Source organism: Musa acuminata, chromosome BXJ2-5 (genome assembly GCF_036884655.1).
Source record: "Musa acuminata AAA Group cultivar baxijiao chromosome BXJ2-5, Cavendish_Baxijiao_AAA, whole genome shotgun sequence".
Classification (NCBI taxonomy): domain Eukaryota; kingdom Viridiplantae; phylum Streptophyta; class Magnoliopsida; order Zingiberales; family Musaceae; genus Musa; species Musa acuminata.
Window position 1 is genome coordinate 15,282,156 of NC_088342.1, and position 72,089 is coordinate 15,354,244.

Genomic DNA, 72,089 nt, shown 5'->3' on the forward strand with positions numbered 1-72,089 from the left:
CGTTTGTAACTATAAAGATATTAATATAATTTTTTAAAATATATGAAGTGAAATACTATTGATAGCAAATTATAATGATAGCCTTCACCTTCACCGTTATAAACATCGAGATCTAAAACATAAACATAGTCATAGACAACAGCACATAAAGACATCTGTCGCTTTTGTTTAAGCACCTGACTTCCATCTCTTCCGTCTATTTAGGCGTCAAACCTTATACTAACCACATCAACTTCGAGAATGCCATCACCGGTGACGTAATAGAATGCAATCTCCACGTGGTCCAGCTCATTCATCCAAAGCCTAATAATTAATAAACTTTTGCATCCGCGTGCTGCGAGCGGTCCCCTCCCAGATCGTAACATCGTAACCGTTGAAACGCAAAATCAACGGCCGCGAGTAGAAGATGACACCACGCTGTGCCAAAGCACGTTTTCGTCGCCACCCTTCATTCGGCCACATCACAGATAGTTGAATCCCAACCGTCAAAGAACCAGAAATCCACGGTCAAGATTCGCTGTCGGTGCACGTTTTCCTCGCCGCCGTCGATTTGGTCCCCTCGTCAGTGGCAGGTGATCTGTACAGTGTTCTTTTCTGAAAGAACAACGCTTTGCTATTTTGCTACTACTCGCTCGGCTACCTGTCTTTTGATAGGTGAGAATGATGGAACCGTTGGTGGGTCCCTATGTGACATGTGGAACTTCCAATCAGGTGGCCATTCGCGTGGAGATCAAGACGAGAATTCCGAAAAACTGTCGCCAGATGACGGATGCGAAGAGAAAAATAAAGAGTGTGATGACTCTACCTGGAACCCTAATCTATCGTTCGATAGGCAGATCCGGGAGATAAAAAAGGGTAGCGATGGTTTCGTTCCTAAATCGAGCAGTCGCCATTTGATGAGTCCAATTTCGATTTAATTGACCGACGGGCTACCGATTTCACCGATCACTTTATCAGCGATTGTCGTCTTGATCCATCTGGTCACGGTTTGGAACAATTTTTTAGCAGTCTACTTTGTGACTGGGGTTCAAATCAGCGGGGAATCATCAAATGGCGAGGAAGATGCTGATAGATGGAGAGCTTGGCCAGACCGCAACGGACGAGAAACAGTATGATTTCGACCTCTTTGTTATCGGCGCTGGGAGCGGTGGTGTCCGCGCTTCTCGAACTTCCGCTGCCTTTGGAGCCAAGGTCAGGGATTGCGGATCTTCCGTTTCAGTTTCAGTTATCCTTTTCTTTCCCGCAGAATCCTTACCTTTGTATACAAATTGCTCTTTTCTGCGTGTCGCTCGATGGGCTATTCAAGAGTTATTTGATACTTTTGCTGGTCTGTTATCTTTATGATCATGTGAATGAGGATTGCTAGCATGATCAAATATTGCTTCTTCTGATAACTGTAACCAGTGTGTGGGTGGTTGTGGACCAATTAGAGCCTAAAGTTATTATTTGCTTTGCTTCTGTTTTGCTTGTATTTGTTTAGAGCTCCATGTTGAATTGCTACTTGGCATCTCATTCCTGCCGTTATCTTGGGGAGATTAATGTTTGGGATATTAATCTGTTGATTAGTATCATTTCATTCATGAGTAATTGTAGTTCAGTCTTCTCTCAGATTGATGATTAGTGATTTAATTATTTCGGTTTTTTTTACCTCCTGGCTTGTTAATTATGGTGCAGGTTGCCATCTGCGAGCTTCCATTTCATCCCGTCAGTTCGGAAGTCATTGGAGGAGTTGGTGGAACGTAAGTTTTCTTTTCACGCCTGCTTTAGTTTGTTTGGTTTTAGCTCACAAGTCCTAACCATTTTCTATCTGTTGTTTATTACCTCTGTCCGAGGGATGTATGTACTCCTGTTTGCTGTTATTTCATACATTCTTAACGTAATTTTTTGAACTGGTTATTCTCCTAAACGCTCAGAAACCTATGCATGTATCACAAGAATGCAAATTAAATGGTCCTAGTGCAGTTGAACATGGCTCAATTATCCAATCTGATTGAAGCAATCTATAATTAGTTTCTTTCTATTGACCTTATATATTTTGTGACTCCTAGAATTTTCATAACAATCATGCCGAGTTTCATATTGAACCCTGAACAGAGCTTCTATGGAGCCAATGGTCTGCTAGAACCACTGAGACTCGATTGAACATGGCTCAATTATCCAACCTGATTGGATCAATCTATAAACATATTCTTTTTATTGACTTCAGATTTAGTGACTCCCAGAATTTTCATAACAATCATGCAGTTTTTCATATTGAACCTTGAACAGAGTTTATATGGAGTAAGTGATCTGGCTAGTATGGAATGTGTGCTGGAACCACTTAGGAATCCATAGATTGGATCCAGTTATAAACTGAATATTCACTGTCTGTGTCCTGAAAGCATATTACATGTCATTATGAGAAATACTGTTAATAAAGTGAGTTTATTGAAATGAATCATAAAATTTATTCAATAATATATATAATTTAGGTTGCATATGATGAATGATGGAGGTATTTTTTGTAGGACTAGTTTAACTTATTTGTTTAAGAGGAAGACATGGTCTTTTGTACCCAATAATTATTAGATAGTCAGCTTGGTGTGTTTGATTGAGTTTCTAGCTAAGATGGATATGTGTTGGGAGGATGCATGAGGACAAAATGATAGAAATTGATCAGTGCTATGGATATGAACGAGTTAGTTAGGAGTAAAAAAATTATTGCTTGTGGGGTTATTTGATTACTAATTTTCATATGTAAACTGAGTCATAAGTAGGTGGATAACTAGTACTTTTAGATATGTGGTCAAACATGAAGGACAAACTTGCTCTTCTTCTTTAAGATTGATTTTGGAAGTTATATGGCTGATTATGAAAGATGCTCATCTCTCTCTTCTGCAACCAATTTCAAAGGAAAGGGAGTTCCTACTAGAGTAATTGCAGATGTGGAAGAATTGCTCCTAACATGTTCATACTCTTTAGTTTACAAGCGAAGCTATGTGTCAGGTTTACTTTATGACCAATGAAGATTGAATGGAAAAGCTAAAAGAGCATATTTTATGCAAAACACAAACAAAATAACATGCAACAGTTGGGGTTTTCTGAAGTGAGAAGGATCGTTGACCTGCTTGGAAATAACCAAATTTATGATTTATATTAAAGAAGCTTGTCAATGGAGGGATTTTAGATGGTGTGCCTGCTTTTTAATTGGATTTTGTCACTGCAATCAATTAAATTGGGAAAGGAAATGTCAAATAGCATGCTATGCATTGTAGATCTAAAGTCACTCTCTTCATCTCAAATAATTTAGACTAGTGTTGTTAGATGCTAAAAGATGCAGCTAGGTTGTTACTCGAGTGAAGCTAGGAGCTTAACAATATAAAAATTATAAAAAATAAAAATATAAGGATAAAGATGATCATTAGAATAAAAACTAAATAATACAATAATCCAATATTCTCTCCCATATAGGAATTGTTTGATCGACAACATTCGGCCTCTTCTTGGCATGTTCTATTTAGGCCATCAAATCTTGTATACTAATTAAGACATGTGGATTTGTTATCTAAAGATGCCTTACATATTTTTCATCATTGATGATCTTCATCGGGTCAACAGTAATGTACCTTTTTTACAATAAGATAAAAAAAATTAGGTACTATGGATTATCTAATCCTAAAAAACACTCATCTTAATTTGAGGACAAAGAAAGAGTAGGGGTGTTCAAATAATTTAAGTAAAGGAAGAGGTAGCTATTGGAAGAAAAAACAGGTAGAGGTATATTGACAAGTGTCTTCGGTGATGGAGATCTGTTAGTGGATGTCCGACAGTGGAGAGTTGAGGAGATAGATATGGTGATGGTGGAGGAGATAAAAAAGGGAGGCAAAGTATATATCAGGCAGAGAGACAAAGAGGGTTGTAGAGGTATCAAAAAGGGAGGAGGAGAGAGCCATTAGGTGGAAGAGGTGGAGAGCTAGGCATTGATTGGGTTGCTTGACTTGGACACATGGTCGAGTAGCTCGGTTGGGCCGTTCGATTCCTCAATCAAGTCACTCGATCAGACTAGATGAGTGATGGAGAAGCGACAATGGGAGAAGAAGCATCAGGGGTGTTTGAGTGCACGCGGGACCGAGGGGTGAAGGAAAGGAGATATATAGCAAGGTTCATCGTACCGTACCGTACCGGCGTTTTGACCCGGGCTCGGTACGGTATGGTACCAGTGTACTGGGCGGTATATCAGGGCATACCGAGCGGTACACCCTGGTGTACCGAACAATTTTATACTTTTTCATACTGTAGCAGTGCTACAGTATAGTACTGTAGCACTGTAGTACTGTAGCGGTGCTGGACGGTACACTTCGGTATGGCAGACCTTGATATATAGTACCTAAGGTGGTTGAGTCTAACCAAGGCGTTGTTCGAGCTCAACTCTGGCTCAGATTGGATCAATCAATTTATCAATAGTTCGGCTCCATGCATAGTGGATCAAGCTTGGTTCAAGCTTGGGTATCGCTATGGGTTAACTTGGGTTATGCTTTTTGTGCCTAGTCTAGCCCAGATGAGTGCTTGGGCTGCTCTACACCCAACTTTAGGTGCTCGCCTAGGTGGTGCCGAGGCAAAGGCTCCTCGCCCCACATGTTTTTCTCTTGAGGTTCACTTCACTTGGTCTGATTGCCTCGATGAATGTCACTGATTTAGGACATGGACTATTTATTATTAACTTTTTTCTTATTGTGGTGAAGTTATACATCTAAGTTATATGATCCTGTCATACACAGCATACTAAAAAGCAAAATAATAATATGAAAGACATCATATTTATGTTAATATAAACAGGATATTAAAAGTAATCTATTTATATATATTTATTTGTAAATGACAAATGACCAAGGTGGGATTCAAGAAGTCTTTTATCAGCTAAGCTAGCCAACACCTTAAAAAATATGTTGGATGAGGTCTTGAACTTTCAACTTTTGGTAACTGAGTTTGTACACTACCACCAGACCAATGTTTAAGGTGTAAAAATACATGAACCCTCAACATTTGGTAAACGGGTATAGTACACTACTATCAGACTAATGTTTAAAATGTGTAATGCATTTATATTAATAGAGGATAAAAACGAGCAAATTTCACCTCTCTCAAATCATCTTCCTTTGTAGATCCATTTATTTGCATCAGCCTCTAATTCAACATCGTCACTTACAATATTGTAAATGTTATATCTAAATGTGGTTCACTAGTAGATATCACAAAATTGACAATATTGCCAATGTTTTATCTAAATGTGGATCGCTAGTAGATATCACAAAATTGGATCAGCATCATGTATTCTATTGATTTTATCTATGGAGAGACAGGGATTGTAAGTATCTTAAAATACAAATATACCCCAATGGAACAATAAAGATTATGCATATAATAAAATTTGTAAATTAATTATTCAAAATTTTACACCAATATTTTATGTAAAAATGCATTGCACATAATTAGAACAAAGAATGCGTAACTAATGAATGATAACATTTATTATGTGTTTATCATATATTAATATAATAATATAGATGTTAATGTATTTATTATCTAAGTGTGGTCGCGTATCCATATCTATCCTTTGTTTTTTATCGGTCTTATCAAATTATATAGCATGCATTTTTTTGCTGTTTTCCTGGAAAATATAATTTCTACGTTGTTAAATCCAATAGTTTCAACTTTACCCTATGTATAATATCTTAATGAAGTTAAATGACCTCACATGTCGGGTTATGAAATTATTAACCAAGAGTTCAATTTTCATACATTTCTCCCAAGATTATATCACAATTTTTGCACAAATAAGATGTACATTATTTTATTTAAAAAATATTATTACTAATTTCTTTTGCTAAAGCTAGTAATTGGTATAACTCGTATTACAAAATTTACTTTCACTTTGGTGCACTTAAAGTCTTAAATAACGTCTTTTCATTTGCCCTAAGATTTTGAAACCTTAGAATCTTTATAGATTATAAACATATTATAAGAAAAATACCAAGAATTTAACTTGAAATTAGTTTTTTTTTAATGAATATGAAATATAAGCACTGAATAATCGGTCATATATTTCTACATTAGTCACAACTCATTTATATATTTCTTTAAAACATCAATTCACAATTTATCATAAACATGCATGAAGCAATATTAAACACACTCATAATTTAAAAGCAACTCATAATACATGTTATTGTATTATTTAATTGAATTAATAACAACATACTAAGTACATGAACTTTTATCATATATAATCAACTCATGAAATCACTGGTTTTCACGAAAAATTGTATTAAAATAATATTAATTTTCTGTTGAATTACATAAAGTATTTTAAATTATTCTAATGGATACAAAAAATTTCTTACCATAAGTCCAAGAGACAGTTAAAATTATTCAATAACTTTAAATATAGTCCTAATTAAGAAAATGATATTTGGTCATTTAATAGGTCAAAATCAACAAACTAAGAAAGAGTTAAAATTACCTATTCAATAACTTTAAATATAGTCCTAAACTCCTAATTAGGAAAATGATATTTTGGTCATCTAATAGGTCAAAATGATATTTTGATCAGGCTACTATGAAGAAGAAATCATAATTATCTATTGAGATTGAATATGTCAAACCAGATTAACTTAAGTATTTATAATCAACAAATATTTAAATATGCATAACCGATGGTAGCCGATGCAACAACTTGAAAAAGAGTTGGATGTAGTTGGGATTTGATGAGTTGGGTTGATTTTGTAATTTTTCCTCATTGGGTAAGTGATCATTAGAAGGCATGACCTCATGGCAATATTGTTTACCTTACAACTTAAGTGTCTAGAGTTTAAGTCATGAAAATGATCACTTTGCTTGCAGAGACAAGGATGTACAAACTGAGGTTCTTTCCTTAAAAACTACTAGCTTTTACGTGCGGATGATGACTGCTCATGAGATGGTTTTTCATGAAAAAATCACATTCAAACAAAGAGTCCTTCATTGGAGTGTACTAATGAAACAATAACATGGGGAACCCATGTGATACTTGTCTGTAAGGTTAGCCAAGTCTCAACCTCATGTGATCTGTTAAGGGCATGCAAAACAAAACCAAGATAGTTGAAGAGGTGAGTGATGAGCAAAATGTCGTTGTTGTCCTAGAAGGCACAGGGAACAAACAATTGAACACAATGAAAACTTAATTTGCCTTAAAAGACAATTGCCGTCTCGAACGATAGTAGGCTCTCGAGCTGTCGGAGAGCTTGATGGAGTTTTATGCTTGCATGAAAATGTTATTTATGGCCTCACAAGATGTCAAAACTCTCCAACTACTATATCAATGCCCCATTCGTTCTAGTGCCACCTAGAATTCCATGGTGCTGAGATGATTGACATTTTCCGCCACAGCCAACGATGTGAAAAGGGCTATTTTGATTAGTTTTAGCTTGAGATGCTGACGGTCGATGGAATGACATACGGATTGCATGTACAACAAATAACAAGCAAATTACTTGCAAAATGAGGCTTTCGGCTTCCGCATGCCTTTCGTATGCCTCGCTATGTAAAATCATAGTCATACATGGAAAAGGGTAACAACAAACAAAAGATGGTCTGCTTGAGCAATAAAGGTGCTACATCGTGAGCTTGTTGCGGCCGTCCATGACACACTTATCAAAAAGTTGGTGTCTTCAAATGAAACATGAGTTAAGATTAAGCTAGCCTTCATTTAAGTGTTTTGTGTGGCTGAGAACTTTTTCTATAGTGTGGTGGCATATATTTTATTGGGTTCTGTATATGAAACCATGTTGAACATTCTTGTGCTTTCCCTTCAGGTATCCCGATTACTTGTTTGTCCTTAATAAGAGATATGGGATCTTTAGACAAACTTATACGCATATCATAAGAGAGGAATTTTTACTCCCAAGTATTTATTTGGGTTTCTTCTTGAAAGTTGATACTAATCTATGATTCTATATGTCATTTTATTATGAGATGTTGATGCTACAGTGGGAAAATAGTGACCATATGGTTGTAATAGCAATGTATGAAAGTGACTATATAGTTAAAAACATCTATCACATGTATAAATTATTTTTGTTGTCTAAAGCTGCAACTTGCCGTAATCTGCCCATTATTATGGCAAGTACTTCCTAAATGCCTCTTTTATGAGGTTGATATAGAAAGACATTTAAGTTACAATTGATGCATTTAGAATTTAGAACTGATCTTAGTTTTTTCCTGTATAATTGCTGGCAACTAGTTCAGTGAATTCATTCTGGTCTGTTAGTTGGTTCTATCCGTTGCTTATGCTTGATGGAACTGCTGCTAATTCTTCCATTTTGAGAGGAAGATTTTGAAGTCAACAAATTGTATCTTCTAATTATAATCCTCCTTATGATGTTCAGGTGTGTTATACGTGGATGTGTTCCTAAAAAGATATTGGTTTATGCTGCACAATTTAGAGGTGAATTTGAGGTATGATCTTGGCCACATATTGCAACTGATTTAGTTTCCTTGTTGTTATCTAATTCAGCAAAGTCATGTGGTCTGTGTGATGTAAACTGCAATGAGATTCTCTCTCTTTCCACTGAGCAATCTAAACATCATGCTGGTTCAGGGACACCTTATGCTTTTGTACTTTGCCTTTCTATGGAAATGGGACGAGCCTGGCTATAATGGTTGCTCTTTTGCTATCTGGCTGATTAGGGTCTAAGTCTTAAAAATAAGCTCTGTACTTGTAGAATAAGGCTGTGTACATTGGACCTTGTACCCAACAATAGCAGGAGTCTCATACACTAGATCCACCCTTCTTTTGTTTTGTATGGAAAATGTACACAATACTCCCAACTATTTTTTGTCTGTAAATTTCTAGTAAGTCTTACAAAGTCATTACAATTTAATTGACATTCTCAGTATTCATGTATATCATATGTTTACATACTTCTATTATTTATTATTCTGCATTTTTGACAAATATTTCCTGAATTGACATTTTTTTTTTGAATCCAAAACAACTCAATTCTGCAACCTTATGCCAAACACCAAATTTGTGGCTCATGATCAATTGAGAGCATTCAGTTCCTTATATTATCATTGGCCTAAATTTATGGAAGCATGATAATTTTGTGGAAGAACCATTATACTGCCTTATGACTTGATTTTAAGAGTGCAATATTTGTTCTTTATATGCTGATTTTTAATCCATGTGCCATCTTCTAGAGAATGAGTTCTACATGTATTTTATTGAAACTAGTTCACTAGTCACTCATGTTTAATGGAAAATGTTATTGGTATCAGTGTTGATTTCTTAAATTTTTTATGATGTGTAGTATGCTGAATTGCTTTATTTTAGGCTTTTCTGGTGAGTATACTGTGTAGTTTTTTGTTTTTGTTTTGGCTTCTTATATTGTTGCTGAATATTTAGATATGATAAGCGAGATTATTCATGTGGGGTGAGATATAATAAATATGACTAGTTAGTTGAAAGGTTTTTTGTAAGGCGTAAGTGCTTCTGGATTGCTGTTTTTCCTGTCTAGAAATACTGCCTTGATGACAGGATATTTCAACATTTTCCTGTAAAATGTCTTCCCTTGACATAGGGCTATGTTGAGAATTGTGTCATTAATTGTATTGATGCCTTTGTTATTTTTGGGTGGAAGATGAACAGTGTAGCTTGGACTGTGGATAAATCTGGTGTATTTTGTGGCAACTCTTTATTCTTATTCTATTTTGTTTCCTTTCCTAGTTTGCTTTTTTTTATAATTAAAATTAGAAGGCTTAGTTTCAGTAAAGCATTTCCCGTGTCTTCGGTCTTTTATAATATCAACAGCAACAATTTCTTGTTGTAAGTGTGGAGGCTTGGGAAAGCAGTGTCTTTTGAACATTGTAGTGTCTTATTGTAGTTGTGTTCATGATCATCCTTATTTGGCATGTCCTGTTTCTAGCAGCTTCTAGAATGGATTTTTGGTTTTCTTTGGAACAATGAGCTTGCCTTCTAGATATAGATATGTTTTTTATTGCGGGTTTAACAGAAAGGTGGTGGAACTTATTTGGAACTATATATGTAGCTTGGTGTATTTGTTTGGATTGTTTTATCAAGAACTAGTTTCTTTATTAATCTCATTATTGGCTTTTAAATAGGTTCTTTAAGTGGATATTGAGAGTTTCTTTTTTTAATTTCTTGTTTTATTCTCTAGTTTCTTTTGGAGGATGATTTGTACCTCTTCCACTATAAAGTCTTTCCTTATTTAATTGTCACAAAAGAGGTTTTCATATGTTCTTTGAATCAAGGTTTCAAGGCTCAGTCTAGAAACCTATATCGGTCTTGGACGGACTGGCATGGTTCTGGTACATATTGGCAACTGACACATAGTATGCCAACAAAGCAGTAAACATCGACCAAAGAGAAAGATGGAGAGGAGGGCCGAGGGGGGTGGGAGTAGGTTGAGAGAGGAAGGTGAGAAAGAGGAGGTAGAGGAAGAGAAGTAGAGGAGGAAGAATGCAGCAGAGGAAATGGTGACTTGGTGGTAGTATAGCAGCAACGTAGCACGATAGTGGTGATGTAATGAAGTGGTGGTGTTGGTAGAGGTGAAGTCACTAAGTGCTCGAGTGCTCACCTAGGCAAAGTGAGCCCCGAGTGCCTTGAACAGAGGGTGAGTCATTCGCTTAGCCCAACTAATCCATCTCAGGCTAATCTAGGCTTGCACTACATGCTTTAGTTGATATGATTGGACCAGGCTTGACTTGAGATTGATCTGAACTCAAGAGGAGAGACGTAGACAGGGAAATGGTGACTTGGTTGTACGACAGTGTCAACTTAGCAAGATAGTGGTGATGTAATGAAGTGGTAGGTGCATAGGTAGTAGTGAAGTCATCGGTCCTCAGGCACTCACCTAGGCAAATAAGTCAGGTGAGGCAAGCTTTGAGCCACTCCAACAGACTTGTGTGACTTGCTTGCTTGGCCCCGCCACGGTAGCATTACATCTCGATCTAACCCAAGCTTGCACCATATGCATTAGTTGATATGACAGGACCAAGCTTGCTCACGACTAATATAAGCTCAAACGGAGGGACATAGAAAAAGAAATGGTGACATCATGGTAGAACAGTGGCAGCGTAATGGGATAGTGGCTATATAATTAACTGGTAGAGGCATAGGTAGCAATGAAGCCACCAAGTTCATACCTAGGCACACATTTTAGGCATGAGGTGCTTCAAACAAACTCAAACGAGTCGTTTGCTTGGTCCAGTCCCAATAGTGCTACATCTCAAGCTAACCCAGGCTTAGACCAGATGCATTAATGGATATAATTAGACCAAACTTGACTCAAGATTGATCTAAACTCAAATGAAGTGGTTTGGTCCAATCAACTAGGTAATCATATGCCCTTTGCCCCTGCACCTAGGTGGGAACTAGAAGCAACCCAAAGGATCTTGTTTGCAATTGAAACCCTCCTTTAAGCCCCTTGTCAATGACTTTCTACCAAGGATTGCAATTTTGTGTTGACCGGCCATGCTGATCTTTGGCTAGTTCGGTCTATACTGATGTATTGTGTGTTGGTACACCGGAGGCCTGAAATGTGTCGACTATTCCGAAAAATGCCCAGGAAATATCTGAAAATACTTGAAAATTAGGAAAAAAACCTATATTAAGGTATTTTAATTAAAACTAAATGTAAATCTAGTTTTATTTCAATAAAAATATAAATAAGGAAGGGATTTATCTTTTTTGGACATTGATGAACAGTTTTGCGGTTAGAAGATGTGAGTGTGAAATAAGGTGAAAGGATGGGAGGCTAAGAAGCATAGACATGGACATAAACACGATAAGGACACGTGTGTGTGTGTGTGTGTGTGTGTGTGTGTGTGTGTGTGTGTGTGTGTGTGTGTGTGTGTGTGTGTGTGTGTGTGTGTGTGTGTGTGTGTGTGTGTGTGTGTGTGTGTGTGTGTGTGTGTGTGTGTGTGTGTGTGTTTTATAGAAGCATTTATATTTAAATTTTATAGAAGCATTTATATTTAAATTTTATAGACTCAATAATGTGAAAAAATAAATACCATCACCCAAATTTAAATAATTAAAATAATCTTAATTAGAGTGTGTGTGTGTGTGTGTGTGTGTAAGTTTTATAGCATTTATATTTAAATTTTATAGAAGCATTTATATTTAAATTTTATAGAAATTTTATAGAAGCATTTATATTTAAATTTTATAGAAGCATTTATATTTAAATTTTATAGAAGCATTTATATTTAAATTTTATAGACTCAATAATGTGAAAAAATAAATACCATCACCCAAATTTAAATAATTAAAATAATCTTAATCTAATTATATTTCTCGTTGAATTTTCATGTTAATATAGGCCTTATATGTGTTTTATATGTGTTTTTGTAAAAGCAAAAGTAAAATAAAAATTATATTGCAATAATCATTATATATTCACAATGTAACATATATCATGGCTAAAATAACATAATAAATAAGATCTAACGTATTATGAATAAGAGGCAATAATAAAAAATCATAATTGTAAGACCTAACCTATTACTCTTGTTATGCAAAGAGTGATTATAAATAAGAGGCCGACATTATAATTTAGACATTATAGTAGACTTATTATATCTTATTCATAATTTAGACTTATTAAAGTAAGCAGACATTATAATAGTAAGACATTATATCTCTAACAGATAATTTAGGCAGACATCAAAATACAAATATAAAAGGTCATGAATTAATTAAAAAATACTAATTCAAATAGAAGGATCGAAATCCCGATCGCTCACTTTTTCTATGCACAATTGGCTATGGGTTGACGAGAGGAATGCCAAAGGAAGCCTACGATCCTTATTGTTGGCGACGGATTGACGAGAGGGACGTCGAGAGAAACCCATGAGAGGTTGTTGGTAATAGGCGATGAGTTCCTAAGGGCAGGAGGGACGCTGAGTGCATGCGTTAATAGGCGACGGGTTGCCGAGGACGCATATCGCACGATAGAAGATGATGGAAGTAGGCTTGCAACGACGTCGTTGTAGCTGCAATTTGGCATTCTACTACTTCTGTTGTTGCATGTGTTCGGTGAATTTGTTTCTGCTACAATCTGGTGTTCTAAATATGCTTGCACTTGTTGTTGGCGTTTACACACCTACCCTCAAGGTATGGCGAGAAATCCCAATTCCCTATATTCCCCAAATTCCTCTAGATTCCCCGGTCCTTACATGAATTCCACGTGACCTAGTGCCGCACACGAGCGTCACACAAGGAAGGGCATAGGCGTAGGTGTACATGTGGGTGCGGGAGATGTTCAACATAGATACATTATGTCCCAAAAAAAATAAAAAAATAAATAAGACATTTGTCAAGTCATGTTTGTGATGTATCCATGCCTCTTAGGGGGAAGAGTGGGGTTAAATAAGGATTCGAATGGGTCCAATGGTCAAATTGATTGTTATTGACCACTACATATTGATAACGGTCAAATTTCGATCGTTTTACTCCGTACGAAGGGTTGTATACGCCCCTCATCCCCCCCTCCCGGCCCTCCAAAAAAAATCAAAAGCTACTTATATATTGCTCGATATAGGGCGGTCTATATTCCAGTCAGTTGTCGAACCAATACGTATTGCCCATACTGTTTTAGGCAGTGATTTAAAAAGCACTAGGCGCCAAGGTCAAAAAACGCCCAAGGCGCTAAAATATAAAAATATATAATATAATTAATAAATATAATTATTTAAATAAAAATATGCTACTAAATTAATAAAATCGGGTACAAAATCATAATAAATAAATAAATCATAATTGTATATTTTTTTTATTTTTTAAATAAAAAATATACTATTAAATAAATAAAAATTAATAGTATTAAAATTAAAATAATATATTATTAATATAATAAATAAAAATACTATTATTAGTATACAGTTAGCAGTATACTGTTAATATACTGTTAACAGTATAGTGAGAAGACCGAGGCTGCTGAGGCAACGACAATGGTAGCAGGCGACAGCCGTAGCTAGAGCGGGAGCGATGAGTGACTACGGAAGTGGGAGCGGGAGCTGCGAGCGGCAGTGGGTGCGGCGAGCCACAACGGGAGCGGCGACAGTAGCGGTGAGCGACGACAGCAGCGATGAGCAGTGACTGTGGCAGCGGTGAGCAGTCGGCGAGTAGCGATAGTAGCGGCGAGTAGCAACAATGGCAGCAGCGACAGCAGAGAAGAAATCTCGACGGCAAAATCGCAAGTGTTAGGGTTGGGGAAGTCGGGGAAATCGTGAGAGGGAGCCTGATATCGGTGATTTAGTTGGTTCGATTGAATCAACTAAAGCACCAGAGACCAACCAGACCTAAAAATCTGGTTCGGTCGCCTAGTTTAACCTAGGCGCTCGCCCGAAGCGCCCGACGCCTGGGCTCGGGCGAGCGCCCAGGCGGCGCCTCTTTGAAGCGAGGTGCCTGGACATGAAGTGAGGCGCTTGGGCCTCGCCTCGCCTCGCCCGAGTGCCTAGGCGAGCGCTCGAGCACCTAGGCGAGCGCTCGAGCGCCTATTGAAATCACTGGTTTCGGGTGGTATGTCAAACTATGCTTTCTACTTCTTCGACAATTGTGATATGGTCTATTCTCTGCATTCTACTGCATCGTTGCCCTATTTCATTATTAGCTTCATTTCTTATTTCCATGATTATGACCCAGCTACACTTCTTTGAGGCTAACCTCTATCTCTGGCTACTCTAGAGCCAGCATCAGATCTTAGCGACTTGAGGCTGCAGTTCGCTCAACTTCTCCATATATTACTCTCTCCATCTCCTCCATCGCTGTCTCTCTACCACCCTCTCCATCTTTTCTGTTGCTTTCGTACACTCTGTTTCTCTATTCTTTGCTTCTGTTGGTAACATATTCATGTTCACTTTCTTTATCAAGACTTTCTCCAACTAGGTGGAAGTCGAGGTTTGAAATTTTTACGTTTTAGTATATTTGGTTTATCATCTCATGAACTCATTGGTGACAGTGCTATTGTTGCACTTTTCCTTCGCACCATGTGAGTTGAAATGAAAGTTGAATTCTCTTTATTGCTTGAATGCACATTCTCATATATGCTCAATGCTTTTACTTATCCATGCCGACAACACATTGTTTTGTAATTTGAGGTTAAATATATGTAATTTGATGTCTTAATAGTGAACTTTTGATTATGAAATGATACAAAACTCATATCAAATTTTAATGATTGTCTTTAGCGTTTTTTTCTATAATATAATATTAAGAGCCTAGCTTCGTTTGAGCAAGTGCCTAGTGCCTTGATCGTCGGAGCGGGGCAAGGCAGTAAGGTGGAGGAGGAAGAGAGAGAAATAAAGAGACAAAGAAGACGAGTGAGATGTTGAAGGAACGATTAAAAGGAAAAATTAGGGAAGATAGCTGTAAAAATATAAAAAATGATAAGTGCTGGTGATAGGTGTATCATTTGTCACCGCTAATTTTAACTATTAAAACTGGTTGATAAGTCCAGTTCAGTAGGATTACCATGTAATAACCCTTGTTCCAGACCAGATGAGGTGGAATTGCTCCTGTTTTCTGGTCAGCTTGAAAAATACTGGTTGGTCACTCTGATAGGTTTTTTACTTCTTGCTTTGAATTCCGACTATGGTCCTTCACCCTGGAGTCAACATCTTTATGTTACTAAGCACTATCACCAAAAGCTTACCTTTCACCCTTTTTTGTTATTTCTTCATTGGAGTTAGTTTTGTTTATGTGACCCCTAATTCATGTTATATTCTTTAGAATATAGTGACTCTTAAGCATGGTTTGCAATATCGTATCGTACCGCTCCGATAGAGGACCGATACGGGCGGTACATTGGTACACCTTAATGTATCGTGTGTCGGTATGTTTAGTACAGCTTGGTACATACCGTACTGATAACTGATCAGTATACCGGTACGGTACGGTATTCAGAACCTTGCTTTATGGAAGAACTAGAAAGATAATTGTATATTTTATATGCAAGTTATTAAGTGTGAAGACAAATACACCAAAACTAGTTGATTACATACATGAATTATATAGATACTGTAACTGAAATTGTTGGTTCTCATTGTGTTGTAGCTGAGGTTCTTACATTTTATGACATGGTTACACTTTATTTTCTGTTCTTTTGCTTTCTTGTGGTGATATATTATTTCTTAAAGAGCTTAATGGTAGCAAAAAAAATCTATGGAACAGGTCCCAAATAATTGGGATATTATGACTTGTCATTGTAGTTGTGGAAATATATTATTCATCACATTGTTGGATCCCAATATATGATTTCAGATGCTAATATTTTGACGTGTCCTTTTATTTACAGGATTCTAGAAATTTTGGGTGGGAGCTCAGTGATGAAATTGGCTTCAATTGGAAAAAACTTTTGCACAATAAGGTCAGAGTAAAAACTAATTATCTTGCTATTCTGCTTTCATGCTCTATTTCCTTCTCTTCAAGTGCAACAATATATATATAATAAAGTCCAAAAATTTTAGACGTTAGTTGGTCCTATCTTTGGTAGTACTTTGTTGACAGAGTGTGTGGTTCATCTATCAATTTTTTATGGACTATGGACTGTGTCAGAAGCAAGGTCTTCAATTTCGAATAATACCGCCTGGTATGTACCGATCCGTCAGCAGACTGGTACACGGACCGCCCGTTATCGGGTGGTGTATATATATATATATATATATATATATATATATATATATATATATATATATATATATATATAATATGAAGTCGCCTTTCCCTTCTCCCATGCGGGGCGACGTCGCCTTTTTCGGCAACGTCGACGACGTTGCCTTTCCCTTCTCCCACTTGGGGCGATGTCGCCGAGGCGACACAATGTCACCTTTTATAAAAATATTTATATATAAATATATATAATATTTTTTTACTTATATATATATATATATACACTTATATAAGCGATGTCGCCTTGGCGACGTCGAGAAGAGAGAGGCGACGTCGCTGAATTTTTATTTTATTATATATATATATGTATATATATATGTATATATGTATATGTATATGTATATATGTATATATGTATATGTATATGTATATATGTATATGTATATATATATATATATATAGTATCGTACCGTACTGAGCGAATGTCGAAACTCCGGTACGGTTTGATATTTTAATGCTTGGTCAGAAGTATATAGGGCTGGCTGATGATGTCTTGAGTCAATATGCTAGGCAGATATGGGAACTATAACCTGGCTCACCAATTTCTTCAATATCTTTTTGGCTTGCCATTATTTCCCATTCAACCAAGCCCTAAAAGGGTTCAAATACTCGGATGCTTTTGTTTTGGAAGAGTTCTAGTTAGATATGTTGTTCTTTTAAAGTAGTTATTTAACCCTCTTAGAGTTCTGATAATTTCATAGAATTTTATCTTTTCTGTAATAGGAAAACTTGTTGTGTTTGGTTTGTTTTGAGAAGACAACAGACCTCTTTGTTCTTTACTTTTATGCTGCTTCTTTCATTTCCCCTATTTTTCATATTTTACTGATATCTACTATTCTATGTATCTCTTTGTATAATTTATCTGCTGTCGGTGATATAATAATACTTCATATTTGGTCCAACCTTCATATAGCTAAGCCAGAATAAGTTTCTGTCAAAATTTTTTTTTTTTTTTTTTAAATCTTGTTTGCAACTGTCAGCTAAAGGGATGAATCCTCTTCAACAACTATGTATGTTGTTTGCAACATTTGGTTAAAACATGAAGTGTAAGTAATTGTGAAAAATTTTTGAATAGATTTGAGTTGATAATATATTTTATTGAATTCATTGTGCACAAATGTGCATAATCATCTCCTGATTTCAAATCTTGGCTTACAATATTAAGTGTCAGGCAGATCTAATATGAGCCTGCTGTGCATTTATTGGCTCTATTTCGATTTTATATGACATGTAGGAAAAGTTAAATAGAGGATCCATAAATGCTATTTCAGGTTCTCTTTAATGGTATTATCGAGTATCAACCATCATGAGTTACAATTTAATTAAATGGAGAGAGAGCCTTTGTACAATGGTAAGCGTGTTCCTAGACTTTTGAGTCATAGGAACGACCTTTCTGGTTAGGGGTATGGTGGCATACATTGGCCCTCCTTTGGCCCTATGGTGGCGGGAACCTTGCACACTAGGTTCACCCTAAAATGAGTTACTCCTGTGGCCAGTTGGTTTAGCTGTGACTGGTTTGCAATTTCCAGCTGCCGGCAGCGGCCACTGCAGGGGGCGGGGGCGCCGCCCTTGCCCGTGGGCGGCTCGCCTGCGGGCGGTGTTCCCGCGGGCGGCACTGCCCCTGCAGGTGGGCACCCCTGTGGGTGGTTCTGCTCACGAGTGCAGCTCCCGCAAGCAGCTGCCGTTGGCGAGCCTCGCCCCTGCGGGTGGCTCGCCCGAGGGCCCAGCGACCACAGGCGCCGCCTGCGCCCGTGCGCATGCGGCCGCCATGCCTACGGCCCTGCTGGCGGGTGCCGCTGCAGGCAGCCCTAACTGCGGGCACAATGCCTGTGCGCAGGCGGCCGCCGCTGCGGCAACCCGCCAGCCGCCGGCCGCCAACCGGAAGCCTGCACACAGATGGCAGCGCTGCCATCTGCGAGGGCAGCAACATTTGCTGCCCTTTCTCGCTATTGCATCAATGATTTTGACATCAAAAGCTTCTCCAAAACACAACACACGCAGTTATGGATGTCGCTTTGGTGGTCCTTCACATTCAGCTCTCGAGTATCATTCAACTCTGAGTATGATTGTGGCCTTGTTGGTCCTATCTAGTTGCACAAATTCTGAAATAAATTTTACTTCATATAGAATTTCGAGAAGCATTTAAAAGGCTTGGAACAGTAATCACTACTTAGATTCCATCCTTTACTACAACAAAAGATTTTCCCTTTTAAAAGTTAAAGAGGCCGTAAAATCAACAACTAGGCTTATATGGTCATGAAATTATATGTACAAGCCTAACTTCTTACAAGTGGAATTTCTGTGGTTGTCTTTCTTAGATTGTTGACTGATCAGTGAAGTCACTGGGCTCTCGCTTAGGTTCCCAAGCGAGGCGGGGCAAGGCCCGAGCGCCTGGAAACTAGTCTAGGTGAGCGCCTAGAAACTGGGCACACACCTAGGCCTAGGTGCTAGGTGGGCTAGGAATCCACCTAATTCAAATTAGGCCTGGGTTGAGCTCAATCAATGCATCTAGTTCAAATTAGGCCTCGGTCGAGATCAATTAACAGCATCTTCCTCTTCATCAGTGAACGGCGATGGTGACAACGTCTTCCTCCGGCAAGCTCTTCCTTGATATCCCTCTCTCCTCTTCCTCCTTCGTCATTGCACACCTTTGGACCTTGATATCACCCCTTTCCCTCCTCCGTTGCAGCCGCCAACATCTTCCCCTCCCTCTCCCACCCTTTGTCGCAGCCCTCCGCGTCAGCATCCACCAACGTCTTCCCCTCACTCTTCCCCCTCTTTATCGCAGCTTACAGGACCACAAACCCCCTCCCTTCCCCTTTGCAGCTTCCCCCTTCCCCGACAACATCCTCCCCCTCCTAGACCACATCCCTCCTTTCTGATCACAGCTTCTCGTTCCTCATCCCGTTCCCCTTCCTCTTACCCCCAGTCACAACTCCCCCCTTCCTTGACAGCATGCTCCTCGTCCTCCTTGATAGCTCCCCTCCCTGCTCTTGGACCACGGCCCGCTCTCCTTTCTCCTCCTGCCTCCTCCCTCTTCTCCCAACCGACAGTAACCCATAGCTACCCAACAAACAATAACCCTCTCCCATACCTCCTCCTCCCTCTTCCACTCCCAACCCATAACAACCAACAACCACCTAACCGATAATGTAATTTGATACTTCAAATAAATGCAATTTTGACTTGTTATTTTATTTTAGTAATTATATTTATCAATCATGATATATATTTTTAATTTTAATATTTGGGAGCATCTCGTTTCGGTCAGGTGAGCGCCTAAAGCGTTGCACATTTTGGAACCTTGGCCCTTATTGTGCCTAGTGCCTTTGACTACACTGTTTCTGATATCAAACTCAAGTTCGTGCTATTTCTGTAGTATTTGCCCATGGAACTTTGTGAGATGAGACTTAGAAAGTTTGTTCTAGATTAAAGCTCTTTGAAACTATGCTTCTAGTCTTATCATGGTTTCTTATGGACTATCGATAACCTAACTAGGTGTTTTATTGTTTCATTAACTTATAGTTGTCATTATTGGTGATATTGTTTGCATTTATGGCCTTCTCATTCACTAGTTTGCTCACTTGTAGCAGCAAGAGCAACATGTTCATTTCTAGTGTTCATTTTCTTTGCTTGATGAAATGTCCCCTTTTTGTTCCAGAAGTTTGTGCTTTCTCAGAGGCTATTCACACATTTTTTTAATGTTATGACTTGCATTCTTGAAATATCTTGCATCGGTACTTATATTATTTGATTACTTAACTATCTCTGTGCTTAGAGGCCAAATTATTTGTTGAAATGTCATTAAATGCTATTGTATTCTTCTTAGATTAGAGCTTACTTGATTCAATTTTGATTGCCATACAGACACAGGAAATCATTCGGTTAAATGGAATATACAAGAGATTACTATCGAATGCTGGTGTGACAATGTTCGAAGGAGAGGGCAAGCTAATAGATGCACATTTAGTAGAAGTGACACAACCAGATGGTACAACAAAGCAGTACTCTGCAAAACATATCTTGATTGCGACTGGTAGTCGAGCTCAGCTTGTGAATATTCCAGGGAAGGTTTGTGTCAATATTTCTTTGTTTTAAACAAAACTGTAATTTAAGAATTACTTTAAACAGTACTTTATTTTGTGCAGTTTGATAGTCTAAATAATCTGAGTTTTATTGGTTGTACAAGTGGTTGGTGGTTGTTTTAATTGATTGCTTATCCTTGTATGATTTAAACCAAGGTTTGAAATATCGTACCGTATCGGCGTTTCGACATTCGCTTGGTACGGTACGATACTGTATACCGAGCGGTATATCATTCTGTTATGGACTTAGCTGGTTTTGCCTAAATCGTGTGACACCCTTGCATGTCCGTCCGCAAATGTCAGTCTCCCCAAAACCTCCTAGGGTCCCATAGGATCTACAAAAGAGAAAACGGGTTAGAGAAAGCGCCTCACTTGGGATCCACAAGCAATCATTTCAGAAAACACTTCATAACCAATGTAAATTACAAACAGACTTCACAAGTTTTGAACAGTTGCACAACAAATGATCCAAAATGGTCCACTACAAACCAAAATCTCCCACAAGTATCCACATGACACAACCTTTATTTACAAGCCTAAAATGACCACCAAACCCAACTAAATTGGGGCTGTTAAGCCTTCGACCGTCCCTCTACATGCTATGCAAAGCATGAACAAACTAAAAGACACGGATATACATCAGCATTACATTAAACACCATGTTTACAGTTTTGTCTGTGACATTCTCCCCCACTTATTCTCATTCCACTTTACATAATTTCATCCTTTACTAAGTGTCTCGCTTGCCTTGAGCACCATCAAGTATGGTTGCCAACGTTAAGCTATAGCTCAAACTCAGCCATCCCAACCTTTGTGCGTTACGCATTCTTCTCAGCTTGCTTGTCCTCGTAGTGCCTCTTGCGCGAAGGGTTAGCCATTCCTCTGAATGCCAATCTCAGATACCCGCTCCTTTGAGCGACTCCTTTTCCCTACATCTTCATGCCCGTTTTTCCCGTAAACGGTCGCGTGTGCTGACTGCCCTCAACACAGCCCCGCTAGGTCCCCCACGTTTGCATGCCAAGTGTTTTTATTATTGCTTATCTCGCTTTGATACCAACTGTCACGGACTTAGCTAGTTTTGCCTAAATCGTGCGGTACCCTTGGGTGTCCGTCCGCAAAGGTCAGCCTCCCCGAAACCTCCTAGGGTCCCTTAGGACCTACAAAAGAGAAAACGGGTTAGAGAAAGCGCCTCACTCGGGATCCACAAGTAATCATTTCAGGAAACACTTCATAACCAATGCAAATTACAAACAGACTTCACAAGCTCTGAATAGTTGCACAACAAAGGATCCAAAATACAGATCGAAATCTCCCACAAGTGTCCACATGACACAACTTTTATTTACAAGCCTAAAATGACCACCAAACCCAACTAAATTGGGACTGTTAAGCCTTCGACCCTCCCTCTACATGTTGTGTAAAGCATGAACAAACAAAAAGGCACGGACATACATGAGCATTACATTAAACACCCTGTTTACAGTTTTGTCCGTGACCGTTCGGTATACCGCTCAGTATATATATATATATATAAATATATAATTCGGTGACGTCGCCTCTCTCTTCTCCCCAGGCGGGGCGACGTCGCCTTAAAAAAAAGAAAAAATAATATATATATATATATATATATATATACATACATATATATATATATACATACATATATATATATATACATACATATATATATATATACATACATATATATATATATATATATGTATGTATATGTATATACCTTGATTTAAACATCTTTTCACTGAATATGGGTAATGGGCGACCATGTATTTCAATTTTCAAGATTAGTGTTCTTAAGATTTTCATAATGTTAATTATTTTTAGGGTTGTACAAATATTTTAACATTGTTGGTTCTCAGTTCTCTAATGCTGTAATTGAGCTTTTCCGGTTTGTGGATATACAAGTTTTAATGCTTGTGTCTTGCATTGATATATCACTATATGTGTTATCATAAACTGTACTAATGCAGAGAGGACGAGAATAAATTTTTTAGGTTATCGAGAATAAATCTTCATGATTTTTTTACTCTTGGTAATTTTGTTACAAGATGATCAATGCTAAACAAAAATGCATTTGAGGAAAATGGTCTTAATAGTTTGGGATTTTGTGGAATGAATTGAATTTACTTGAATCAACTATAGCAACATGTTATCTGCCGGTCATGGTTAGCTTTACTCTATATGCTTAAATTGTTTTCAATAAACATAATATTTTTTGCCTGTGCAATGCCTTTCTTTAGATCTCATTTTATGAGTACTTATTTTTTCAAGGTTTCTTTCAACTATTCATCATTGTTCTATCATATTTTTGATGACTTTATTTTAACTTGTAGTAAGAACTAAGAACTCTGAATGTTTTTTCTATTCAGAAAGAAATATAAAAAAATGTTTTGGCAAATTCTTGCTATTAATGTAATTTAGAATCTTGATTCATGGATCTTTCTTCTTACTCTTTCAATTTTTATAAATATTGGTTTATCACAATCCATTGGATCTCTCGTCATACTTGTGCAAGTCTGGTAATTATTTTTTGATCATATATTTTCACCAGAGTTATATGATTTATTTTCTATTCGAAGAAGTTATCTGATTTTGAACATGAGTTTTATAAAGTGGAGATGAAATCCGTCTTGTATGCCTTCTGCTATTTGAATTTAATTGGATCGTTTGCATTTGAATTTAATTATATGTAGGACTTAATGGATGTTACATGTGACTTTGAACTGCTCAGTTTTCACCGATCTTTTTGCCATTAATTTGTTTCTGTTATTTCAAATTACTGTACTTGGTTTTAAATTTTTGACATCCTTTGAACATGTAAAGTATACTCTAATCCTTCTAGAGTTTTATTCTTTGCCAATACATCCTAATTTCATGTTTCCATATCAGGAATTGGCTATTACTTCTGATGAGGCATTAAGCTTAGATGAGTTACCAAAACGTGCCGTGATACTTGGTGGAGGGTGTGTGGATATGCCCCTGTGATACATTTAATACATAGAAATATTTTCCTAGGGCTGCCAATTTGATCCATATGTGCTGCAGATATATTGCCATTGAATTTGCTTCAATATGGCGAGGAATGGGTGCAGAAGTGGATCTATTTTACCGGAAGGAACTTCCATTAAGGTGGCATTTAGAATTCACTTATGTGCCTTTTTTTTGGTTGCTTACCTGATTTTTTTTTTTATTTAAGTAGATTTGATATGCTTTTGACAATGTTCTGACCACTAACTAGGCAGTTCATTTGAATTTTTATAGCACTAATGGAAAATTTTAGATATAGTTTGAAACAGAGAACTTTTGATAGAGACATGAACAAGTTCTTCACAGGTTTTGGACAATGTTGACTGTAAAAGATATCACCTGAGGTGAATCACCTCTAAGTGTAGTTTCCAGTATCAACCATATCAAACTGATCGACCTCAAGCATATGTAAACTTTTATGGAATTACATTAGAATTGTAATACAGTCGTGTGGAAGAAGACACCAGAAAAATGAACACATTCATTTTTAATATTCAAAAAGAAAGGAGCAAGCAGAATTTAATTATCTTGAAAGCGTTGGATATTATCCAACTGGAGGTATACACCCGATGTCCACAAATACAGTATTGAATGTTATTTGATTGTAGGCTGCCCTTCATCACTACCATACAGCCATTAAACTAAACATAAGACAAAAACTGCTACTACTTTTTTTTTCATTCAGATTTTTGAGGTAAATAACTCCGGAATGTATATTTGGGCCCATCTAGAACATAAATTCATGTATTGTTTGTTAGGAATCCTAAATGTACTTTGTACCCTTTTAACATCTAAACAACATTCCTATTCAACCTTTTTTTTTGTTGCTTTATAAATCACATAGTATACATGTTGTAATGTTTGAGGTGATAAAAATGTAAACCTTTTCTAATAGCATTGATATAATTGGTTGTTATTAATTGGTTAAACAGATTGTAGACCTGTATTCTGTTGGTATGACAACCATCAAATTCCTGAAATGCCTTTGTACTTGATAGAACTTCTTATTAATTGTTCTGTTGTTTGCTGTATCTAAATTGATGTATCATTTGCTCTTGTGATCTTGTAGCATTTAACTTCTCAATTCTCCTTATTGCAGGGGCTTTGATGATGAAATGAGAGCGGCTGTTGCAAAAAACCTCGAAGGAAGGGGCATACGGTTGCACCCAGGAACAAATTTGTCAGAGGTTCAATTAATTGAAGGATTACTTAACCAGTTTTCTCGTACCGCTTTTGCATCATTATGTCTCCCAGAAGTTGCTAAACTTTCTCCAACTATCTATATCAGTTGCGGCAAAGTGGAGATGGCATAAGAGTTCTGACTGACCATGGAGATCAAATTACAACAGATGTTGTCTTATTTGCAACAGGTAAGCCACTGTCCAACATTCATAATCACAATGTATATATTGGAGGATAAGAACACAAAAGCCAATCTCAACATTTTGTGGGAATTGAATTAATGATATGATTCTGAATCACCTGAAATAGATATGAGAGAGTGATTTAGAAACTTCATCTCCCACTGAACTCTTTGGACAACTGCATTTTATTTGTATGATGAGAACACTTACCATCCTTTTGCCTTTTCTCTGAAAAAGCATCCTTTAGTCTGTATTAAATTAAAAGCCCATAGTAGTATGAACCTATTATCAGTGATAGGGTTTTCCTGACATTTATTGCCTGGTTCAATTATGAGCAACTTTCCTTAGCATGCATATATTTTGATCCATTCTTTTGTTCCTCTTTGGAAGTTTACCAGCATTTCTGCAGTATAGATTATATGGTGATTTGCAACTCTTGTTTTGTCTGCATCAACAAGGATCAACTTTGTTCTAATCTGAAGAGTGATTTTGTTCACATAAAGACGGCTTAATGCCTAAGCATTTTGTAAATCCATGTGTATATAAGGTTAAATTTCAGTGTAGTTGCTGCAGGATTATGCAGGGATACAGCTATGCAAGCAGAATAAAGTTTGTCATACTTCTATACTTGTTGCAGTGTTTTGAAGATGTAGTCTTCATGTATTATGCATATTGTGTGATAAATTTAGTGTCTCAAATTGTGGAAATGCATAAGTTGTCCTTAATGTGACATTACATGTTTTTGCAGATAATATGACATCTAAATGTGATCTGTTAGCCACATAATATCTGGGATATTAACTGAAGCTTCAAAAGGAAATAATTTGCATAAGGAGTTTAGTTATGGGCTGATTAATGCCTTATCTATACAGTACAAATTTCTGGGGGTGTTAGTGCAGAAATTGTTTTTACATATCACTAAATGCTGGAAAAATAATATGTGCCTGTTTAAGAGTAATTTTTAGTTTTTTACATGAAATGTCAGCATACTGTAACTCGACTAAATAGCAGTGATTTTATTGAAAGGCACCAGTGGATCGTTCAGCTTCTAGAGTCACATGAAATTGTAATGTGTTATGGGGATGTCTTTAAATTATATAATTATCAATTCTATTAGTATTAGAAGGAAACAACATTTTTTAGTGTTATGAGTTCTTTATTTCCTGTGCAAAGGTGTTGGCCCTTTCTCTCACGTTCCACTCATGTATTCTAAGTTCTAAAAAGTATGAACATTTCACCTGAATCAGCTTCTCTTAATAACTAGGATTTCAGGAATCTTTTAGTCATTTTTCTGTTGTTTCCTTTGGCATAGCATGACCAAACTGCAATCAATGTGGCCATATTCTACTAACGTCATATCTGGAAATGCAGGTCGGCTTCCAAACACAAAGAGGTTGAATTTGCAGGCTGTTGGTGTTGAGGTTGATAAAACAGGAGCTGTTAAGGTTAATTGCTTGTCAACTCATTTTTGCTACCTGTTTTTTCAACTTTTTTTTTTGCCACTTATATTGATTTCTCATGAATGACTTAAAAGACAATATATGTTTGACAATTTTGTTCTCTAAGTGTGGAAGTGTTGGATTTGGATTCATAAGTTAAGTTATTAAAATCCTTTATATTTCTTTTGTTTGCTTAAATTGTTCTTGTAGTTCCAATCCTGCAACGGTAGGAATAACTAGAAGTATGTTAGTCGGACTTATGAATCCTAAATAGGGTCACAATTTTGCTAATTGTTATCATTGTCTGTTATCATTTCTAGGTTGACGAATATTCTCGCACTACAGTTCCCAACATATGGGCTGTCGGTGATGTTACAAACCGAATAAATCTGACCCCTGTGGCGTTAATGGAGGGAACTTGCTTTTCTGTAAGTGGATTGTGTGTGCTCATAACATTGTCGATCTTTTAGATAAAATTTTTGTTGATGCAGATTCAAAACAATTGCTGATATATTGTTTGTGTTGCAGAAAACTGTTTTTGGTGGACAGCCAACTAAACCTGATTATATTAATGTACCCTGTGCTGTGTTTTGGTAATTTTACTCCATTATAACTTAAAGTTAATGTATTACAATTGCACCTGATATTATTCATCACATGTGAAGCACCTGATTGTTTAAATTCTATGAAAATTTAAAGACTGATTTACATCAAAGCTTCTGAAAATCAACATGTATTTTGAATGCCATCTAATGGTTTCTAATGCTTCGATTTGGGACATTTAAGATGATTATAAAAAGGGTGGAGGATATAGGGAAGGCTATGGAAATGGATACTGAACAATTCTTGCTGTATCCATATTGGATAAGTATTTGATAGATATTTGTAGAATCCTTCTTGGTCAGGTTTTGGACATTTGGAAGAACCTGTTTTATTTAAATAATTAATAACAATATATTAATATTTTATGATGCTTCTTGGAAACACTTTGTTTTACGTAAATGTAGTAGATATCTTTGTTTGCGAGATTAAACTTCAGATGCAACTAGAATTGCTTAATCCTTTATGAGAGCGACAGTGTTTTAGTTTTGCATATCCAAATTGTCTGTTCTCAAATGTGAACAATGTCCTGTTTCCAGTGTCAAGCCTTTTCTTATCATATTGTTGGGCAAAATCAAAATGTAAAGGACTTCACTGAGAATTTAGTAGACTTCACAACCTGGCCTTCACATTAACCCTTCAAACTTGGTGTTTCATTTCTAGGCATTGTTTATTTTCGGAAATAAAGTGGTTTGTTGGAGAATATAAGATGGTAGTTCACAGGTGAAAATGTATTCTTTAGTGGCTACAACACATTAATGCAAACAAGATGAATCTTATGAAATTCTTTTGGACGTGGAAAGTGTGTAAAAGAGAGAATGACATGCTTTGTCTCAGGGAACAATGTTATCTCAAAAGCAAAAATTAGCAAATGAGCCAATCAAACACTCCTTTGGTCAAAATCAACTCACCCTCCATGATCAAATAATTTTAGAATCTGTTTATGTACTTCCCAATTCTATTTCAGGATTTGTTTGGTTGGACATATATATTCTATAGAAATATTTACACACAACTGCAAGAAATTAATGTGCAGCATATACAGTCATTAATGTTGTTTGGTTGGCTGCATTTGGAAACGAAACACTTACTTCTTTACTGTTTGGCTGATTTGGAACTTCAAACCTGTAGTTGGAATGGAAGATTTTTCCCTGTGAAGAGGGAGATGTGGTTACCCCATTTAAAACTTTCTTCCTGAGCACCAATCTCTGCCCAACAATTTATTCATACCAAATAAAAAATGAGAAAGGTTTGACAAAATGGAACAGAAACAATCATAATTGTGCCTTTTTTAGTCTTAACATAGGCAGAAAACAATTAAATCATTGTGACTTTAAATTATCTCTAAAGTGTTTAGTTAGTGTTATTGGTTCAACTTGCTTAATGGAAATATCTGATGAATAATAACATAGGCACTAAAGAGTTTTTTAGTGCAAATTTACTTGAATAAGAGTGACATACAAGATTGTTCAAATTATAGAGGAATTAAAATCATGAGCCATGAAACTTTGGGGAACAATTATTAAAAGTAGGACAAGGGTTGAAATATATATCTCAGGAAAGCAATTTGGTTTTATGTTTGGAAGATCAACTATAGAAGTTATTTATTTATTAAGACAATTAATGGAAAAGTATAAAGAGAGAAAGAAATATTTGTATATGATTTTTATTGACATAGAGAAAGCCTATGACAAAGTTCCTAGGGATTTATTACGGTAGTTTTTAGAAAAGCAAGGTGTTTCTACTAATTGTATTGCTGTTGTTAATGATATATATAATAATGTAGCTATTAGTGTTAGAACTATAAGGAATGTGTCTAATGAGTTTCTTATTAGCATTGGATTATATCAAGATCTGTATTAAGTCTCTACCTTTTCACGATGATAATGGGTGAAATTACTAATCATTTATATGATAGACCTCTCTGGTGTATGTTATTTGTTAATGATATTGTATTATTGTCTTAGTTGATGAGAGATTAAGTGGAATTAATTATAAACTTGAGTTATGAAGATTATTCTTAGAAACTAAAGGTTTTAGATTAAGTAAGACTAGAACTAAATGTATGAAATGCAATCTTAGTAATACTAGGAATAGATAGGAGAATATAGTTAAGTTGGATAGACAAGAAATTCCTTTAAGTAAAAGCTTTAGGTATCTTGGATCCCATTATTTAACAAGATGGAGAGATCGATGAAGATATTATTATAGAATTAAAATATGATGGTTAAAATGACAAGGGGTATTAGGAGTCTTGTGTGATTATCAGATATCTTTGAGACTTAAAAGAAAACTTTATAAAACAATTATGAGAACAATAATGCTTTACAAATCTAAGTGTTAGACTGTTAAGAAATAACATATACAAAAAGCATATGTCGCTGAGATGAGAATACTGAGATGAATGTGTGAAGTTACTAAGAAAGATAGAAAAAGAAATATTTTTATTCCTGAACAATTAGGTATCGTTTTGACAAAGGATAAGAAAAGAGAATTGTTTAAGATGGTATGGACATGTGCTTTGAAGACCAATGACTTATGTTAGTGGTACGATAAGAGATAAGAGAAAGTACTTTAGACTTAAGTAAACATATGACTTTTTACGGATTCAATGGCGACAAAAAAAATCATGTTGCCGATCCCAAATAGTTGGGATTTATGGTTTTGTTGATGTATTGATTCAACCTGCTAGATGCTCATAGAGTTGGAAGAGGGTTAATTGGACCCGTTTAAAGATTTTTAATATGGAGAATCCAGGATATGGGTTAAAGATAACTTGCTTCCATTCTCTTTGCTAATCCAAATAACTCACCCTTTAACAACCAAACATTCAAAGGGAAAAAAATAGAGGGTTAAAGTTAGTTTGCCAAATCAATAATTTAACCTAGATGTTTTAACCTTGAACCAGTGACAGCATTGGTGTTGATTTTACATGTTGCTCCAACCAAACTATGTCCACAAAGCCTTGGCATAATGATGTCAGCTATGAATTTTCATATGATGCTGCTAATTAGTTAGGCTTTATTTCAAGTCTCTATTGCTTCAATGCCATTTTAGCTCTTTATGCACTCAGTTCTCTTTTGCCACTGCTAAAAATACATTTTTGTCTATGTTTTTATACTCATCTTTTGCCACTGCTACATATATCTGATGTCACATGGTGTTGTTTCTAAGATAGAATTGCTTAAATTTATTTTTACTCAAAAGGTTGTGTATCTTAACTTTTACAAGCTTCCCATGATAAGTTTTGACATATGGTATACTCTTCAGCATACCGCCACTTTCAGTAGTAGGTCTCAACGAGCAGCAGGCTCTGGAGCAAACAAAGAGCGACATTCTTGTTTACACATCTTCATTTAATCCCATGAAAAACACTATCTCTGGGTCAGTAAAGTTTCTTGTCAGCACAAAAAGATGATAATTATATTTTATATTATAGTGATAAGTAAAAAATCTGACCATGCATTTAAATGCATTTTTCAATTTTTATGCTTGCTTTTTCTTAAGCTGTGATATATAGGGGTAGTTAGTTATCTGATTCAGTACACTTGTGTGGTATGTGAGGGAATACTGTGTGCTAGTAACATGTATAGATACGACTCACATTCCTTTCTCTTGCATGGTCTGAGAGTTTTTTGACACAATTTGTTAGCAAGTACATCTAGGTCTTATATGGCACTGCCAATGCCGATCTCTTTCATTCTTTGTGGTTCAGAAGGCAAGAAAAGACAACTATGAAGCTTGTTGTTGATGCAGAAACTGATGAAGTACTGGGTGCATCCATGTGCGGACCTGATGCACCTGAGATTATGCAGGTGCATCGCACTCACTAATCACTACCTGAGTCATTAAATTTTTTTTACAAAGAATCTGCATATTTCATATGAAACCATTATTCTGAATTGTATAAATTTTTTAATATTACATGTAAAGATTTACCTTAAGTTACACCTTAACTAACGACACTAAGCTTTCTATTTACTAACAGTACTCATTTGTGGTTATATACAGGGTATCGCAGTTGCACTCAAATGCGGAGCCACGAAAGCACAATTTGATAGCACAGTGAGACATTTTTCTTTTATTCCACTAAACATTTCTTGATAAAAGATTTATGCCTGCCATCAGATGAAAGAGCCATTCTGTGAGTTTATTGTCAGTAGTCATAAAGCTATGCAGTCAATCAAATCAATCTAGTCATCAAGTAACCAGAACTGGAAGTGTTTGACCTCCACGTTAGATGTCATATGAGGTTATGGTCTCTGCACAAGTGGTAACCTCCAGACTTATGAAGAAAGATATTAACTGGTCACAATAACTGTATCCATCTTAGCCTCTAGTGAGATTTTGATGGATGAAGTTGAGACTGCATCAGAAAGATGTAGTTATATGCACGTGTTGCTATACGATTTACTTATTGCTTCTATAGAATCTAAAGATCTACTGTTGTTATGGCAGGTGGGAATCCATCCTTCAGCTGCTGAAGAATTTGTGACTATGCGATCCATCACAAGGCGTGTTGCCGCAGGAACGAAACTGAAGACTAATCTGTAAATGAAGGTTTGTAGTTTAGGAATGAGAACAATCTTTTGATTCATCAGAACAGGTGTCGTGTTTCAAATTAGGGCCACTTCTTTTCCTTCAACAAATACAGTGATGAAACCTTGAGAAATTGGTTTTGTTGGATCTCTCAGTATCTGAATAAAATGGTTGCATTGTTGATTTCTGCCTTCATCAGGTTCACACAATTCATCTTGGTATTTGTGATTGCTGATGGTGATGTGGTCACCAGATAATTTAGCTGTCTTGGATCGCCGTCTGCTTAAATTCATGCTGCATAAGTAGTCGGTTTCTTCCTAGACGATTCAATCAAAATGGTGACATGCGCATCATGTCCATTCTGCATCAGTATGATTCTCTGATCTAATAAACATAACTATAGATCCTGATTTGATTTCATCAGTTAAACGTCATGGATGTAGATCTGATAATAATAGGCATTTCGTAATTGTCAAGCTGTATGGATTGTTTACTTTCAAGATATGATAATAATTGCTTAATTTTGTACATATGCAGCTGATATTTGGAGTGATTTTTGGTCTTATCTTGACCTCTATCTCACACACGATATTTATTTTCCATCTCTTTCACTCGTTTCAATGTTGTAGTTTGTTTTACTCGTCCGCAATTTCTCATTTCAATTCGGCTATTTTTAGATGAGTCAAACCAGAGTTTGACCACCACCAAAGTAAGCTGACACATTTTGCTCACTCGAGCAACCCTGTATTTTTTTGGACTAATCGAGTCATTTCAGTTTTGATCACATGGTTGTATAGCATATAAGATATTATTTAAGTATCCAAATTTGAATTGAATTAATTACGAGTAGATCAAATATTATCACAATCCGAAGGCTTATATAGTGTAGAACTGATCGACTATACTTAATTTCTTGTAAGTCCAGATCTAATCACTGATTAGTTTTAAAACATAATCAAGATTGACTCATTGTGTGAGGCCTTGATGATATCTAATTAGTCCAAAATCTAATTAATACTCAGACCCTTGAGGTGATGAACAACACTCGTTGCTGACTCCACATGTATCTCATGGTTGAATCTGGTGGTCCATTAATGTGCATTAAGGTGGAAGTGTTCTTACCTTTCAGAATTCATGTTTATAGTGGTGCCATAGCAATTAACAAATGCTCTAGTTAGGCTAATCTCGGTATCTTTTCAATAAGAGTACTCATTGCCAATTAATAAGTAGTGCCTGTCCTCTCTCTCTCTCTCTCTCTCTCTCTCTCTCTCTCTCTCTCTCGTGGTAAGACCAAATGGTGCAAATGCATCTAGTCCACAAATCATTATTATCTGTAGGCATCACAAAGTGAAAGGCGCATACATCTGCCAACCACATCCAAGAGATTTCACATTTAAGGTCAATTTCATTTGCATATCGTTACATCAATAGTTTTCCATCACCTCACAATAAAGAAAATTCATGTGTTCCACAGGCTGTTGTTTCATACAAATATAGCCTTATGAATAGCAGAAAAATATAAGTGGCAAAGATCAATATAAAACATCTGTTTTTTTTTTTTTTGCCCTTCTATTACCCAAGGCCCAATAGGTAGAACACTTAATGCATTTGATTACATATTTCTCCATAACCCAACATCATAGATACCTAAAGCTAATTTTATTGTGTTGAAAGTAAACCAGCCAACTGAATAAAATACAATGCATGTTATTTGTTCCTTTTCTGTTTCTTTTCCATCAATGGTATCAATAGCCAAAATCCTTTAAACTACTTCCACAGCTTAACGGACTTGTCGTGGCTTGCTGATGCCACCAATCCTGTGGCTGGTGACTGTGCCAAAGCTGCAATCAAACCCTCATGTGCCTGGATTGTCTTGGTTTGATTCTCAACCATGTTCCACAGTTCCAAAGACTGCAGCAGTTCACATATCAGTGAAACATAAAGAAAGAGAAAGCACAAGTAAAATATGGAAAATGATTGCCAAAACCTATTACATAAAGATAATTTGATCACACTGCTAGGTGTGGAGAACAAGAGTATGGTAAGTGACAAATACAAAGCAATTTCCTAACAGAAAGAATAGGTTCGTGTATTAACAATGGGGAAGATTGTCCAAAGAATCTCCAGAAGGAAAGTGCCAAGATTAACAAAGATTATTACCACAAGATCGTGTGGTGATCATCTTGTATGGGAACAAGTGTATGGGAAGTAACAAATACAAAGCAATTTCCTAACTAACAGAAAGAACAGGATCGTGTATTAGAAAAATGGGAGAGACTGTCCAAAAATCTGCAGAAGCAAAGTGCCAAGATTAACAAAGATGATTACCACAAGATCGAGCACATAAAGATAACTCGTGTCTAAGAGTGCCGAGGACAACCATATTTGTCAACATAAGTTTGACCAGAAGTACCTGATATCCCCCGATAACCAAGAGGTTGGCATAGCTTGGATGAAAAACACAAGAATGGAACTTGTTCCTGTTGGAGCTTAGCTCATGAATGCACTCGCCTGTTGTCAATGACCACACCTTCACACAATCCTGACTAACAGATGCCAGGAGTTCTCCAGTACTGTCCCAACAAACAGATTGCACCTCTTTTGTATGAACCTGTAAATATTAGTGATGACAAATACTATGAAAACTTAGATCGGTATTCTTGCATCTGGCGTTCAAAAAAAGAAAGAAAAGGCAAAATGCCATTGGGTACTGGTAGAGCACCTGCCATGTGTGTTTCTTTCTATCTGTCTCAACATCAAAAATTGACACTACATTTTCTGCAGCTGCTGCAACAAGCTGTCCGATATTGGGCTGAAACCTAACTTGTACAGTACCACCCTGGAGTGCAGAATACTATTTAATAAAAATATAAAACCTTAAAAGAAAGTTTAATATAGCAAAGGAACCATGATTCTTAACCTTTGAAACACGTGAACATGAAAATTGGCTGACATTCCACAATCGAATTTCACCATTGCCATCACAGGAGCACATTAGATCAGTCTTCATTGGATGAAAATCCAGGGAAGTCACTTGTGAGTTGTGCCCAGAAAAAGTGTGCAGGGAATAACTTGGCTACAAGGAAAAAAATAAATAAATAAATAACTTGGCTATATGGTACCCAACATAACACCGAGAGCACCTTGCTATGAGATTGTTGAATAACAAGAAACATTGCCTTCAATTTTAGCTTATTTTTATCTTCAATAGGCAAAATTACATGCATGATGCTATGAATTTCTACCATTATGCAGACATTAAAACAACGAGAAACTCCAAGAAGTTATATGAGGATCAAATGAAAAAGAGGTAAAACAGGAGCAAGACAAGCCTACACACTGAGACATGACAAGAATTACATGCCCTGTCATGCCAATAATCTGCATGCCCACCATGCCAACAGCACTAAAACAACAAAAGAAGTGAAAATGCAAAGGAAAAGCAAATGAGTCTCAAGATCAGAGGAAGAAGTACCTCAAGTATGCCATGGAAGAGAGCATCAGACAGGTGAGGTCATCAGAATCAGGCATTGAAACAATTTGAAGACAAACTGACATCAAATGGAAACCTAAAGCAGAAAATCCACTTTTTAAGTGGCAAACTAGACAGATCCATCCTAATTTGGCCCATGCCACATCAGAATGCATAACTTAAGTCTTTAAAAGGCTCTTACATTATCGGGCCAAAGAAACATTGTCTACATGCTAAAATACCAAGGAAAATGCCACCAAATAGGGGCCAGCACACACCACAAGGTTAGTCTTTGTCAACTATTTCTCTAACCCCTGATAAAGAAGGATGAAGATAAACAGTAAAACAAAATACCATTTTCCTTGAAGAGTTCAAACTAAGACACGATGTTCAACTTGAAGTGAGAATCACCAATTGGTTTGGAACAACTTACTCAAGGCTTAGTAGATTCTCAGTGAGAACAAAATAAGCCATCTATATCCTTGCTCAGAAAATTTACCTTATCATTTCTTAAAAGACCTAACATCTTAAATAGATGGAGGCACTGCCATGCATGAAACCTATAAGTAAGAGCATCATCTCATCTCCCAGTATTGCTCTATTGTTGCCCACTGTAATCTTTATAGAAGATTATGACGTTCAAATCAAGGGCAAAAATGATTAAATTGCATATCAGTTATTTATTATCTAAAATGGGGCCTATTATAAAGCTAGATTCATTTGGTCCCTTCATTTTTATTGTTGGACTAGCTTATAGCATCTCCTTTGGTGATTGAAGATAAGCTATAAATTACAGAAAGGAACAACTAGAAACAAGTTTTGGCTAGAGGCATCCAAAATTGGCTAATTAACTGAAGGCTAATAAGGAGCAACAGGCAGTGGCCAGCTGACCTCACAGTAGAAGAAAACAAATATGCTACCAATGGTGCATACTACTGCTTGTGCACACTTGGCCATCTAGAGAGAGAGAGAGAGAGAGTAATGACATAAATAGAGTAGCTCAGAAAATTAATCCTACCACCTCCATCAAGGTAGGTCCTGAGGGATACAGGAGAAAGAAATGAGAACAAAAGCTCTGAAATATGGATAGGTCATATTGCTTATCATATATGTAATGGGCATGGCTCAATATAATGTTTCTTGGATATGTTTTCAAATGCAAAGTATCTTATCACTTAATTTAATTTCTTTAAATGAACTAGTGATGATAAATGATATGGAGAAATGAATATATGACTAGATACATTTTTTAATTATTTGTATAAAACATCATACAATGATTAATATAATGATTTTAGTACACTTATTAGTTCTTAATATCATCAGAATATTCTTGAAACTCTATACTTTTAGAAGCAAGGAATTCAATTTTGGGTACCACACCCATATCAATTTGTGGCTAGATAGATATGGTTTCGGTCCATACTAGCCAGTGATTTAAAAAGCGCTAAGCGCCAAAAGGCGTTAAGGTCCTAAAACTCCCGAGGCACCAGGCGCTTGCTCGAGCGAAGCGAGGCGCTAAAATATAAAAATATATAATATAATTAATAAATATAATTATTTAAAATTTTAAATAAAAATATAATATTAAATTAAGAATAATATATTATTAATCTATTAATAGTATTGAAAATTAATAATTTCAAATAAACCTAACAATATTAACAGTATACAGTATACTGTTAATAGTATACTGTATACTGTTAACAGTATACAGAAGGAGAAGAAGGAAGAGTGTAAGGGGGTGCTGACTGAGAAAAGAGGAAGCGGCAGCGGCAGCGGGAGTGTAAGGAGGCAGCGACAGTGGGAGTGGAAGGAGGCAACGGCAGCGGGAGCGGGAGTGTAAGGAGGCAGCAGCAACGGGAGTGTAAGGAAGCAGCGGCAGCGGGAGCGAGAGTGTAAGGAGGCAACGGTAGTGGGAGTGTAAGGAGGCAGCGGCAGCGGGAGCAGGAGCGGCGAGCGGCGACAGCGGCAGCGGCTAGTAGCGATAGCGGTAACGGCGAGCAGTGGGCAGCGGGAGCAAGAGCGGCGAGCGGTGACAGCAGCAGCGACAGCGGTTGCAAGCAACGACAACGGCGAGCAACGGGAGCGGGAGTAGCAGCGGCAACGAGCAGGGTTAGGGTTGGGCAGCGATAGCTAATATCAATTTTAGTTGGTTCGATTGAACCAACTAACCACCGGAGACCGAACCAGACCTAAAATCCTGGTTCGATCGCTTGGTTTAACCCAGGCGCTCGCCCGAAGCGCCCAGCGCCTGGGCTCGGGCGAGCACCCAGACGGCGCCTCTTTGAAGCGCGCCGCCTGGAAGTGAAGCGAGGCGCTCGGGCCTCGCCTCGCCCGAGCGCCTAGGCGAGCGCCCGAGCGCCTTTTTAAATCACTGATACTAGCATACTAACAAATGGTATTGTGGCATATATCATGGTACTAAAAAGAGGAGGAAAAGACAAAGGTGGGGCAGAAGAAACAAAGAGGATGAGTACTAGGAGGCTAGGCCTAGCAACTAGACTTGATCCCGATTCGGTTCTAGTGAAGAATGGAACCAGAACCAGTCAACAATTCCACGATTCGTAACCGAACTTGAATTGATAGTTTCAGTTTGAATCGAACCGGAACCAATAGTTCCGATTCGATTCTGAACGGTGTGAAAAAAAAAAAGAAACAATCACATGACCGCTATAAGAGTCAACAATCAACTTGACCATTGCAATGATGATCAGAACACCATTTTTTGCTTCTTCCAACAACTTAATAAACCACTAATTGAAAGGAAATTTTGGAGACTTTGAAAATAAAAAATATAAATTTTAAAATTTTAAAAGATCATTTTGTTCCTTCCAACAACTAAATAACAACTAGTTGGAAGGGTATTTTGGAAAATAATCTGTAATAATACATGTAAGCCCTCCTTTTTATTATTCTCCACACCAAATCAATAGCAATCTCTCTATACTCTAGTGCTCTCTAATTGCAATAGCAATATCTCTAGTACTCTCTAATTGAAATGTCATTCTCTCTACTGCAATCTATTGCCATAGTAATCTCCAATTGCAATAGCAATCTTTATGGTGTACTCTAATTGCAATATGGAAATCAATGCCTCCAACTTCAACAAGTATGCATATGGAGGAGAATTTTGATTGTCCAACCATTTGTGCCAACTCAAGAAAGTCAACATTTTAATTTAGAGAAAGAAGAAAATACAGTAACAAAATCAATCAAGTCAAATTTACAACTTTGTTTGAAGAATAAGGTGGATATAGGACATTTAGAAAGCATATTGGCAAAATATATCATACTCAAACTGAACTTGAGAAAGCCCAAAGTTTTACGAAATATTTTTCGATCTTTTGATTGATGGATGCATTTCTATTTGTACTAATATTTGTTGGAGTAATCATTGGCAAATGATTACTCCAACAAATATTAGAGTTTTTATGTCATTGGATTGATAGTGATTGGATTGATTACTCCAACAAATAATTATGTCATTGGATTGATAGTGATTGGACCATACAAAAAAGAATAATTATCATAAGAGTTTTTATGAAATATATTGTTGATAATATTTATAAAATGATAGAAATCATTTTAAAAGAGTATAATTTGATTTGAGGTTCGTCGTACCATGGCATATCACTCGATGGGCGGTACATACTGGTTTGATAAGGGACTGGTATGGGCAATACATCGATAAGCCCTCATGTACTGTGTGTTAACATGTTCGGTACAGCTCGGTACGGACTATACCGATAGTTAGTCGATATAACGGTATGGATCGATAAGGCGAACCATGATTTGATTTTTATTTTTTTATTTTTTGATAATGTATCTTCAAATACTACCTATATACAGAGTTACACAAGTTTACCAACCAGCTTTTAATGGTATATTTTTCCATATTAGATGTAGATGCCATGTTTCAAAATTTGCGTACAAGAATGGTTAAAATTTCTTGATATTTTTTAGTTCCACTAAGCGAGCAATTTCATTTTTATGGACTCATCCACAAATAATGAATAAAATTTTACAAATTAAATGATAAAAAATCCAAAAGTTTTGAATATAAAGAATTATTATGTACTTTTGTTCCAAATAATATAAGGTAAATCAATTTATGCCACCATCATTGAATGTTTATTAAAAAAATTTAGATGCTTTAAAAGTTTTTAATGATGCTACATATACTTTAGCTTGTATTAATTATCCTATATCTTATTTACTTTTAATTAAATATATTAATGTTATTGGTGCATTAGAAGATTATGAAAATGATAAAGCTGAAGTTGACTATTAGGGTAATAAAAACTAAGTGATTTAGTTATTTTGAAAATATTCTACTTATTTACTTTATTATGTAAATAGATTATTCTATCTATTTATTTTGAAACTACGTTTGTATGATTATTTGAGTACTTATTATGATTGTTTATATTTAGATATTCATATTAGTGAAAATTTGAGGAAAGTTATAAAAATGATCATTGATTTATTACCATTTATAGAAGACAGATTAACTCCAATTTTCTGAATATATGGATCAAGTTGGTGAATAATTATGATTGTAAAGATAAAAGAAACCTAGGGGATCGACAGGCTCGAACTCCTATCTTAATATTTATCCATATACTTCTTTTCAATTTGTTATAGATTTTCCAATTCTTCAATGGTAGGCATGCCATTCAACAATCATTTTAATTTTATCAATTATTATAAAACAAAATTAAGCAACTTCGATGTCAATAGTAACTGTAGAACAAGCTTCTAGTCCAGGGGAGGTATATTTGATGAGACCCATTTGAGTATAGCCTCTTGAATCAATTGAGGCCTAAGCATGTCTTTGATGATTGAACAAAAGCAAAGAAATGAAGATTTACTTGATTTATCAACCCAAGAAACAATAAGAATATCTGACAGCGATTGAGGTAAGAGGTTATTTAATTTATATCATTCTGTGTATAAGATTATGTAAAATTTGATAGAAATTAAAAAGTTATAAAAAATAAAAAAATAAAAAAGTCAGTTCCTACAGTTCTGAATGGGAACCAAAATCGCCTGGAATTGATCCGGTTCTAGCTTCATGTTTCGATAGAATCGGAATCATTGTTCCGAAACTGATATTTCTGAAACCAAAGTCGGTTCTACTAGCAACAATGACCAAGCAGGCAATAGTTGGAAGTCGAGTCCATGAGTAAAGCCCTAATTAGACTGCCCAAAAGGGGATAGTTCATACACGCCTGGACTACTAATACCGACGAGTACAAAATTACAATCCTTGATTAAAAATAATTCCTTTTAGTATGAGTAAGTTAGGAATACTAATTACTAACATTATTAAGAAAACATATACTAATCAAGGATGATCAAGCCAAGTTTGAGTCGAACTCCAATTCGGCTCAACCGATGTTCGAGTAGAACTCCCAATCAATTCCAAACAATCCAACCAAACCAATCAAAAGCTCGAAACCAAGCTCAAGGGCCAGTTTCAAATCAGCTCAAGTTTTAATCAAGTTTAGCTCAACCCGAGTTCAAGTCAACCTCCACTTCAGCTCAACCAAACTTGGACTCGAATTCCGATCCAACCTCAATCCTGCTGAACTCAACTCGAGCTCAGTCTCAAGCTTCAAAGTTTGATGCGGCTAGACCAATTGCAAATCCCACCAGCTCAAACCAGCAACAAGACCAGATCAGAAAAGGAGCTAGCGGCCAATTGAAGGCATAAAAATGGGGCATCGACCCTAGGAGAGTCATAAACTCCTTAGGACTCTCCCCCATGCCCCAACCTATAAATCAAGGGGGTGTGCAACCTTTAACTCTTAAGAAACCAGCTGACCCTAGCCTCTGAACCAAGAGAAAAAGAGAAGAGAGAAGAGGAGAGTTTGGTAGCTTCATCTTCCTCAAGCAACAACTCAGTTCAACCCTTCTTCCACCAAGCCTGTTGTAGTCTCCTTGCAGCAGAGAAAAGGTTCAAAGCCAGCAGGCCCTAGCAGCAACCTGTAACACGAGTAGTCAGCAATAACTTGCAACTAGAAGAGTCACAACTGTTACTTCTGAAAGTCGAGAACAGCCAGCTACGACTTCGTCTTCCTCATCAACAGCAACACCAACTGCAATAGCTGCTGATCCCAACCATAGGAGTAGGTACTTGTGGCCTAAAAGAAAGGAGAAGAGAAAGGGAGAAGGTGGTAGCAAGCTATAGCACCTTCGATCAACACTTGTCGTGCGAGAACTTCGAGCATTATCGCACATGAAGACCTTACATTACAAAACACGTAACTCGCCCGCGAAGACATCAATCCACTTTGAGGAACATTCAGTGTTGCCGAGTCCTTTCCCCATATGAATCAGGTAGTATTAGACAGGGGTTTAAATAGGCGGTCGGGCACTTGCCTAGGCACTCAGGTGAGGCAAGGCAAGGCCCGAGCGCCTCACAGATTCGCTAGGTGACGCACTTCAGTGAAGCACCACCTGAGCGCTCGCCTAAACCCAGGCGCTGAGTGCCTCAGGCGAGCACCCGATTGAAACCATGCAACCCTAGCGCCTACAGCTCGGTTGAACAGTAGCTAGTTGGTTCAATTGAACCAAGCTACATCAGGTTACTTTACTTGCAAAACCCACCCCCTGCCTCCCCACGCAACCTCGAGCAACCCCAGTGTCGCCTCTGCCTCCGCCGCGTCTTTGTTGTTGCCTCCACCACCGACACACATAATCGACACTTCCTCTGTCGCTACCTCTATAGCTTTTGTACGCAATTCTCTCTACTGCCACTACTTCCGTGTGAGCTCCTTCCACCGTCGAGGGAGAGGACCGCAGCTTCCTCCACCGCCGACGGAGACATCTGAAGCTTCCTCTGCCCATGCCATCATCATCCACAGCTTCCGCTGCCGCTGCTACCACCGTCGTCTGAAGCATTCTCCATCGCTACTGTTGCTGGCCGTAGCTTCCTCCACCGCTACTATCGTCCGAAGCTTCCTCCATCACTGCTGGTATTGTTGTCGTCTACAACTTCCTCCGTCATCGTTGTTGTCATTCGTAGCTTCCTCCACTGCCGCTGCCATCATCCAAAAGTTCCTCCGTCACCGTCGCCCTCTCCTTTCCCACTTTACATCGTCGATGACTCTTTTCTCCCCACTAATCACTATTAACAGTAGATTAAATACTATTAACAATAGATTGTTAACTACTGTTATCATATAATAATTTAGATTTTAGCATTGCTAATCTCTATTTATCAATTATATTATATTTTTTATATTTTAATATTTCAGAGCCCCTCGCTTCGCTTAAGCGAAAGCCTAATGCCTCGAGCATTTTGGAACCTTGGCATCTATCGCTTTTTAAATCACTAGTACTAGAGTAACGATCCTCACCTATGGATGGTTACCATAAAAGGATATAAAGACTTTGATGAAGAATTAAAGAAGTTAGAGTTTTTACCCTGCTCATCGATGAAATGAGACAACGATGCAATGACAACAAGCAATTCAATAGCATATGCGGACCTTGCTGCCCAAGTTGCTATGCTCTCACAAAAGATGGAAGATGTGTTGGGTTGGATCCGATCTCAAGTCAACCCAATAGCGAAAGACGACGGAAATAAGTGTCGCAGTGAAGGAGAAAGGGTCATCTTCATCGAACATCCAAACTGGTTAATTGAAAACACACTACAATAAGTAAGTGATGATGATGTTAATGTTGCAAAACCGGTGGCAACAGAAAGGCTTAGACCCTTCTGAGTTAAGGCCCAAATCAACATCCCCTCCTACGACAGCTCTATCAACATTGAGGTATTGGATGTGGCTTGATTAACTTGACATCTATTTTACTCTCTATGGGTATAGCGATAAGGACAAAGTCACGTTTGCACGATTCAAATTTATCGGTTATGCTCTAGCATGGTGGAAGGCATACCTCCGATCTTATGGCAAAGAATAGGTGACATGGGAACAATTTAAAAGGCTCCTACGTTAAGAATTCTACTTGACGAGATATGTAGAAGACTAGTGTTGTCGATGGTATGGCTTACAGTAATGATAAGACCAATCCTTTTGGACTACATCGAATTCTGACAAGCGATGGTGCTTGGTATTTCTCTTGATGACTACTCGACGATTACTGTTGGTTTTCATGATCAGATAGCACTAAATTGAGCCTCTTCAAGGTGTATGACATCTTGAGTGCTAGCGGGACAATTATGGTGATCGAGAGTAAGAATACATTCCATAGCGTTAAGACTACAGAGAAGGACAAAGAGGCCTACTCGAAGGCCAAGGAAAATTATGGAAACAGTAAGAATTCCTCTTCCTCAAAGAAAAGTGGTATTTTCTACGATCACTGTAAAATTGCTAGTCAAACAGGGAGAAGTGCTAAAAGGTTCACCCGGATCTCTTCCCAAAAAGGTGAAAAAAGAATAACCAAAGTTTGAAGGATAGTGGTTGTGACCGTTGGCAATGATTCCACTAAACTTGCACCGGTTGATCGTACGGATCCAAGTCTATTGTTGATGACAAAGATGAAGGTTATAAACTCGAGTCCATCCCCCAATCCAAAAGTTCGAGAAGAACTGTTCACATTAAAAATTCAGGTGAAGCAAGAGGTTGGTGTTATCCTCAATAACGGTTGCTAGAAGAACTGCCAATGCAAGATCCGCTTCGCAATCACCAATCTATAAATCAATGAGGTGACATGCAAAGTGGTGTTGCTTGACATATGTCAAGTCATCATTGGGAGCCCCTACCTATGGCATCGATATGTTATTTATTTTTGTTGAGCCCAACAATATCAATTCCAAAAGGATAGAAACAAATTTCTCATCACATGAGATCCGATTAGTTTGACAATAGATTAAAATCTGCTAACTAAGCAAAACGAATGGTGAAGCTTGCTGGAAGCTTGTGGCTTTAACTACTGCATGCAGGAAATCTCAGTCTTCCTCTATATGACAAAGAAGGAGAAACAAAGAGGGGTAACAACAAGCTTGTAGCCTCAAAAAGTCCAAAAGCAAGACCCTCAAGTTGATGATGTGATCGACGACGAGGAGAACCCTATCAAGACGGTGCAAAAGAGGTCATGGTCGGGCACGATGACGGTAACAACAATGACGAGCCAAAGCAAAATCTCTGATTGCCTGCACCCGCAGATGGAGAGAAGCAAAACCTCTGTTCCCAATTCAACGATAGCTGAATCACCTAAATGGGGGAGCCATGATAAGGGATGATCAATCTGAGTTTGAGTCAAACTCCAATTCAGTTCAACCGAAGTTCGAGTTGAACTCCAAATTGATCTTAATCCAACCGAACCAACTGAAGCTAGAATCCGAGCTCAAGGATCAAATTCAAGTCAGCCTAAGTCTCACTCAAGTTCCACTCAACCTGAGATCAAGTCAAACTCTAATTCAGCTCAACTGGACTTTGACTCAAACTCCAATTCCATCTCAATCTTACTAAACTCAACTTGAGCTCAATCTCAAACTTCAAGTTAGATGCAACCAAGCCAATTGCAGATTCAACCAGTTCAAACCAGCAACAAGCTCCAATTCTGACTCAGATTAGGAGAGGAGCTGGCAGCCAATTGAAGGCAGAAACAAGGGGCGCCAACCCTATGAGAGTCCTAAACTCCTTCGGACTCTCCCCCATGCGCCAACCTACAAAACAGGTGGGTGTGCCTGCAACCTTCAACTCTTCAGAAACCAGATGACCAGTTCAAACCAGCAACAATATCCAATTCAGACTTGGATTAAGAGAGGAGCTGGCGGCCAAATGAAGGCAGAAACAAGAAGCACCGACCCTATGAGAATCCTAAACTCCTTAGGACTCTCCCGCATGCCTGAACCTATAAAACAAGGGGGTGTGCAACCTTCAACTCTTCAGAAACCAGACAACCATAGCCTCTAAGCCGAGAGAAAGAGCAAAGACGAGGAGAATTTGACATCTTCATCTTCCTCAAGCAGCATCTCAGTTCATCCCTTCTTCCTCCAAGCCTACTGCAGCCTCCTTAAAACAGGGAAAAGATTAAAAGCCAATGGACCCTCATAGCACCAACCTGCAACAAGAGTAGTTGGCAGCAACTTGCAACATGCAACAAGAGGAGGTCCTTACGATCGAGAAGGAGAGAAAAGGGGAGAGGGCAACAGCAAGCTGGAGCCCCTTCAATCAGCGCCTATCGCGAGATTAATCCAAGCATTATCGCTCATGAAATCCTTACATTACAAAAGGCACAACTCCTCTGTGAAGACATAAATCCACTCAAAGGAAGGTTCGGCGTCATCAAGTCCATTCCCCATGTGTATCATAGACTATCTAATATTATAAACATATATCAAGACACATTATTAAATGACCTAAATCACAAGGCTTAGATGCAAAGTCTAAAGGTGCTAATGCAAGTAGTCCTCCCCCTTCAGTAGAGGCTATATCTCAAATATGAATCTTTGTCATTCATATTGCAAAAGAGAATCATGGTGTCGAGGCTCACCCTTTCAATATTAAGCTTCACCATATAATATTTGATATTAACTATTGTTATCATCCTATATGTGCAGTATCACATTAGTTTTTAAAGATTTGACATATCAATATAACCAAATTGTATCATACCATTATCAGGTATATATGTGTCACAAGAGGATTGAAAATAGAAGGCAAAGTTAAATTACTACTAATTAGTTATATTTAAGATAAAATTTTATTTTAAAAATTAATCTTTATAACATAAGAGATAGAAATAATATATTTTAACAACTCCACATGTAGTTGCCTGAAATTTGACAATTGGAGGTTGATTCTACACATTTAAGATAAGTTTGACAACGTTATCCATATTTGCAATGAAAACTTTGTAACTGAATCAAGCAACAAAAACAGTAGGGATACAACTAAATTGTTATACAGCCACATATCTACGATGTCATCTGACTACCTCAAATAAGGCTATGCAACCACAATTGATATTTTATATGTGATATGTACAAGGATCAAAATGTGATCATATATGTGAATTGTATTTCCTCTTTATAAGTATTGATAGCATGGTATGCAGTACCGAATGGTACCGCCCGGTATAGGTGGTACGTACCGATCCGATGGTATACCGATATGTGGACTACCCGGTACCGCTACAGTACTACAGTATTATATTGTAACAGTGCTACAGTGCTACAGTAATGAAAAAATATATAAAATTATTCGGTACACCAGGGTGTACCACTCGGTATGCACTGGTGTACCGCTCGGTACACCGGTACCGTACCGTACCCAGCCAACCTCAAAACACCGGTACGGTACGGTATTACATACCTTGATTGATAGTATCATATATATGATTACATTATCATGTGACATTCATCAATTAGACCTATATCTAACCTACATTTTATAAATTAAACCTCCATTTATTCTAATAAAAAAAGAAAGATCTTGACCTGCAGGTAGGTTGGTCAAATCAGGCCGAGAATATGTTCCCTTGATACTATGGATCAATCTGATCCAAAACATAGTAAATTTTTGCTAAAAGGCAATGTCAAACATGCTTTGACCCACCAATCCACCAATATAAACCCTTTCACCTGACCAAACCCTACCCACTAGCTATATGGGTCAATTAAAAGTCGAGAAAACCTAGGTCAGATCTATGTCCCCTTTTCTACTGCCTCTCAAACCTGACCTGACCTAACCCATAATAAACACACAAGGCACAACCACACAGTAAAATGGAAAAAAAACAAGGCAAAGTTAAGAAAGAACCAATCCTTACTTGCGCAGAATCCCAGAGTTTCACAAGTCTGTCAAAAGATGATGTCGCTAGCTGAGTTGAATTTGGCCTAAAACGAACATCAGTAATGATAAGACTATGCTCTTCTTGAGTACTCTCTGTTTGCCGGGTTTCCATATTCCAGAGAACAGCCTACACCATGACATATAAGCTGTTAGAAGGTCCAGTTTCACTAGCATGATATTACAGATCAACATGAGATGCACTGAAGAAACTTTAGTATGAGTTGATAATCATAAAATCAAATGGCATAATACTTAAAAGCAAGAGTTGAAATTTCATATCGTACCGAAGTTTCGAGATTCGCTCGGTTGGTACGGTATGGTACTATACTATATACCGAGCGGTATATCATACGTACCGAGCGGTATATTTCGATATATATATATACCATTTTCGCCGAGGCGACGACGCCTCTCTTCTCTCCGCGACGCCGAGGATTCTTCTCCTCGCGTAGATGAGAAGTCGCCGACAGACAAGGGAGAGCAGCGCCGATCTCTAGGTTCTCCTCTTCTTCTCCCTTTTCTTTCTTCCCTCTTCTTTCTTCTCCCTCAGTCACCACCCGATTTAAAACGATAACGGGTGAAAACAGCCCCAATCGATGATACCGCCCGATAGCGGACGGTCCATGTACCGGTTTGCCGGCCGGGTGGTATTATTCGAAATTAAAAACCTTGCTTAAAAGCACAAATAGAAATTAACAATATTCAGCATCCAACTGATAAAGCCTGTTCTATTAACTATTGAATGATTATATTATTATTATATACCAATGATTAAATTATATGCAGCTAGTGTAAGAGTCATGGTATACATTCCTGCTGCTGTTTTTCTTTTTCAGTGGCTACTCATGGTCCAGAATATGGACAAGGAACATGTACCTCAAAATACACTCATCGTATTTTGACTCCTATCTACAGCTCATGAGCAACAGGCAGCAGTGCCAAAAGCTAACTAATGTTTGAGATTTTCAATTGCCGCTTAAGGGAAAATCATTTTTGTCCAGTCCAACATTTATTATAAGCTAATGATTATTTTCAAGTCTGTTGATTGGCAATCCCAATTTGTGCAGTAACCGTTGTCAGAGCAACAATGTTATCTTAATGCATGGCAATACCTTCTTCTCATGTCCAGCACTGGCCAAGAATTTTCCATCAGAAGAAAAGTGGCAGCAGACAACCTTGCTGTTACTAGTACGAATACAGTTAACCTCCTTAAATGTAAAACCTGGATAAAGAACTTTGGAATATTCAGGATCATCTTATAAAAATTATCAAGCAAACATCAGTGCCATATTTACCTTTTAAAGACCCTGGATTTTGGTCAGCAGGACTTCCTTTTAGTGCAGCAAATATGTCTCTTGGATCTCCATCATCTTGTGATAAGAACGATTCAACATTATCTTCCAAAGAAGCAACATCCCCAAAATGTTCCAGATCATCCTAACAAAATTCTTTGTTAAACTGGAACGAATTCCTGAAATTCCTCCAAGAAACTTCAAAGATTGAAAAGAAAACAGAAAGTAAACAAAATTGATACCATCTGATTTGAAGATGAAGCAAGTCCTGGCCCATCTGCACCGTACATCATTAAACTTTTTGGCATACTGCTAATATGGTTCAAATTACCAGCAATCCCCACCCCATCACCAGCTGTATGAGTAAAAGGGATCGATGAAGGAGAGTTGGGAGAAGGACCCATAGTATTTCCAGTGCCAGTACTGTTGGCAGCTCCAGATGAAGAAGGTTGCTTTCTTTTCCTATTGTTCTGGATATTGCATTTAAGAACTGTCAGAAGTGTACCCCCCTTATTTTATTCTAAAAGAAGGAACGAAGACAAGCAGATGCATGGAGGTCAGTCGATGACTGACATTGAAGAAGGCACAAAATGATGGATTTGCAGCAAGAGGGCCCATGAGAAGAGATGAACTATATGTAGGAATAGGGGAAAGTAAATGAGAAGAAGTGTGAAAGAGAGGCAGAAGACTCATCAGTATTACCTGCTCTAACTGTTGTTGCTGCTGTAGCTGTTCCTGTGGCTGCTGAGTCGAGGACTGCTGCATCTGTGCAACTTTCATCTAAATTCATAAATAACCAGAGAAGCATGGGAGCAAAAATCTCAGTCAGAATTATTCACATAAGCTGTGAGAAACCAACCGTTGATCCCTAAAAGTTCTGAAGAAATCATGAATAGTTGAATACTAGTAATAAATATAATGCACAACAAGAAGCAAATCAGAACATATGTCCTTTATGTCATAAAAACTGAAGCAAAATCTAATGCCCCATGCACTTATCACTTAAGGCTCTCAAATACAACAATCATCCATAGTGGTGCAATTTTCAGAAAGGAAGATTTGCTTCTAGGTGTCTGTCTCCATGACCATAAGAGAATTCTAAAAGGACACATTATGTAGGATGGTCACTATTATATAATTGATTTTCTTGAAAGAGTATAAGTGCGGTTTCAAGAGACAATAACATGGTGAAAATTCTTGTCATGACTTAAATCAATCCACCATCTTACTTATGTGATCAGATTTTAAATTGAAATGTTTCACTAAATTTTCTCTGTAAATAACAGATATACTAGAAAATGCACATGACTGCATGAGTTAGTTTCACATTATGGACCACCAAGAAAATATTCAAGTTTGACACCATAAAGATCACCAATTTAATGTTTTAGGTGACTATAATGGACATATGGACATCAATGCATGTGTTTAGACTCCAATGTAAGGCTAAAAATGAATGCTAAGAGAAAATAGAATTTGATGGTATGAAAATATCTTGGAAGTTGATAATTAATAGAAAAGAAACATTCATGGTGGTTTTAGACTTTAGTTTGATCATAGATAGGTTTAGGTTGATTGCGTCAAATGTTTGTCATGTATTTTCAACAGGATGAATTTTCTTTTTTCTTTTAAGTTGCTACTTTAGGAAATCTTTTAGAGTATTATTGTTTTTATTTTGAGTCCTATTTTAGGTGCAGGCCAAATTAGAAGGGTTGAAAAAGAAAAGAAAGCCATTAAGAATCACTTTGGAAGTGTCTTTCTCTGTGTGTAGACTTTTGGTAATTGGGATTTATAAGAAAACTATTAAAAGTATCTCATCAGTATATGAATATTATAAGCCTCTATGAAGGCTAATCCTTGATGTAATAGAATTTATTGCATTAAACTTCACAAAGAAATTAATGATAGTTCTTGGTTTATACTTTAATTTCCATAACTTGATATCAAAAAGTTCTATTATCTACCTTCGAAGCTCTAGAATTGTGATGTATCCTTAATTGCCTAAAATCTCAACAAACCATTTCATGCTATCTGTCCAACAACGGTAGGAAAAGAAACATAAGATGAAAATGTAATATTGCTATCTCATTCACCAACCTGCCAAATTTAATTTGACAAATGCATACTTGAATTTTTTTCATATATATGAGACTTCACCAACTAATCTGTATAATGTGAGGCATATGTAAAATTCCTGAGGTGCTTTACCATGTGTTAACATTTGTATCCACAGATATGTGGATAACATCTTCTTGACTTCCAACCCAATCTCCATCCCCCAACCCCCAGCCCAAGCCCAAAAGATAAACTTTCTATCATTCTTTTCCCTTTCTCTTCTGCATACATAAAGATTGGACTCTGATGACTAGTGGATTAGTAGGTGGGAGTCTCTAAAATGAAATGAATGTAATTGTGACATCAATCATATTGCTAGTGAGCTTTGGGCAAGCCCACAAGCTTATTTTCCATGATTTTCCTACCTAGTGGACAAGTCTGTTGCCTATTTGCTCTTTCCTCTAAATTTCTTCTTCCTGCTGAAATACAGTATTCTATGATCCAATACTACAATCTCAACATATGGACCTCTTACAATCCTAGGTAGGAAAGCGAGTTTGACAATGAGACTAATAACTTGTTACAAGTACTATTACATAGAGTGCAATGAAAAACTTAAAATAATCTTAATACTTTTACAATTCAGAAAATCTAACCTTCATTAGGTATTCAGCTTGATCGTGTCTGATCTTCGGCGAATCTGACTGAATTGGTGAACCTATAGATCCATCAGTTCCAGTGGGCTGGCCCTCTTTGCCATTTAAACTACCCTTGGGCAATGCTCTAAATCTTCGAGGATCCATATCTTCAAAGGTGGAAGAGCCACCAAGATTGCCTTGAGCATGTGCCTGTGATAAGAATTGTTGTTGCTGCTGTGGTGACATCAGCTGAAATTGAGCTGGTGTAGATATAAAAGGCTTCTGCACTTGTGGACCTAAATTAGGCCGAAGTTGGTCAAGACCCTGTGCAGTATGTCATTGAAATTAGTCAATGGAAACAGACAACCAAATAAGAGCAATTTCCTGTGATATATCACTCACAGATAAAGGCCAACCCTTGAGTGGAAGACCACTAACACCTTGGTTCAGTCCTGTAAAGACAAGCAATCATGGGCTTTATTAGAATAAAAGATTCGTGATTTTTGGAACCACTTTTTGCCAATCATATCTGGGATGAAAATAGATGCTACTGCCAAAACCAGGATAACACCCAAGACACATAGGTCTGGGCATCAGTGACAGTGACCATCAGTTTGTTCAATATTTTTAGAAACAATAATCAATATGTTTGGAAGGGTAAAAAGCAAAATTCCAATTGGAAGCATATCGACCTTTTTTTTCGGAGAGGACACTACAGAAAAAAGTAAAAACTTCACTTTGCTACAATCATGAACGTTAATGCAAAATATCCAGGAAAATATACCATATATATATATATATATATATATATATATATATATATATATTCTTTCTTTTTCACATAATGCTACACAAGTCCATAGGATTATAGCTAGTAAATAAATAAAAAGATATTTATAATACCATTGTCATTACCCTCATCCTCAGAGAACTAGCCTGAACCTCTATAAACATGTCTCTAGAATAAGCAAGAATATGTACAATAGTACAAAACATCATCATCATCAGTGTTATCAACATCATCTTCATTGAATTTGATATTCAGGACTGCCTATGCTTAAGTTTGTGGAGGAACAAATAGTGTTCAGTTACTCATTCAGTCACTGAATCTCATAAAAGTTAAAAAAAAAAGAACTGGGAAAAAACAGTGTTTACTGTTATGCCCGGTTCAGCTCATACTGGCTGGTACTTTTACTGGTTCAAGCCCGAACCACCCCTATTTCAGGTGGTCCAGTCTGACCTATAAAAAAACCATATAACCCGTGTCTAGGGCTCGCGTTCACAAGCCCTTACCATACATTTGTAAGCTGCCTACCGCTGCCCATTTCTGCTGTCAAGTTTGGGTACGCTTCCTGCTCCTCTTCTTCTCCTCTTCCTCTTCTTCCTCCTCTTCCTCCACTCCACTGCTTCCTCTTCTTCCTTCCTCCTCCATCGCCTCCTCTTCCTTTCTCTTCCTCCACACAAATACATGTCATAATCATATTTGTCTCAGGAGCCACCTCCAACATATGTAGTTCAGGATGATCAGACAATCACCATCACCACATTAATACACCAATGACATTTGGTCTATTAGTATACATGTTAGGAGAGCAATATCAGGATTAGGTCCAACAAATATACTATATCAAAATACAACTATATAGGATCGATGACCTCGATCCACGGACTGTGGAGTCTCGCTGTTCGATTTGGTGGTAGAGCCAAATATATCGATTGATCAATTCATTTATTACTTGATTCATTTGAATCTTAAATTTTTGACACGTAATATAACAATTTAAATCATATCTTTGTTGATAATTCAATATCAATGGAAGAACAGTTCAGAACATGTGGCAAAGCTACTCCTCAATATCCAGAAAAGATAAATCTGCTATCCCTTACTTGTTTGGATATTGTTTAATGAAATTATACTAAATTTGCATTTAGTTCCAATTAAAAACCTTAATTTATGTTTTTTTTAATTTTCAGGTATTTTTGAGCTTTTCCGGGATTTAATTAGGATTATCAGCATGCTCCAGTGCACCAACACAGTAAGTCGATACGGAGCGATACGTGCCGTGCCATCGGTCGATCGGCACGATCGGTCAACACAAAAGTCAATCCTTGCCTTGATATGTATATTTTTGCATTTTAAAGTAAAGAATGTGATTATAAGATAAGATCAAAATATATGAAAATTATGTCCAACATAGAATCAAAAACTAAGGATAACAATCTCTCGATTTTCAAATATTAAAACAAAGGAGTTGCTACAAGACAAAGATGTGGCACAAATCAGTCCTTGTCAACAACTTCTAGCATAGCCAAAGTATATCCAATCCTCTCTGAAGCATAGAAACAAATAACCATAGCCAAAGTATATCCAATCCTCTGAAGCATAGATACAAATATTGGTTATTGATATGATAGAACACTAATACACTTGTCTTGAAATCCTCGCAAAAACTATATATGATATAGAACATATATAACCAATAAAAGTTATTCTCATGGAACTCCATTTCGCTTGGATTGGTATGTAAGAATTTACAAAAATACTAGACATGATATGTCATAGATACAATCAATAAAATATATCCTCATAGAACTCCATTTTGGCAAGAGTTGTATGTATTGGGCATTACATACCGGTCCAAGCGTGAACCTATACATAGGGGCGGTCTGATCAGATATAATTACAAAAAATTAAAAGGTTGAAATTAGGGCTCGCAATCACGAGCCATCTTCCCTACAAACCCTCTTGTCATCCACCTTCATGAAACCTCCGTTCTCACTACCATAGGCTGCTTCCTACCTCCCTAATTCTTGCTTTCGTTTGCTGACCTTGTTGTCCTTTTGTGATCTTAAGTATTCTTCCTCTTCCTTTATCGCTTCCTCTTTTTCCTTTCTCTTCCTCTTCCCTCCTATTCTTTCTCTACTGCCTCCTCTTCTTCCTTCCTCTTCCTCTTCCTCTTTCTCCTTTGTCTCCTCTTCTTCCTTCCTTTCTCCATTACCTCCTCTTCCTTAAAATATTGGATGGTTTCAAAAACTATGTACAAAAAAATTAATGCATCTAAGATATGAATTTTGAGATAGGGGTGTAGAATTACTAAAAATAGAATAAGAAAATGTGTTCATCCATGAACAACTAGATGTAAAATGACAAAAGAAGAATTATTTAAGATAGTATGAACATATTCACATAGACTTATAGATGTTATGATTAGATGATATGAATCAAGTAGGACAATAGATTTTATGTAATCAAGAAGATGTTGAGAGATACATAGAAACATCTTAATAGAAATAATAAAAATGTATTCAAATGCTCTTGATTTAACAACTTACATAAAATAACAACTTAGTGCTACAGCTCTTTACATATCTTAATGACGGTAAAAGATACATGAAAACCTTTTCATCATAAAAAAAATTAACTTTTAGAATCATTACACTTCAAAAATATAGAGAAAAAAACAATAACTTCAAAATTTTATGTGCCCCAAAGAACTATATATCAAGGATCCTAAATATCCTATATGTAGATCATCAAAGTATTCAACAAGGAGTCAAGAAGTATCCAAGTATCACAGCATATATATACATAAATATGATTTGAGTATGGAAAATAATTCAAAGTGTTTTTCATAGCCAATCCTCATAGGTGCTTCATAAAGGTTTAACTTTTAGTTAATCTAATCAAGTTTTAATGTAATTCAGGTAGAAGCTAAGTCCTATATAGTCCAGGGTTAGGTTATTTCTAATTTTCTGTTATTCTAATTTGTAGTTTTAAAATGTCCAGATTTGCCTGCACCTATTCTAGTGTAGGCAGATGTCTATGTTGGTTAAGTCATAAATATTAATTAAGTTAATCTAGCCAAAATCATACTCTTCAAGAGAAGCATGTTTGGCTAGCTACATAATGGATAGTAATTATATGTATGCTTAGACAATTTTTTTCTTTTTCAGGCGTTCTAATTAAATGACTCAATACTGAAATAAAAGAATTTCATCGCAACTCTTGCTAGATTGAGATTACCTTTTATTACTATAAAATAGAAGAAAAATATTTTTTACTGGGCTACAGGCCCTTATTTGCTTTGCTGCCTATCTCTCTCTTCTTTTTTTTTTTTCTCAGCTTATGCCTGTCTTTCCTTCTGTTTTCTTCCTATTGAAGTTCTGATCCCTTATTCTCTTCTTAGTCTCCTTTTTACTCAAAGCCATAGACTGAAGGACTTTATTTTCTCTTTCCTTGGGTAAAATTTATTATTGCAACAATGAGTTTTTGTTAATGCAAGAACAACTTTTCAACTTTGCCCTAATCTAATTTTGAAATTAAACAGAAGCATTAGCTATAAGAAGTCCTGGTGTTTACTTACCAGCAACACCTAATCCAGACCGTGATGGTACAATGCCCTGCCCATATACTGAGGATGGGTCCATGGGCAAAGATCTTTGAGGCACACCCAAATTACCTTCTGTCTTAATGTCCTATCACAGCGGTAACACAATAAAATAAAAGAGACTCTCAAGACTATAATAAGCAAGATATCTAAATAAACAAGAAATATCAAATGAGTCCACTTAGTTACAGTTGTTTGTTGATTTCGAGCTTGCATTTGCTGCAATGTTGCAGAAATACTCCCTGAGTTACCATGGACTAACTGCCTGCAAAAGTGGAAAAGCAAATGAACAAAACAACTTAAAACAACATTAAGCAGGTGCAGTGTCAGTGCTTAACAAAAAAAAACAGATTTTACCCTGGGTTACTGGTTGTTGACTTAAGAAGGGCCATCCCACTTGGATCAAGAAGCTGTGAGGATGTTTCAGAATCCATTGAGTGTGGATTCTTCAAACGTTCTTCATACATCTTAGCAGCCAAGACACTAGCAGTCGAAGGCCCCAAAATACCATCAGGATTTACAACACTTGCAGGAGACAAATTACGATTATTTCGCTGCAACTGAGCATGTCGCTGTTGTATCAGTTGTAGCTGTTGCATCTGTAACTGTTGTTGATGTTCCCTTGCTTTTATTTGTTGAACCTATAAGACAAGAAAAGTTCTAGTAGGAATGATTGCTTATAAAGGAGGGAGATATAAAAGATAAATATGAGAAAAAAGATTCTGTAAAATTTCACCTCTATATATGCTGCTGCAACTTCAGAATGCTTTTCATTTGTTCTTGCAATGAAGATATCCCAAAAGACAGACCACCATTCAAACAGAAATCCTCTAGGAGCATCAATCGCTGTCAAATGAAGCCAAACTTTTATACAACTATAATGAAAACTTTGCTTTAACATGTCTCAAAGCACATAATAAGTTCTAGTTAAGGGTGGACTAGCGCAAAAGGCTCCACGAATGCAAACCCAGGGAAGATTTATGCACATAGCCTTACCCTTACGAACAAAGAGCTCATTCCTATGCTTTGATGTTTTAAACGTGGTTTGCATTACCGATCCATACCAATGTCCCGATAAGCTGTGGGTACGGAGTACGGTACGTACTGAGTCATACCAAGCCATTCCGAGTGTATCGACACACGGTACAGTGGGGTGTACCAATGTACCACCCATTCCAATCCCTTGTCAGACCAGTACGTACTGCCCGTATTGAGCGATACACCTCTGTATGGCGAACCTTGGTTTTAAACAATGATAACCTAGGTTGCAAAGGAGCAACCTTGGTGTCAAGGGCAACACAGTTCTCAAAATAATAACAATTTTTTATTAGTTGACACTATTCTAATAAAGTCAAAAACAAATTTATTTCTCACAAGATTAAATCATTGGTAGCTAGTTTCCATGAGTTGATCTTATTTCATCAAAATTAAAGAAAACTCACTTCCAAAATGATTTTAGACAGAAAAAGAAGCCAAGTCATCTATAAACATGCAAAGAGCAGATGACATTAGATGAAATTATTTTAGTAATTGGACACAGAGAAAGAGAGTTTTGCAAATATAATAAACACAGAGATAAATACATTGACAAGCATATTGACTAATTTAAACATCATAGTCACATAGGTTCCCTTCAAAAGAAAGATAAATATAAGAAAAATAATAAGAAGTGGCAATAAAAGAGAAAAAAAAAAGGAGATTGTCTCTGTCATTTACAATCCATACCCCATTTACTTGAGTTTTGTAGCTCTGACGAAGCAAATTAATGGTGCACTTCAACTACTATTTCCAAGCTATCAGTGTCAAGTGATTGTAAGTCTCGTTATTTCCCCCGTTGTGTAAAGAAGCATATGAATAAAGAATTTGACAAGGGGACATCTAAATTCTTTCTAACCCATCTTAGGCTTCCTGTTCTTGATTAGACGTCATTGAATTGTTATCACAGTAATGCAAAACTAACTCCAGTTAAAATGACAAAAGAGGTTAAAATGTTTATCCAGAATGAAATCAGCAAATATAAGAAATAAGATGTATCAGACAGAGAATGAAAAAATGGCACTAATAAATATTAAATTTATTACCTACTGGATCAGCAGAAACCTTTCCTTCAGCCATGAAAGCTTTAGCGGTGGTTTGCAGATTCCTCTTCAGCAAATAATCGTATATATAGACATCGAGCCTACAAAAGAACGAGAAGAAATCCAAACAAAAGCCGCAGTTAGACCAGAACACGACGACTCCACAAAAACTAAGAATGTACATCGTTATTGCAATGTACGCACATCTTATCAGCTTCCCAACTGCTCTGAGCCATCTTCCGCTCGAATCCGCCACAACAAGAACGCTGCTCCACTACTCTCACAGAACTGATCCCTTGACCAAATCAAATCAACAAAGAAAACCCTAACACCAGCAAGAGACAATAAACAATCAGATCTCGGCCCACATTATGGATCTAGACCTCGAACATAAATCACACACCCAATTACCGAATCCATAAGCCACGATCTCCTCCACCTACAGAGAAAAAACAAGATAACAAACCCAAAATCCGATTATTCACCACGGACACAGCTCAGAACCTACTTCGAACCAACCCAATTCTGGGTGGCTGTTTTCCGTGATTCGAGCTCTCCGCGATCGGAGGAGATGGTCAGGAGCTGAGAATTGAAAGTCGATGATGGACACAGCTCGATCTTTTGACGGAGAGAGCAACGCTCTCACCGCCTCACAAGAATGGGGCTCGTTCCACCGCTTCGCCGCGGTTCCGAACCAAAGGTTGGGGAACTGAAGTCTCGGAACTTTGCCTCGTACCCGGGCCAACCGGCTCGAACACATCTAGTTAGTTGTCTAAAGCACGAAATACTTTAACAACCAATAGAAATAAGACACGTAAAAACATGCAGTTCTTTGTGAGCACGTCTTTGCTATTGGCTGTTCAGTGGCAGTCACCGAGCCGCGTCGGCGTGGCTTCCCACAAATGGTATCGCTTATCTTTGACCACGCTTCGGGGACAGGAAGGGGAGGAAAGACCGAATCTGGTGGGCTGCGGCTGAGATTTCTGTACAGGGACGCGTGTAAGCCTAAGATGAGACTAACCTCACCATGCCTCGACGCAACTTCAGTACGAACATGACGCAGCTGTCGATCGAGACCGTTGATTGGACGTGTACAGTTTGGACGATACCGATTCAGTTATGTTTATCGCAGCGGTGGCTTTTGTGGTGCTCGGCAGGAAAAGTTCGAAGGTCATTATTTTTTTCATGGATTTTTGGTTTTATCAGAAAATTTGAAAATTAAACTGTTACCTACTATAAAGTTCATTAATAAAATTATTTTTTATCCATATTGGTCATAATATTATTAAATATAAATACTTTTATTTTTATTTTACGAAGACATTTTAGTCTTTTCTAAAAGGAATCAGATAGTTAGCTCACTATTTATAGCTTCTTTTACTATTAATAATCTCTTTTAAAATATTATTTTATTAATTATAATTCTAATATTATTAATATTATTTATTTTATTAATTATAATCTTAATCTTTTATTAGTTGTCATTATCATCAACCCTCGTTGTCATCGTCGGTATTACTTGTCACCACCATTGATGGACGTCATGCTTCGAGAAGAAAGATAAAAAAAAAAAAAGAGAGAGAATGAAGTGGAGAAGGGGGAGAAAGAAAAGAAGGAGAAGAATAGGTATATTTATAAAATGATAATTTAAAAATATTAAAATTTTATATAATAAAATTATAAATAGTAAAGCAAGGGTTATAAATAATAATCTCCTTTAAATTTATTATCCCATCCTTCTTTCTAATTATCCTCTTTCTCATGTTTGTTGGCCAACTCATTTTTGTTGTTTCTCATTAATATCTTCTGTTATCACCCTTCTCTCGCTTTTCATCATTTATTTGTTTATCATCTCTATTCTTTCTTTTTTTGCCTCATTTCTTTTGTACTTATTTTTTTTTTCTTTCATAATCTCACGTCAAGTGCTGCGGATGTAATTTTTGTCAGCTAATTGAAGATCTCTATCTTTTAAACATCGAACTTTAAAAATTAATTATATAACAAAGAGAAAATTCATATATGATTTTAATTGTCTAAATCTCTGAGCTCTTGACTTCTAAAACGTGTGCCTACTGTGGTCCAAGGTAGGATAATTTTCCTTTGCATACGTCATAATTCTTTCATGGACTTTTGGCCATTGATGCATAGTTATTGTTTTTTTTTTCTCGTTAATGTTCTCTTTTTTCTTTTTGGTTGCTTTATTATTTATTTGTTCTCGAGGCATCACTCTCTTTCTTATTTGGCCATGTTCTTTTTAGCTATTTTTTAACCATCATTCTGTTTTTTCTGCTTTTATTATCTCATCTCTAATATTATATAATAAAAATAAAATAAAATAATATTATATATATATATATATTTTAATATGCATTTAAAATAAAAATAAATCTTATAATATGTATAATATATATATATAAATAGAATTTTCTTATCTAAATATTGTTATTCAAATTTAAAGTCCAATCTCTTGACCAACAATTTCTTATCACAGTCAAAGCTTCACCTTCTGATGTCAAATCTTCACGGCCATGCACGCAAAAATATAAGAGAAGCTATTGCTAGAATTATACAAGTTGCGATACTGTGATCATGGTTATTCTTTAACGGCGTAGGCAGGATGACTTAACTCATGAATGTTTCAATTATACCCCCGATCGGAAGAAGGATTCAACAATGTCAAACCTCCCTCCAAGCTGATTTTATATTTTCATAGAAAAATTACATCTTTTTTTATAAAAGAAACTGAGTCAAAAGAGAAAAACGATCCGATTTGAATTGAATTGAAATAGAAATACCTAAAACAAGAAACTAAGCAAAGACTTCTCCAGCAACAAAGGCTCCGACTATAGTTGATAAATAAATGCGGATTGTTCGAGTTAAGAACTTGATGTCGATCTCTCTTTTTGTCTCCTCCCCTCATCTCAGCCATCAACCTCTCTTTTAGAGGTTGCCATCGACTGGAAACTGTTACCATGTTGGGGAACAAAGTGTTAGACTCACGGTCGAAGAAGGAAACGTTGGGCTATTGTGAAGGACTATTGTTGATTGTTTCTCGAAGGAGAGCCATTGTTGTTGATTGCCACCAGCAAGAAGAAGAAGAAGTTTGTTGATTTCTTCCTCTCTGGATATTTTCTAGGGCTAACTGGGATTTCAGAAGGCTCTTATTTTGAATTCGATGAGCTGAAGGGGTCACACGCCCCTTTCTTTTATAGATGGAGGGATGGAGTCTTAGTTAGGTTAGGACTCCCTCTTCCTAGTGCTTGTAGGGATGGAGCCCTAATTAAATTAGGACTCTCTCTTCTCTAGGTCGGTACCCTTTAGTTATCCCTCTTATTAGTTGGTCTAAGAATAAGTTTTATGAGAACTTCTATTTCCTCATAAACATAAAAATTTTTAGATTCAAAAATTTTTTTTGCACAACCAATTAAGTGGGAGAACTAAGGGACAATGATAAGAGAAGACTCCCTAGAGAAAAAGAGTCCCTTAGGACACTATCCTTTTATCTATTAAATAAGGAAGAGTGTGCAGGCCCCTTCAAAACATCCAAGTCATAGTCTCCTGAAAGATATCTAAAGGCTTAAGATCATACAAAGATAGTAGTAGCCCTAGATAAATCCTTACTAGTCATAGGTGTCTAAGTCAATCACGTGTGATACGTACGCTATGCACTCTTTTTGCTTATTATTATTAATTAATATTTTTCTCACTTTATATTGTCCTTTACAAATATTATGATATTCATGGATATGTGCAATGAGAATCAAATCGTGATAAGATCACAATAATGATACCGATTCACTTTTAAACATAAACCATAAATAATCCTAGTTATATGTTATTCAAGAGGGATATCGAGATAACTAGATAGATTGGTGTGATATATACTCGTTCATATGATGAAGACGATTAGTCTCATAGTTGCTTATGTGATGACATTAGAGATACAATGCAAATGCTCATTAAAGAATGAATTCATTGATTGATCCGCTCATGGAATGCTGAATGGTTGATGATACTTTATTGTCAAATAGTGATTCTATCGTCCCATTGGTGTATTTGGTCCTTAGACTTGAGACACCAAAGATGTCCTATATGAGTACTCCAATTTTTGATACTGGACTTATTGGCCTAAAAGTTTTAAATATAGCACAACCAGTCATCGGGAGTGATAGCCAACCTTACAAGGGCTATTGAGTGCTGATAGAGGATTATCCTCCCTCGGTGTCATGAGAGTTCTTTAGGAGAATCCAATTAAAGTGAGACTTGAGTAGAAACCGTATGGGTATGATAGCACTATGCCTAGAATATGGTCTCTAGGATATTAGATAGATGAGGGACTATAGATACATAGTAACTAAGGATATACAAGTCTAATTAATTGAATTCTTCTATATTGTCTAGGCACTATGGGGTAGTGGCCTAGTACGTCCGCAGTTGATGAGTTGAGTGAATTATTATAGAGATAATAATTCATTAAGCCAGAAGGAGTTCTGATAAGTATGGCTCACAACCAGCTCAATATGGGCCTAGAGGGTCATACACATATAGTAGGCGTTACGATGAGTATATGTTCGGATATGGGATATCCATTAGAGCCCCCTATCTTATTGGATTTCCAACAAGCCCCTGAATTATTGAATCTTGTGGATAAGATCCAATAAGAGCCAATGAGAGATTATTGGGTAGAGATCCTATTAGTCATAAGTACCTTGCAAGCCAATCACTTGAGTGATGACACGTGTGACATGACATGCACTCTTTTTGCTTATTATATTATTTAACATTTGATCACTTTATATTATTTGTTGCATGAATATATTGTGATGTCCATGGATCTATGTAATGGGAATCAAATCGTGATGAGATCATGATAATGAGACCGATTTGCCTTTAAACACAAACCCTAAATAATCCTGGTCATAGGTTACTCGAGAGGGACATCGAGAAAATCGGATAAACTAGTGTACTATATACTTATCCATATGATGGAGGTAGTTGGTCTCAAAACCGCTCATGTGAGGACACTAGGGATATAGTACATGTGCTCATTGGAGAATAAGTTCATTGATTAATTCGCTCACGAAATGTTGGATGGTTGATGATACCTTATTCTTAGATGGTGATTTCATCATCCCAGTGGTGTATTTGGTCCTTAAACTTGAGACACCAAAGATGTCATGTATAAGTACTCTACTCTTTGATACCGGACTTATAGGCTTGGAAGTTCCAAATCTAGCACAACTAATCATGAAGAGTGGCAACCAATCTTTTGAGGGCTATTGAGTATCGATAGAGGATCATCCACTCTTAGTATCATGAGAAGAATATCTCATATGTTATTGCTCAGATAAATCCTTAGCTAGGGTCATTTAGATTCAAAGAGAAAGAGTTCTCCGGGAGAATCCAATTAGAGCGAGACTCGAGTAGAAATTATATGGGCCTAATAGTATCATACCCAGTATATAATCTTTGGGGTATTAGATGGATGAAAAACTATAGATACATGGTAATTGTAGATAGATAGGTCCAATGAATTGGATTCCTCTGTATCGTTTGGGGACTACGGCGTAGTGGCCTAATACGTCCGTAGTCGATGAGTCGAGTGAATTATTATGAAGATAACAATTCATTGAGCTAGAAAGAGTTCCGATAAGTATGACTCATAGCTAGCTCAATATTGGCCTAGAAGATCACACACATATGGTAGGTGTTGCGACGAGTAGAGGTTCGGATATGAGATATCCGTTGGAGCCCCTATCTTATTGGATATCCAATAAGCCCCTTAATTATTAGATCTTATTGATAAGATCCAATAAGAACCAATAAGATATTATTGGGTAGAGACCCACTAATATAAAATACTTGGGTAATTGGATGGAGATCCAATACCCAATATGGTACGATTCATTAGAGTAAATTGACAAGGGGCCTATATAAATAGGAGAGAATCAAAGGGCCATGGGCTAGGTGTTGAATCTCCTATTTTGATGATAAAACCAATTGATAAGTATTTATGATTTGATCCACATTTTTAGTGACATAGGATACTTCGATCAGAATGAGACAATTAAAGTAGGAAGAATCCTGTTGGGCCAGTGGAACATGTCAAAAGATTGGACGTCGAGCCGGAGGATCGATCGACGTATCGATAGAAGGCTTCGGGCATCGAGTCAAGAAGAGCGGATATTGCGCCAAGGATATCAGAGTTATGGAGTCAACTGGCCGATTGGGCAATAGGCCGCAAGAGAGGTTGATGCACAGAAGAATCGGACAAAGCATCGATGGCCCAATGACATGCCGGACAACATGATTCAAGCTTAGTAATAATTGTCTAGATCGAAGTATATTTTACATGTGCAGGATTAACTATGATAGCAAGGCATGAAGCAAAATAAAATCCCGGAGTCAAGGACGCGATTTCGTTAGGAGTTCGAGAGTTCGTCGGAAGACCAGATGTTCGTCGGAAGTTCTGTAGGAACCAACCGAGAAGTCCAGGAGCTTACTGGAAGAAGCTCATTGGAACTTGCTAAGAAGATCGCCATGAAGTCTAGAAGCTTGCCGAAAGTCCGTTGGAGCATTGCCCGGAGATCGTCGGAAGTTCACCGGAAGATCGCCGGAAGAAACTAAGACCTAAGGACTTGTTTAGCTTAAGAATGACTTAGATTTTGTAGTTAGCACATAGTTGAGATCGGATTTGGGCCAACCCAATTAGGGGTCAGTTGGGCCCATGTAAGAACTGTGTTGGGCCCAATGAAAAGGCCCAAACACTGTCCCAAGAGGTGACACTATCGTGGCATAGTCTCCAAGACTGTGTCAAGCGGTGGTACTGCTCAAACACACCCTCCTAGAGGCTGCAGGCGGTGGTACCGCCCAGCACAGCCTCCCAAGTGGTGGTATAGCCAGACTAGGCAGTGGTACCACCTAGTGTAGTGTTAGTGTCAGACTGACACTAGCGGTGGTATCGCCCAGCACAGGTAGTGGTACCGTCCGAACCCAGAAAACCCAGGATAAGATGTTTTTAGGCTCCAAGTTTGAATCAACTTGAGGCTTATAAATACCCCTCTTATCCCTGGTTAAACTACACAAGACTTGAGAGTAAAAATAGAAAAAAACACTGCTGCAATCTTGTGTGAACTCCTCTCAAAAGTTCTAAGTGTTAGAATAGTTTGAGCGAGGAGTAAGTGGGGATGTAAGGGTTATCTCCTAAACCCGGTAAAAGGAGAATCAAGTTGTAAAAGGTGGTTGGTCTTTGCCTATTGAAGGAAGACTGATAGTGGATGCTGGTGGCCTCGACGGAAGAGGAATCGACGGAGTGGATGTTGGTCATGACAACCGAACCACTATAAAAATTTGGTTTGCTTTACTTTCAGCAATTTACTTTAAACTGTAAACTGCCTTATTATTACTTGCTATGCTCCTCTTATTGTTTTCAAAGTTAAGCATTTTCGAAATCGGTTTTATCGTACAAAACGAAGAAATTTTTGTAACCAACGTGATTTGACCGCTGCACTAATTTACCCCCACCCCCCCCTCTCAGTGCCGACTCTGTTCCTAACACTAGGTTCTTTTTTGCTGCCACCTCCTATTCTCCTCTCTCCCTCTCCTTCTCATATTATAGCCTCTATTTAGGGTATGTAGATAGCAAGAAGGGCAAGCCCCTTCTTGATTGCATGGTGCACACGAGGAAGGGATTTGGGTAGGGATTTGAGGAATGTCTTCGTAGCCCCTATCATGTGGATCACCATTAGAGAGAAGGATAATTGACTTTCTTCATCCTCTCTCATAGTTCTACAGGTTTTTAGGGATATATGATCTCTCTAGGCAACACATCTTTCTTATACGCGCAGTTTTCGGTTTTGCAGGTTTTTGCACACCAATCTTTGCACAATAATGAAACCTTATTTTTCTGCAAGAATTTTAGGATTTTTATTTTTTGTTCTTCTACTATGCATGTGATGTCACCCTAGTTTTCGTAACAGTGGTATCAAAGCCAAGTTGCTTATGCAAAAGATTAGTTTTTAAACTGCATATGTTATGTTCAATCACATGAAAATTATTTTACACGATTGCTATGACTTATTGTCATAGTTTTCATATCTGTGTTGTACCTTTTCTTGTTGTTAAGTGGTGTTTTAGAGAATGCTTTTGATGTCAAAGAAGTTGACACAAAAGGGGTGAAAAAGGGTAGCAACTATTGTTGCCCTTCACCATGGCTGAAGGTTGCTTGCAGCCTTGGGCAAGAGCAACACCTTGCTGCTATCGGCCTAGCCAAGAACTATAAGGTTGAGAGCCATAAAGAGGCTCTCGGCCATGGGCGTGGTAGCCCCTATAGCCAGGTTTCCTAGCTGCAAGGGGCACCCATGGCGGCCAAGGTTTCCTAGCCGCAAGGGTTGCCTTGGTAGCCAGGACTCCTGGCCGCATGGGGCACACAAGCGACCAGATTTCCTAATCACCCATGGTAGCCCTATAGCCACAATTTCCTAGCTGCAAGGGACTCCTTGGTGGCTAGGGTTTCCTAACCACATAAAGCAATCTAGCGGCCTAGGATTCCTAGCTTCAAAGGAGTCCCTATATGGTAAGATTTCCTTACTCAAGAAGGAACTACCTGCCATGTGGGGCACCCTATGGTAGGTTCCCAAAATATTACATATAATAAATTAAAATAGTTTAATTAATTATAGTTATCTAGTAGTCCTCTATGGTGATGTGTACGGATGATCATGTGTATATATGATGTGATTATTAATATTATTGGAGCATGTGAGCCACCAATTTATTTCTCATTTATTGTTGGGCCTATGTGCCTATGATTAAGTTATAATTATACAAAAAGGCATAGCGGGAGCGTGGAAGCGATAGCAAGATCCATAATACCAAGATGAATGATCGCGATGCATGGAGATGCGGGAAGATACCGACGGAACCGACGAGGACGAGATGGATGATCACAAGGAATGGAGATATGCTGCTACACATATAGATCTTGATGTGAGTGATTGAGCCCACTAGCTCGAGCCTGATCACATTAGGCTGTGGTCCATGATCATCTTGTGTGATTGCTTATATGATGTGTGATTACTTATACACTTACCACACACACACACACCACACACACACACACACATATATACATACATACATACATATATATATATATATATATATATATATATATATATATATATATATATATATATATATATATATATATATATATACATGCGATGTAGATATATATTAAATATGTATGTGACACATTATATTAGGAGACCAAAACAAACTTTCCTCTCTCGATAATATTAAGTCGGTAAACATGAGGCAATTAGATTGACCCACGTGGCCTTCTATCATAATAAGAAGAAATTGATTCCCAACATAAGTTGAGTTGGCCGAGTCCCTCGAGGCTCACCTATATTATGATTCGAGATCTTGCCTACGACATAGAGATATCACCGATGACATGAAAATATGATATGCTTGGTCGAGTCCCTCAAGGGTATACCATCAAATCAGATTAACGATGTGATGACTTAACTAGACATCATGGTTGTTCGAGTACCTCGAGACCATGAAGGTTCAGAGGTCGAATAGAATGAAAGTCATAAGGAGTTGTGATCGACAAGAGTTGTATACCTTTTGGGCTTAACGTAATTGGTCGAGTCCCTCGAGGTTACGTTGAGATGCCGATTAGACCTCGATCCCCACTAGAGATCCACCAGAGATATCCGATTCACATACTGGAAGGAGTTGTGTGCTTCGATAGAAAATAGTGGGAGTAGAATAAAATAGAAGATTATATCTTAGTTGTTTATTTTTTGTGAAGTCTACATGTTATATATTTTTGCTACATGTTTATTTTCAAAAAATATTGCTTTAAAATTCCTTACGTGGCATCCTTGATATCAACTACCTTATTGGTCCAAACTACATAAATTGGCTCCATAAGCTGAGAATCGTTCTCATGATAGAAAAAATCATGTGCGTCTTTGATATAGTGATACCTACACCCAAGGAAGGGGCAAGCGAAGATGAGATTGCTCGTTATGTGAATTACATAGATGACTTCACTCTTGCTCAGTGTTACATGTTGGGCTTTATGACTCCCGAGTTATAGAGACAATATAAAAAGATGGATGTCATATCCATTCTCGTACATGTCCGTAAACTATTTGAGGAACAGGAAATGACTCAACAATATAAGATATCCAAGAGCCTCTTCCACACTAGGAAAATTGAAGGGACACCAGTTCAGAACCATATCCTAAGGATGATTGAGTGGATAGAGAAACTCACTGGTCTAGGAATTGTCCTAGAGCATAACCTGTGTGTGGATTATAGGGAGTTTTGGAGGCGACATCACATGCACAACGGAAGAATAGAAAACAAAAATCCCTAAATTTTCCAATGATGTGTTCATCGTTGTGCGAAGATTGGTGCGTAAAATCCATAAAATCGAAAACTGCATATATAAAAGAGATCGTGTTTTACCTAGGGAGATCATATATCCTTGAATCCTTGTATATTTATAGGGGAGGATGAAGGAAGTCAAGCGCCCTCCTCTCTAGCGGTGATCCACACAACAGAGCTACAATAATGCTCCTCAAATCTCTAGGCCTACTATCTAAGGAGGAGAAGGGGAGAGGAGAATAGGATGTGGCAACCAAAAACCTCTAGCCTTTGAGTCTTTAGTTCCCTCTTATTTATAGAGGTCCTATGTTAACTTAACCCTAATGAATCCTATCCTATTGGGTACTAGATCTCTATCCAACTACCCAAGCCTCTTAGATTAGTGAATCTCTATCCAATAATATTTTATTGGCTCTTATTGGATCTCATCCATAGGATCCAATAATTCAGGAGCTAGACACTATAAGATCATCATGAGAGGAATATTGTATAATGATTTGTTTATGCTAGACACTACTCCATAAATCATGAATGTAAGTGTGTCTAAGATGAAATGAGATGAGATGAACAGTGTATACCTTTGGCATTATAGGCTAGGTCATATCCATGATGGAAGAATTCAAAAGTTGCTAAAAGATGGATATCTAGATCCATTCGACAATGAGTTATTTACAACTTATCAGCCTTGCCTTTATAGAAAACAAACCAACTCTCTATTTAGTGGGACTAGAGAGAGAGCTATTGAGTAGCTGGAACTCATACATAGTGATATATGTGGTCTCATGTCAACTCAGGCCATAAGTGGTTACTCCTACTTCATTACTTTTGCTGATGATTTTTCTAAGTACGGATATGTGTACTTAATGAAGTACAAGTCCGAAGCCTTCGAGAAATTTAGGGAGTACAAAAATAAAGAGTATCAAGACTCTTTGATTAAATCGAGGAGGTGAGTACTTAAGTATAAAATTCCTCAAGGACCATGTGATTCTATCCAAATGGACACCTCTTTATACATCTTAGCTCAATGGTGTATTCGAAAGGATAAATCGTACACTGTTAGATATGGTGCAGTCTATAATGAGTTTCGCTGACCTACCTATCTCATGCTGGGGATACATCCTAGAGACCATAGCTTACCTTCTAAACATAGTTCTAGTTAAGTCAGTAGTGTCTACACTATATAAGATTTGGAAAGGGAAGAAGCCTGATCTTGATGTTGTTAAGATTTAGGGCTACCTAGCTTACGTTAAGAGACACAACTCCAACAAATTCGAATCCAGGATGGAGTGGTACAAGTTCATGGGATACCCCAAGGAAACTTGTGAGTATTATTTCTATCACATCGAGGACAAAAAGATATTTGTAGCAAAGAGAGTAGTGTTCCTTGAAAAGGAACATATTTTTGGTTGAGATAGTGAGAGTGTGATAGAGCTGAGCGATGTTGGAAAACGTAGCTTAAGCATCATTCTATAGCCCGAGTTTATTTAGGTACCTAGCACACAAGTTCTGACTTTACATAGGTCCAGTAGAGTATCCTATCATCCTACAAGATATATGGGACATATCAAGTGAGAGGATGTTAAGGATATTGATCCTTAGACCCACGAGGAGACTATTATGAGTATAGACTCCGGGAAGTGGCAAGAAGCCATGAATTCTATGTACTCTAACAAGGTTTGGAACCTAGTTGATGCACCCGAGGGTATCGTACCCATTGGTTGTAAGTGGATCTTCAAGAAGAAGATCGGAGTTGATGGAAATGTAGAAACCTATAAAATGAGACTAGTGGCTAAGGGGTATTGTCAAAGGCAATGTGTTGACTATGACGAAACATTCTCACCTGTAACCATGTTAAAAACTATTTGAATTCTATTGGCTATTGCAGCATACTATAATTATGAGATATGGTAGATGGACGTGAAAATCACATTCCTTAGTGGCAACCTCGAGGAGGAGGTGTATGTGATATAACCTAAGAGATTCATGTCCAAAGAAAGTCCATATAAGGTGTACAGGTTGTTTAAGTCTATTTATGGACTAAAGTAGACTTTTTGAAGTTAGAATATAAGATTTGATGAGGCGAGATCTTATGACTTCGTTAAGAACGAAGATGAGCCTTGTGTGTATATGAAGGTAAATAGGAGTGCTATCACCTTTTTGGTGCTATATATGGATGACATCCTAATCATTGAAAATGATATAGGAATGCTTTCCATAGTAAAGGCTTAGCTATCTAGATATTTCTTCATGAAGGATTTTAGAAAGCATCCTATATCTTGGGGATTTGGATCTATAGAGATAGATCTAAGAGGATGCTTAGTTTGTCCTAATACAAGTATATAGACACCATTGTCAAAAGGTTTGGTATGAAAAATTCTAAGAGAGTTCTCATACTGATGACACATGGGATATCGATTACTAGGAGTATGTTCCCAAAGACTCCTGAAGAAAGGGTAGACATAGATAGAATACCCTATGCCTTAGTGATAGGATCAATAATATATTCTATGCTATGTACTAGGCTTGATATAGTACATGCTTTGAGTGTCATGAGCAGGTATCAAGCGGATCCAGGCTTGGAGCATTGGAAAGCAGTAAAGTGTATCTTTAAGTACTTGAGAAGGACTAAGGATCTTTTGCTGGTATATGGAGGTAGTAGCCTCAGGGTTGAGGGCTATATGGACTCAAGTTTTCAATCTGATGTCAATGACAACAAGTCTAATTCAAAGAATATGTTCACCCTAAATGGAGTAGTATGGTAGAAGACTTTCAAACAAGATACTACTGTTGACTTGACCACAAAGTTAGAGTATATTGTTGTGACAAAGACAACAAACGAGGGAGTCTGGATGAAGAAGTTCATCACAGATCTAGGAGTCGTGCAGAGTAGTGAGGAACCGACTCCTAACAATAATATATGGGATATTCCTCTTATGACATTGGAAGAGGATGATCCTCTATCGACAGTCAATAGCCCTTATAAGATTAGTTGCCACTCTCGATGACCAACTGTGCTAGATTTGAAACTTTTAGGCCTATAAGTCTCGTATTAAAGAATGAAATACTCATACAGGACATCCTTAGTGTCTCAAGTCTGATGACCAAGTATACCACTAGGATAATAGAATCGTTGTCTAACAATGAGGTATATCTACCATCTAGAATTTCGTGAGCGGATCGATCAGTGAACTCATTCTCCAATGAGCACCTGCACTGCATCCTTAGTGTCCCCACATGAGTAACTATGAGACCAATCGCCTCCATCATATGGACATGTATATAGTATATCAATCTATCCAGTTATCTTGATGTTCCTCTCGAGTAACCTATGATTGAGATTATTTAAGGTCTGTGTTTAAAGGCAAATCAATCTTATTATCGTAATCTCATCATGATCCGATTCTCATTGCACAGATCTATAGATATCATAATATATATAACATGTAATATAAAGTGAGAAACATGCCAAATATATAATAAGAAAAAAAAAAGTGTATCATGTCACACGTGTCATCACTCGTGTGATTGGCTTGCAGGACACCTATGACTAGTAATCTCCCATTTGACCTAAAGCCAATCACTCACATGTTTGATCCCCATCAGACTTATGTGATGCTCAAAGACAATATGAGATAACGATTTTGTCAATAGATGAAACTCTTTCCACTACTACATCTCCTTGGGCCACAATCTCTCTGATTAGGTGGAATCTCCTGCTTAGACTTTTGATGAGACTTTTGTTCCTTTGCTTGAGCAATCATCCTATTGTTATTGCAATATAAAGAAATCAACTCCTCGCTGCATGGCATGACTCCTAGATCTATGATGAACTTCTTCATCTAGACTCTCTCCTTTGCTACCTCACTTGCAGCAAAGTACTCCACCTTTGTGGTCAAGTTAACAATAGTATCTTACTTGAAATATGATAAGACCCTAAGGTTTTATCGTAGAAGAAAGGAGAGAAAAGGGAATGATAATGATCGCTTCGAGGGGATCGACCTCCTTGATCACTTCGAGGGGATCGACCCTCCTTGATTACTTTGAGGGGATCAGCCCTCCTTGATCACTTTGAGGGGATCGGCCTCCTAGGGTTTGTCTATAGAGTGGAATAACATTTCATTGATTGATTGATTGATTGATTCTCAAAAGAAAAGGTTACATCACTATTTATAGAGTTCCACCTAAAGTCCAAGACTTGGACTCTTAAT

The 72,089-nt window shown here is 37.2% G+C and overlaps 2 protein-coding genes across 2 annotated transcripts; one reads left to right on the forward strand and one right to left on the reverse strand.

Moving 5' to 3' along the window:
• The first annotated feature begins 757 nt into the window (after window positions 1-757).
• LOC103972994 (glutathione reductase, cytosolic) lies at window positions 758-31,975 on the forward strand. The gene is made up of 16 exons (XM_065108963.1): window positions 758-1,191; window positions 1,675-1,739; window positions 8,403-8,472; window positions 16,335-16,406; window positions 20,576-20,779; window positions 23,701-23,774; window positions 23,857-23,940; window positions 24,938-25,025; window positions 25,127-25,208; window positions 26,574-26,647; window positions 26,962-27,069; window positions 27,170-27,234; window positions 30,512-30,625; window positions 30,957-31,056; window positions 31,253-31,306; window positions 31,700-31,975. Exons 1-16 carry the CDS (start codon window positions 1,051-1,053, stop codon window positions 31,793-31,795), a joined length of 1,491 nt encoding a protein of 496 aa, XP_064965035.1. The 5' UTR covers window positions 758-1,050; the 3' UTR covers window positions 31,796-31,975.
• Window positions 31,976-33,143: 1,168 nt separating this feature from the next.
• On the reverse strand, window positions 33,144-58,196 carry LOC135581923 (transcriptional corepressor LEUNIG_HOMOLOG-like). The gene is made up of 18 exons (XM_065108962.1): window positions 57,886-58,196; window positions 57,679-57,799; window positions 57,478-57,575; window positions 56,133-56,242; window positions 55,754-56,037; window positions 55,586-55,661; window positions 55,373-55,484; window positions 51,411-51,460; window positions 51,027-51,332; window positions 49,018-49,095; window positions 48,558-48,785; window positions 48,319-48,460; window positions 48,136-48,245; window positions 47,001-47,150; window positions 34,701-34,856; window positions 34,503-34,619; window positions 34,194-34,391; window positions 33,144-33,691 (listed from the first exon to the last, which is right to left on the reverse strand). The coding sequence occupies exons 2-18, from the start codon at window positions 57,708-57,710 to the stop codon at window positions 33,548-33,550; spliced, it is 2,391 nt and encodes a 796-aa protein (XP_064965034.1). The 5' UTR covers window positions 57,711-57,799; window positions 57,886-58,196; the 3' UTR covers window positions 33,144-33,547.
• Between the last annotated feature and the right edge of the window lie 13,893 nt (window positions 58,197-72,089).

Coding starts and splice junctions, on each gene's coding strand:
- LOC103972994 (XM_065108963.1), top strand. CDS start 1,051: ATGGCGAGGAAGATGCTGATAGATGGAGAGCTTGGCCAGACCGCAACG. Junction 23,775..23,856: donor GCCGTGATACTTGGTGGAGG/GTGTGTGGATAT, acceptor TATGTGCTGCAG/ATATATTGCCATTGAATTTG. Junction 31,057..31,252: donor ATGCACCTGAGATTATGCAG/GTGCATCGCACT, acceptor GGTTATATACAG/GGTATCGCAGTTGCACTCAA.
- LOC135581923 (XM_065108962.1), bottom strand. CDS start 57,710: ATGGCTCAGAGCAGTTGGGAAGCTGATAAGAT. Junction 48,786..49,017: donor AGCAACAACAGTTAGAGCAG/GTAATACTGATG, acceptor TGCAATATCCAG/AACAATAGGAAAAGAAAGCA. Junction 34,857..47,000: donor AACTCTGGGATTCTGCGCAA/GTAAGGATTGGT, acceptor TTTTCCTTGTAG/CCAAGTTATTCCCTGCACAC.